Source organism: Calliopsis andreniformis, chromosome 12, assembly GCF_051401765.1.
Source record: "Calliopsis andreniformis isolate RMS-2024a chromosome 12, iyCalAndr_principal, whole genome shotgun sequence".
NCBI lineage: Eukaryota > Metazoa > Arthropoda > Insecta > Hymenoptera > Andrenidae > Calliopsis > Calliopsis andreniformis.
In genome coordinates this window covers 10,738,388-10,810,476 of record NC_135073.1, presented here as the reverse complement: position 1 = coordinate 10,810,476, position 72,089 = coordinate 10,738,388, and the positions used below count along the sequence as shown (strand labels likewise).

The 72,089-nt window shown below is 38.4% G+C and overlaps 1 protein-coding gene across 1 annotated transcript; it reads left to right on the top strand.

The window, feature by feature from the left end:
• Positions 1 to 23,497: 23,497 nt before the first annotated feature.
• Positions 23,498 to 62,081, top strand: C15 (homeobox protein C15). The gene is made up of 3 exons (XM_076389153.1): positions 23,498 to 24,236; positions 51,454 to 51,682; positions 61,844 to 62,081. Exons 1-3 carry the CDS (start codon positions 23,498 to 23,500, stop codon positions 62,079 to 62,081), a joined length of 1,206 nt encoding a protein of 401 aa, XP_076245268.1.
• Positions 62,082 to 72,089: the final 10,008 nt, after the last annotated feature.

Genomic DNA, 72,089 nt, shown 5'->3' with positions numbered 1-72,089 from the left:
TTCGCTTGTAATCGGAGGGAGAAAAAAATAAAACGTGCTACCGGTTTCATTAAGTTTATACGACTACATCGCTACTCTTATCATGTGTATTTGTAAAGCACAGTGCTCTTTATTTATAAGTTATTGAGTCATCATCTATTTATATTAAATAATTTTACTTACATCGTTGTTCAAACTAAAAATTTTATGAATTCAATAAATACATACCTATTAATAGGAATGTGGAAAATTAATATGATAGAATAAAGAAGAAGAAAGATAAAAACATATGTATTTTAACACCTTGAAAATAGGTAGACATTCCCAACTTTCACAAATTGTAACTTAAACAACATATATAGTTTTTAACACTATAATATCCACTATTTTCTTTGCAAACTCGTCTGTGTTCTTAATAACAAAAAAATGTATTATCAGCTCATAATTCATAGACTGACTTGCCTAGAGTAACAATATTATTCCTAATTTTCCCTATAAATACTATTCTCGTTAATCACATCTAATCACGAGTCTTCAGTGACTCATTGTACCCTCAAAAAGTTCAATCAAAATCTCTTTTTCATAAAAAATATTTTTCTATCCCACCCCAGGGCGTCTTCTTTTCCAAGCAAATTCACAGCACGAAACGAAACCTTCATAGTACACTAAAAAGCAAACAAAAGTCTGTCGACACTTCCGCGTACCACTTTATTACCAGAGCCGAGTCATCGAGTTACGCTTTCCTATCGCTATTGCATAAGAATCGTGAAAAGGCTGCTCGAGTGGGCTCGTGAGTCACCCGCTATCGACGAGCTAAGATTACGTCCGGCGCGTAATTCGCGGCGAGCTGTCGCGAAGCGAAACGGCTGGCAGAAATTAAATCCTTTCCCTGTCGAACGATTGATCTGCCTCAGTAGGATTGATTCATCGCAATCTCGAACGGGACAGCACGAAATCGGCATTCTTGCTCTTTCGTCCTTTCCTCGTTTCTCCTCTCTTCTCTCAATCCCATATTCCAAGATGGCCGTCGGCTTGAGCGCGCGCGCGAGTGGAGGCTGCGGTGCAAAAAAGGACGAGCGTAATAACGTAGTATCGTTAATGGCTGGGCAATTTCAACGTATACCACTGCCTCCTCTTTCCTCCCTACCCTCTTCCTGCCTCCTTGCATTTCGTTCCTTTTGCCTTCTCTTTTTTCCCTCTCTTTTTTCCCTCCTGGCCGGATCCAAACGCCACGGTTGGGAAGAAAATTCGTTTCCTTTTCTGGCTATTCTTGTGGGGACTTTTGGACCTTTTGGGGATTTTTGGATATTGTTGTAGAGGAAGTTTCTTGTATTTGTAATTTGTTATTGGGATGTGTATTTGATGTAGGTACTATTCGTGTTCTATGAGAAGTCCCCTAGAACACGTTAAGGGCAATGTATTTTAAGGGACTTCTTATAGGACACCAATAGAATGCATGTGTATCTTTGGTGTATGGTTTGGAGTTATTTTTTTATTTCTTGTGATTCACTGTTTTGGGAGGATAAAATTAGGGACTGGTTGAAAGACTGACTTATATGTACTATGTTATATTTGCATAGGTGATGCATGCTTAAGAGGTGAGATTCGCGACACTTTGTCGCGCTACCCTCTTTATGAAAGCATGGTAATTCCTTTCACGTGTGTCCCTATATTCTTCTTGCGTGTTTCGACTTCCTTTCGTCTTCAAGGGTAGTGATTGCCAAAAATGACACCGACTAATTTTAAGAACCCTTTCTGTACTTAGCTATTCTAGGCTGTTTAAAATTTCATAAGGTAAAATTTGTATTTTTAATAGAAGAACAATGACGTAAAAGAATTGTTTCTTTCTTAACTTAGAATACTTACTTTACCTCTGAATCCACAGATATTGAATTCAATATCAATTGTATTTTGCATAAATTTTTCAAGATTTTCATGACCGATTCGAAACGATACCAAATCGTCCCCTTTTTATTCCAAGGTTACTGCATGGTAAAGAAACAGTAGGTACAAGCCGCCAGGTACAGTAAAAAAAAAGTTGAATAGCTGAATTTCCTTTATGGTTTACGACGGAATATTTAAGTGCATTATTAACTAGAGCTTGAATGTCGCCCAAGTTTTTTCTTCCTAGAAGTCAAGTGCCTCCCGAAAACTTTTACAGGGTGCTTTATCGTTGCGCAAATGGGGAAAGTTGGGGGAATTTCTGAGCAACTTTCTTACTGCTCGCTGTCCTGTGAAAGGTGCAAGCTTGTACTCGTTATCACCGATCGAAGTTTTAATCAGTAATTTGTTCGTTATTTTAGGGACGTTCACGAGGGTAGTTTTGGTTATCAAATAATTGCACACTTGATCAACTTATTTTCAGGGCTGTTTCGGCAGTTTATACTAATAGCGAATAAAAAGCACTTGAACTGTAGATTAGAAGAACTTTTGGGGTGGGAATGATTTTTAACTTCGACTTCTACAGCAATAAAAATAATTTAATTTTTAATTCTTTTTTTATTTTTATAAATAATGATATCTACGGTGGAAACGAATATTAACTAATGAAAATATAGCAAACAATACTACATGTAACTGAGAATAACTTGTTATTGATTGTATAGTTCCTGTAGAAATATCATATCCAAGCAAGTAGAAAAGGTATGTTATACACAGACATCAATTCTCAACAGATTGTATACCTATACCAGTTTCCATCAATTCATCTTCCAAAGATTGCTTAATCTATACCAGTTTCTTACTTATCTTCGCTCTGACTAGTGTGGCTCAAGAAAAGTCCTCAATAACAAATTATGCGATACTTTTGCTTGTAAAGATCAGTCGACGAGATAATTCCGAATTACGAGGCTCCGAGCGCAATACTGGCAGAACGATACCAATGATACAATAAAGCCGCAACAGGTCATTAGGTTCGATCGACGTGTAATCCCGTTGCGCAGAGCACAGTGGAGAACCCTCCGAAATTGCACAGTGTTTGGGGTCTTTGCCAGCCGAGCAGGGAACTAATCGAAAACATATTTGCCGATTAAGCCGCCAGTACTTGAGCCTCTTCATGATCAGATTGAATCGTGGAGAGACGTATGATCGTTCGCACAATGCAGCCCCTCCTTCGTGACAGTCCTCATGGTAAAACAATTCTTTGTCGTTTAAAGAAATTAAATTATCGGGTTATCAGATATTATGTTTCTAATGGAGTGAATACTATATGAAATAGAATTAAACGTAATATCTAGTAGTAAATTTATTTTTATAAATTAGAAATTAGAAATTGACGTAAGTAGAACTATTTTGAATATTCGAAAGATTTAAATATTTGAATAGGTATTTAAAAATCTATAACTATTAGTATCTATATGAATATTTAAAACCTGAAAATTGGAAGATTTGGAAAATTGAATATTTAAAAATTCAAAGTCACTTACGTTGAGGAGACAAAAACAGTGAGGAGGATATCATACCTAACTACAACTGTAGATGGGATCAGGAATGTAACTGTTACTGTGCACCTCTGTATCTCCCGTTTCGAGACTAATATACTTACCTACCTTGTCTGTATCTATACTATCCTATTTCCCTGTTTGCACCTGTAGTATCCTATTTCCCTTCAAAGCCCCATCTACTTACAATTCCACACTTCCCTTTCCCGAACCATATCTGATTTCAATTCCTACCACTATTAGTCTCACAATCTCTACCCTAATTTAAATCGTCCCACATTCTCCTTAAACATTACCTTCCAGCCCATCTACGGAGTAATACCCAACTCTAGCTAAATACTTCGCTAACGAACCCTCAGCACCAGCACAGTTCTAAGCGGTGCTCATAATGTTCGCGCTTCGAACGAGTCTTTTTATACTGCCTCTCGAAAATATAGTAACTTAGGTATAGTTCACTTGTATTAGTGACTTAGGTAAAACACACTCAAATGGCCTGCTGTACGATACCATTGCGGGTGCAAGTCGCCAAATGCATTCTCTGCTACTTAGTCCACGACTATACCTTATTTGAACACATTTACCTTCTTAGCTCTCTTGAAGTCCTAAAAATGGATCTACACCACATATTATATAACAAAGCCATATAGTCTTAAAAACAGTAGGAGTTCAAGTTCCTCACGCCCCTGGCACTCAGTCTTTCAGTATCACATCAGACGCCCAAGAACAGCTCAAGGATGATACCAGTTCTTTGAAGCCCTGAAGTAACTCTATTCAAACAAGGACTTCAAAACTTTGAGAGGGCTAAGCCTACTCCTACGTCGCTATATTTCCAAGAGACACTGTATCAGTAACTCGAAAATTATTGGCTCAAAAGTGCAAGCGACTGGGGACGCAAACGTGGCGCAGAGGAGCTCAAATCGGGGCGGGGACAAAGGGAGCGAAGGGGATCCCCAAGCGGAGGAACTCGCCGCGCGTGCAATCGTGTGCATTTACCTGCCTGTTGTCGGCGAACAGGTACTACGTGTGCATGCGTTCGCGCGCGCATAAAGACGCCGCTGCGTGGGCAGGGGAGCGAGACACGGGGGGAAGATCGAGGGAGAAAGAGGGAGTGCGAGAGTGGTCGGGCGGAAACGAGAGGGAAAAACGGGAGGAACGAGGCTGGAGAACGCTAAGCTAGAAACTCATTACGGTCGCTCCGCCTCTGCTGTTCGACGAACCGCCGACCAATCGGATACTGGCGTATCGTAATCGCGCCTGCACGGTTTAATCTCGGCATCGCGTCCAAGTATACCTGTAGTCCTACTGCTACACCGGCGGTTCGAAGTGTTATTAGGAGCTGCGTGTGTACGTGTGGGGGTGCACACTGCGGGTACATGGGGTTTGGAAGAGACTAGGATACTTGTTTGAGGCTGAGCGAACACATGGTCACTGGTTTGGATGGTTAAGAGCGTAGAGCGTAGAGCGTGATTTGGTGTTTATTATTAAATACATGAATTTGTTCGTAGGGAATTATTATTATAAATTTCTGTGTTGAGATCTTGAGGATATTTTGTTTTTTGAGAGCTGAAAATAAGTCACGTAAAGGAGAAAATAGATTGGAGTATAGTATTTATTCTTTATAAGATCATCGATAGCTCCACTGTCTCTATCTTTTTTTTTTTAGAATTACTGTCTTCTTACTGTTTTCTTAAAGTTTTTTTTGAGTTTTTAGTGGAGCAGTTTTTAATCTACTACATTAGAAATATGTAGAATTTCTAAAAATTGAAAATTATTTTTTTTCCAAAATATCCAAGAACAGTAGATAGGTATAGAATATATTTTTGGTATTTTCTTTATACCTTTCAAACCACTCGTGAATACGTGTATGTACATTATTCATAATAATAAGTAAATAGTATTGTAAGATATTTCTACGTCTGACCTTTCTTTCAATTCTTCCTTTCGAATAGAATGACAACTCCAAAGTGAAAGAGAATTCTCAATATTGGTTTATCGATCTTTCGCTGTTTATTCGCTCTAATGGTATTCCATGGAAAACGCTAGGGTTTATAGGCCCTATATTCTCTCGTAAATATCATCGACTCGATTGGTTTTCACGTTTAAAGTTGTTGCGCTACGTTTTCTTTTATTTCGCGGCGTAAAGTGTGAGAACGTAACAGGGAAAATAATGCGATTATTACTGCGAGATGTATGTCAAGTATCTCGGTGTTTCAGATCGTTGTAAAATGGATTGCTAAAGACGCGGTTATGCGAGAAGTATTTTCGCTGGACCTTCATCAGAGTTGCTACGATCATTTTCGCAATGACGCATCATCGTGCATCTTCATCGCTTGCGACCATGGGTCGTATTCAATTTGCCTCGGTGTTTTGCGTTCGTAAGTAGTTATTACTGAACAAACGTTGGGATATCAACTTTGAACCGAGTATTGTATGTATATTTGTTAAATTTTCCAAACTGTATTGTTGAGGACGATGTTTAGCCTATGAAATTAAGTTAAAAATAAGATTAACAAATAAATTCAGGTTTGAGTAACTAATACTCTTAGTATTAGAGAGAAGAAAATGGAAAGTATTTTAAAGTTTGATACAATTTCTTTATAGTAATTGACAAAGTATTGCAATTTGTTTTGAAATAGTAAGAGGATAACAAGTATAATAATCAAGATGGACTAACAATATGATTTAATAGTTTTTCCTTGCTATCTAGTAACATCAATCTTGTTACCTCTCAGTTTTAATAAATGCCAGCACAAATATTTCGCTGCTCTACTAACTCCCAGGGTGTTCAATGTCCGACTTATTCCACTAGTTCGACGAATGAAGCGTGGATTTATTTTCCGTGTAAAATCGTTTTCTGTATAAAAGAAATATCATTTAGAATATGCTGAAAAAGAAGAAAATGTCCTAAAAATTCTTTCTTCAATTCTACTATAGATCACAGGTACACTCTGAACAAATTGTAAAAAGATCCTCCTATAATCTTCCAAAGATCCCACAATTCACTGCAACTTTCGACTGCAACATTTGATTTCTCCCCGCATGACTGTTCCACCACACAACCGATCAATTTAAAATCGCTGCTAAGTAATGCATATCGAGCGAAAAAAGAAGCAAAAGAGAACGGGCGAAATCCCGCGAGCAATTGGTTTTTGTCGACCGAACCTCGTTTCGTTAACTTTACGTCGACAGCGCTTATTGCATCCTGAATGTTTCATTGGCTGCCCCTACAATTACCGTTTCTCATCACGGTTGCACAGTCCTTCGACCCTCTGGCGAATTATTCCGAATAATACGAAGTTAATTATTCCGAGTTATGATCGGATGGAATCGCTCCTCGTGGGCAGGAGGTTCGGATTGGTCGAGGGGTTAGAGGCGGAGAAAGAGAGAGAACGAAAAAGCTATCCCCGTGTTCGCGGGCAATTTGTAAGTCGACGAGAGGACCTTAGGTATACCTACGTTAGTTGCTTGATACGCATAGCCGCGCATAATCGGACACAACTAGTCGTCTGACGGCCATTAAGTCCCTCTGTTTCGTTGCTTTTTCATCCGACTGGCTATTTTAGCGGGCAGATAGCCGACTTCGAGGCGTGCCCAGCATCCAGACCGCCAGAGAAATTGAATGGCGAAGAGGACGCCGGGATTTGCACTGTAGCCTGGTTTAGGAGCGTTCAGTGGGACTTTGGAGTACTACAGTGGTTTAGTAATAGTTTGGATTGATATTGATGCTGAATTTTAAGTAAAATAAGGTCAAGTGGTTCGGTGGAACAAGTTGAATAGTATAGGTTTCTTTTTCTGGATTAGAGATCCAAGATTTTCGTGGTCTAAATTTGTATGGAACTATCTAAGCATTTCGATGGTATTGCAGATTAAAGTCTAAGGGAAACACTAGCGTAATAGTATAGTCTATGCAGATAAGTCTTGTATATTGTATGCTGTAGTCTGTGTGTGTTATAAAGCTCCGAGTTTTCATGTGTAAACAGGAATCAACTTATGACACGTTACTAGACATTCAATAGATTGTATTAGTTCCGTCGGCTATAAGTGAACTCCTGTTCTTTGTAGCACAGTGGAATTCCAAAACTTTGGAATAATTTTCCAAATTACTCAACAAAAATCCTTGCTATTCCTATCCTTTGTCAATATATTTTTTATTGCAGTATATTCTTTAGATTTTCCAAATTAAAACGTTTCATTAAATCTCTATACCTAGCACACCAAATAATTCAGGGAGTAGATTAAAACTCAGCAGGCAAAATTTTAAAACAGAATCTACTAAATCTCTGCCTGAACAAACCACTTGACCAAGTTCATCCATGCGAGCCAGGCTACAGTTCACCAGCAGATCTAGCTCGAGAGTAGTGTATTAACATCCTCGAACTCGTCGGTCCTTTTTACGTATGTTCGCGCATAAACCGTGCACTATCTTCCTTCTTAATTCCCGTCCCGAGTATTTTACACGCGTTGCCGCGCGTTTTACGCTCGTTCCTCTCTTTTACGACTTCTGAAAATCGATGTCGACACGAGGAATTCGTGAATTATTTAGAAGTTCTCGTTGGTGCGCGGCTCCGTTGTTGGCCTAATACGAATGAGCCGGTATCCTTGTCGACTCTGCATTCTTCATGAGAATCGCATTGCGCGCTCCGCCTAAAACGGACGTGAGAAAGACTCGACGTTTTCGTTTCCTTCCCGTTCCTGCCGCGTCCTCCTTCAGCTCGCCTTTTCTTCTGCCTCTGCCTCGTCCCTCGTCGACCTCCGGTAACCATGGCGCGTTGCGGCCGTCGAGTAAACGAGACGAACGTTCGTCGATCTTTCTTGCGGCGAGAGGTCTCACGCTAATGGAAAAATGCTGCTGTTTGTTTGAAAATCGTTTCAGGCGGGGATGGATTTTTCTGATTTCTGAACTCTTCGCCAGTGTTTCGGTTTAATCAAATGGAGCAATTCAGGGGAATGATCTATAAAAGTATGTATCTTCTTTTGGATTTCGGGTGACATAAGGAAGTAGCTTAAGAAGTATGAAACAGCCACGTTGAAGCAGGTACATTTGAATCAGTAAAAAATGGTAAAAATGTAAAATTAGCCATTTTCAAATAATCTCAGAACTCTGTGCTTGGGAGGCAAAACGACTTAAGGCACATGCTTTTATTTTCAAGATATTAGCGTTTAAAGTTTTCAGCTTCAGTACTATTTTATGGACTTGTGTCTTCTTGAACCCTTATTTTTAGGTGAAAAATTTCTTTAATGCCTTTTATTCATTTGGAAATATGAATTCTACATTCTAGATGTCAATTAAGGCCTTAACTCGAATCTTCTGAAAATTTAACGTAGATCCTTTTGCCTTAAAATCACAAAACTATATCTGAACCCCAGAACCAAAGTGTATTAAGTCTCACAGAAAACTTAATGCACTCTGGGTTTGGAATACAGATATGTAAAATGCATAGAACTACACATTGAGATAAAATATCTTAAAATGTGTTTTATCTTAAAATGTATTTTTATCCACAATTCTGTATCCACCAACCGAATACAATAAACAACAATAATAATTAAAATACCTATATTCTCCGATATATCTTCACGAATCACAGCGAAGTGTTCCACACTGATTTTTCTATTACGATACGTATCTTCTAAAAACACCACCACCCCCGATGGCATCGTATCCAATCTTACACAACTGTGGCCTCCTAAAGCTCGCCCTCTAGCCGCCAGAACGAAGCAATGTTGGGGGCCTAATCGCGTTAGATGCTCGGTTCGCCATCTTGCTTTCTGGTCACGTATCGCCGTAAAACAAAGGAACATTGAGCGAGAGCGCGTCTAGAATACGCGCCTTAATATTTAATCCCTCATTATCGGGGCCAGGTCCGAGCTTTTGAGACAATTGGCAGTTTTACTGCCCAATGAGGGCATGGGCTGCGGTGGGAGCGTTACGATTACGCGTGACGATCATCGCCGATTCTACATTCCGTCTCTGACGGGAAGGGACCATCGTTGATGTCCTGCAATTAGAACTCGTGCTGGTTTCACTTGATTTGGTGACTAAATAGTGAGATGGAGTTAGCGAGAAAATGGTGGAACTTTAAGGGGTTTTAACCCTCATCTATGGACACCTAATTTTATGATACACAGACATTGATTAAGATTTATTGATACTAAATATTTTTTAAATTAATATGATGTTAGTTGGAATGTTAAAACGAGGTGTGACATATATTCCGAATTTTCATTACAAGGGCTTTGATATTTAAATGAGAGCGATAATAACAATATATTATGCAGAGTCTACCCAATTCCGTGTCACTAATTAAGAGTTAATTGTGAGAATTATAGAAACATCTAGGTATTTAGGCACAAAGTGTAGAGAATTTTAATTAAGTCTACTATTTGCTTATGTATAATCTTAAAGAAGATGTAAGTCTAGAATCCTGTACTAACTTATGGTAATCGTGATAGTGTGTTTTTAGAGGGCAAGATTAGAGTCTAAATTTTAGGAATGATAGATAGTTCTAATGCTTATGTAGAATTTTAGAATAATCGTCCATTAAAAGGATAAGGTTGCGATTTAGAAATGCAATTTTTAGAAAGATCAAACTTAAAATAAAAGCTTCAGTAGTCTGCCTTCTACATTATTGGATTTATTTTTATTCTTGTAAGTTAGGTTTTAAGGAATTTCTAACAATAACCTAGTTCTTTTTAGAATAACAGTACAAAATAGTATTACTATTTCCGCGTATCATACCACCTGTGGTATATTCGAATCATGATAAACATTATATAAAATTTCACAAATAAATTACAATCATCTCACAGATGACTCTACACTATTCCCCTACTATAAACTCAACGAGAAACCAATGAAGCATAACAAGTATATTCCTAGAACCAATTCTTGCTCTGATAACTAATAGTAACGACAAAATAAAGTAGTGGATTCCAAGAAATAGAGAAAGGATAATTCTGATTTTACATTAAGAGAACACGATCTATGTTCTAAATCATACTAATTTCACATAGAAACTACCTTTCTGACCATATTCAAATAAAAAGAAATAAGTGAAGTAACTGACACAATAAAAGAGGCTCGTTCAACAATTACTATGCTCGGTGGATCACGTTTTGAGGAAGAAAGTGAATGTCGTTGTTATCGTCCGCACTACCCATAATGCTACGCTACTGTCCCTGACCCAAGAGACCCGCAATAATGAAATTAGAGTTCTCGCTGACTGGGGCGAGGTTGAACGTCGAGCACATACCCGTTGAAATATCACTGCTTTTGCAAAAGGTAGAACAACTGCCCTGCCCCGCTCGGTAGGAACGAGGGAACAGAACGTACAGAGAGAAAGAGAGAAGATAGAGCGAGAGAGAAACGGAAGGCAGAGGTGATCGAGTACCGGACATTGTGCGGTATAATGAAAACATGGCCGCCACCTAGAAATCCCCCGATGGCACTGCTTTGAAGAGAGGTCGAATGGAATGCTCGTAAAATATCCACCGAAGGAAAGCGATTTCTCGATAAGTCTAGACCTTTTTAAATAAGTTTCATAGAATAGGTACAGTGTACTTGTTAGTCTGAGAGTAGCTTCTATAAAAGCCTTCTATTTTATTATGTAGTTGATTAATTGATAAGAAGGACATTTTTCATTTGGAGTAGTGCATAAAAAAGCATGTTATAAGAAAAGAAACGTGTGAGCTAGTAGTTATGAGAAATGGAGGAGGACGTGTCATTTTTATGATAATATAATATTTAATGTTTCCTTGAGTTCCTTATTAATGAAAAGACTGAAATCATTTGCTATTGAATTTTTATTAAATTGTGCAATGAAGTTTCTTTATACTACTCGTGTAATTATGTATATCTACCTAGTTCAAGTTATCTTTGAGATTTCTTCTGTGTTTAAAATTTGGCTGAATGTAGTATCAATATTATCTGTATACTGAAAATTGAAATAAGTAAATGCAACAAGAATTTTGCACCGAGTCACCTGTCAAAGGATGGAACTATTATTTTTTTACTCCCTGTATATTTCAAGTTTAGAGACGTTTATTTTTAAGACGTGAACTACAGATAAAGTGAATTTTTCCCCAATCATTAAAAATGTAACGTCCCCGTCCTGAACAATAAAGAGAGCGATTTTTTAAAGACGAAATCTCATCGCCACACTTTCGTTCATCGATTATTTAATCGACCGTAGCCATTTTTACGTCCACTAAAAACCACTCGTCCCTTCCGCAGTCGCGAATCCCTGGACGATCGCTGTCCCACAAACGTGGATTGAAATAAAGAAGCAATAATTTTATTTTTCAATCTCTGCTGCATTAGAGAAGAAGAAAGAAATTATTTCTCTAAAGGCTGATACATTTTAAAGACGTCACAATTTTTTATATTTCGTAAAAGAATTTCCAAGTAAATTTAAAAAAATGTTAAAAGGCACAAACTGTTTGTAGAAAATTGTTCCAATTCGATATGTGGAAGGAAATGTCACTTTTATTAATAGTATTTCAGTAACATTGTTATAGTAACTGACACTATGATAAAATAGTCGATCTACCATATGAGGGTTTAATTAATTAATTGTTTGTTTCTTTACCACAGGGAACTATATACCTACAACTTCTTAGTGTTTCCAAAGATGTCTGAACTGTTTCTATTTGTTACCAAATTCCAGCTTCTATATTCTCACAAAGAGTTTCCTATGCAGAGCTGCGGAAAGCAATTATAAATGAACACCCTTATAAATGATAAAAGCGACACTCGAACTGTTGCCATCAATTCTGTGTAACCTTTCAAGCAGAACCGATGTCCAAAGGAAAATGGGCATCGTGAAGAAAGTGTCGCGTATATAACAGTAATTTCCATCAAGTGCAGTCGAACCGCGGCGGTTAATCTGATTTCGTATAAAAGTGCACTGCGCTGCCATGTCCTCGGGCGAATTTCATGGACCTCGAAATTAAATAGAATTTAATCTCGGGTCGTAGCTGTATCCTAGTCTCAGCAGAAGTCTGGTTTACGTCACCCGTAACCACTTAGCGTATTGGAGTTTGATTTATTTGCCGAAGCAAACTGCCGTCTGGGGAGGGTAGTCACCCTCTGAGCGGGGGGTGTACCATTGTATTTCTATTAAGTCTTGGGCTCGTTCTTCCACCCTACGCACGTTTGTTCTGTATCGCCACCATATTTCCTAATATTCCACTCACCGATGCAACAATTGCTGATTGTACCCGCGCAAATTTCTTCTTGATTGCTTCCCAATCGAACTTTCCCTTATCGATGTCTATTTAAACGCGTATATTTTGAAGAGTTCGCTGAGGAACGTTTGATGCTTATGATGGGTCTATACTGCATGTTATATAACAAAGTTATGTATATCTTTTTGTTATATAACTTTATATAACACTTTCGAAAACAGAATAGAGGCATACGTATAACATTTCTCTTTTCTGTTTTCTACCCATCTTTAGAATTGTGGGTTTGGAGATGATGAATGTGGATGGAGAGTTGAGTGAAATAAGACTAGAGAAAGATCCGATAATTAAGTAGATATGAATGAAATATTGCAGACTGAATGCTATTGGAACTCTAAATTTTGGAATTGTTAAGGATATTTTTAATATTTTAAGGCTATACTATACATATGTAAGTTCCATTTTTCTACACTATTTAAAGTGAATTATGAAAGTTAAGTTTCACTGTCTCCTTGAATAACGTTAATATTTTCTCGCAAATGAGATCACTATTGCGCGAATGAAAACTGTAATTAACTAGCATGGAATTTGAAGAACGGTTAAGCCAATGAGACTTTTTGTCGGTGATTTAGGGGAAGGAATTGCTAAGATGAAAGGGGTGCTGTGTTATAAATTCACCATAACGGATTAATTTCATCGTATCTACGGAACGCCAGGGTATTTATACGTATCGTGTTTCAAAGCTTGGTGGAATATTAATTCAATAGTTTGTAAACTCCAAATCAAAGTTTCTGTATTCTAAAATATACCTCAATTAATTTCTCGAATATTGAACAAGGTTAGAAATTTAATTTCAATTTTTTTAATTTCATAGAAAATTTTTAAACGAAAGGCTGCAGCTCGAAGAACGATAATGCACCGTTTCTTGTTCTTCACTTTTTTATTCGTCATTCTGAAGACGAATCTATTTAAATATTCATCGAGAAGCAATTTTGAAAACACGATGCAAACAACGTCGAAGAAAAAAGGAAGCGATGGCGGTAGTTAAAAAGGAATTTCCAGATTAAAAATGGTTGAGAGGAAAATTAAATTCGACCGGAAGCGGCGCAATCATCTTGCTCAGATAAACGACCGTCGTATAATGGTTAAGAAGCAGGGGAATAAGTCGTTGCTACACGGACAGCCTGCCGGCGGGAATTAAGCATTCTTTTACCTTCTTACGGCGCTTTCCGCGTCTCAGCTTGAACTTGCTTTTAATCAATCACATAAAACATGAAGGTATAAATTACAAAACACGCGATGCAAATTATAAAAATAATTCCTTTATTCTGTTCTACCTGCAAATTATCCGTGATCCTAATTGTGTTCGCACAGAAAAAGAAATATTCTCTTTTCATTGGGATTTTTCTTTTCTTGTTGGACTTAATCTTTGACTTTATAGAAGATTTTTTTTCAGAAATTTGGCATGATGAAAAGTGATTGAAGATGTACTTTGAAACACGTTTGTTTTGTTAGTAATTACAATTGATTTAATTATGGCATCAAATTTTATAATACATTATTAAAGTCTATTGGAAATTAAAATTTAATTTTGATTAAATTAAGCGTATTAAAAGCAGAAACGAAATTGCAATTATTATGTACATTTCTTGAGAAAGGAGTTATTCACACGTACTTCTATTGAGATGATTCAGATAGCTCTTCTTTTAATTATCTTGAGGCTAACTCTCATGAATCACACGCACTCTAGCGCTGTACTTTAATTAAGACGCTAATGCGCTAATTATTGTAGCGACCTGTGAACGCACTTTCACACCGACTTCTCGTACCCCACAATTTTTTCCCTTATAATTTATACATAAATGTCTTCCATTCATAATTAGTTTTCATATCTACATGATATGATTCCTCTGTCAATTCTTTTGTATTTTCCTCTAAGAACAGCTTATCAACGTGAACGCAATCATTAAGAGACAATAATTAACCTAGATTATTCTCAAGAGAAACTTTCAACAATTCTTAATTTCCTTCTTGCGTGCTACAGTCTAATTATGATTTATCTTAAACATATTATTTCGTATCATCTCCACTCATTTCATATTTCGTATCAGGTGATAATACACCCATCACCTTAACCATCTTGACTTCAACAACTGAACGAGTACCTTCTACTTTTTACCAAACCAATCCCTTGCACAGAATGAATTTATCAGTAAAAAGAATTCACGACCAACCGACTCGTTAATTTTTCTCGCAGAAGTTCTTGGATTAAAACATCCTTTTTTATTCTCATAGCAATATGGGGGCAGAGAGCTCAACAGGGGGCCTGTCGTGGAACAGTATATGTATAAGCAAAGTGCAACGTTGGTTCCGCAACACCGCATACAAATATATACGGAGGCCAAGCCAGTCAGGGTGAAACATTTATTTAGCGCCAGGGGATTTTCCAAATGGAGGAGTGGTGGTGGAAAGAAGACGGTGAGGGCCACGATAACTTGGTTAGCCAGCAGACTTTCGATCTGTATTCTGTCTACCGAGGAGTTTATCACCGACCGCATTCCCTTCCGCCCCCAAACTGCCGTTGTTATCGTCCACGTGATACTGCTCCGGGACCGCCGCTACTCGCATGCCCCGTGTCGATCTCCTTTCGCGATTTATTCCGCCAATCAGGCGCTCACCTCCCGCGGAGCCATCTTCTATTCTCCAACTGTTTTATTCGTGGAGCAACAGGCTTCTTTCCCGAAAGAAATGAATGATTTTTCGAAGATTTAGGAATAGATTAATCGGTAACAATTAGATACGATATTGTTTGTCAATCTTAAACCAATTCTCTGCTCAATCGAAAGTTTGTTTACCTGTGACAATTTTCAAAGGGGGATCTTATATCTCTAGGAAGAAGAACAAAGATATAGTAAATCTAAGTCTAATTTAATCTATAAACTGAGTATGAAATATTTCATATCGAGTCCTCATTTAAGTTAACTGATTCTACTTGAGAAGCACCTGTACTACAGTTATCTCTACTATCTTCTCTAAACTCTCATCACCTCATTCCCTCCCTCCAGCTTCAGGTAGATCCAAGAACCCTACTTTTCATTTTCCCACTAACCATCCGCTTCAAAGCCCTGCCAATGAGAGTTCGCTCCCCTTATCAACCAATCGCGAGTAGCTCGATAGTCATCGCTGCAGGTGACCCATGCCAGTTGGTAACCGCGGTAGCAATGGCTCCTCTCCTTACACGAGTTCAACGTCTGGTCGACGTAAAACTTTTTCTTTGAATGTTTCATGAACATATTCGCCGACCGTCGCAAACTCGTAGGATCTTATAGGAGCCCCTTCAGGGTGATCCACCCCGACTAGCCACGAACTTTAAAGTTCCAGCGGCGCTCTGGAAATCTGGATCGGAAATCCGCGGGGAGAAGGAAAACTTCCTTCCATTTGTCGTATAGCCTGCGCAGGATAATTCAGAGATACGTCGATTTTCCATTCCTTCGCGGCATCCGCAGCCCCGTTGCTGTCTGAATTTTTTAGAGGATATAAAACCAGTGGCAAAATAGCCTCTCCATCGTTTACTGTTTCCCTGACAATGCTATGCGAAGCGACTGCCTTTACTAGGTCGATTAAAATAGAAGAAGTTTGAGACAGTTTGACAAGTTAATTTTATTCCACTCTGTACTGTGGCTTTTGTACAGAATGTTCGATTTAAGTGAATATGCTCAACTATTTCTCTGACCCTACGAAAATTCAGTGGTTTTAGGAGAGATTGAGGAAGATGTAAAGATTTTGTGAAATTACTTTTCGACGACATTTTGAAAGATCAATTTTATTCATTTTGCTTTGAGGTTTTTTCTAAATTGTTAATTTTCTGAATTATCTTGGCGTTATGTAAAATGAATTTTTATGTCCCTAATACTATCTACCTATGTAATAGGAAATATAACAATTTTCGGAAAAGGTACCTTCTTCTAGGTTATCGCACTTTTTATTTGAAAGTACAGTGTGTTTAAGCGGTATAAAATTTGATGGCATAGCAATTTGTTACTAGAGTTATTGCAAATTCGTGAGCTCTTTTCGTGCACAGACTTTCTATAAAGCACGAATACTGGCATTAAAAAGATGGTCGATTGCGAAAATTGTCTGGACTGAATTACTTCGTACTTTGGTAAATTGCTTATTGCCTAAGAGAACGATTTCTCGAAGGGTTCCTATCGCGATTATCCAACGTAGCGTTACTGCTGACTGGTAAACGACTCGTAAAGTACATTTCAGAAAATGATCAGTTGTAAATCAAAATTGTCTATTAGGCTGGGAAATCTTGGAGCAGATTATGTTAATTTTATTGAATACATAGGTGTTTAATAATACTAAATATATATTTAGATAAAATTTCTCCAAACCTTTAACTAACAGTATATGCTAATTTATATAATCTAGGGTATATTTTAACAAATTTTATTAGTAAGCAAATAGTATAGTAAGTAAATAGATTAAATAGGTTTGTAACGAGTTACGTTAACTTTTAACTGGTGCAGTGTCAGTATTATAATATGGCAATATCACTGCGATGTCATTACACAAGATGTTTCACATAAAACACCAAAAACTGGGTTACTACAAATATCGTAACCTAATTATATTCATTGAAGCTTACATCCAAAATCTCTGGAACATTTGACTCCACAAATGCTTAAACAGCCATGTACCAATCTGCAATTTCCCAAAATATTATTCAGTTGACCCAGTTCCCCATTATTTCACAATAATCAAGCAATATCAAGCAACAACATAGTCAATCTATTCAAGAAACCCACGTTGCACCACATCCATTATTATCCACTCCAGTCATTGACCTCTACTTCAAACAATCTTCTCAGGCTTTGCCCTCCCTCCAAGCGTCCTGCAACCCACACCCTCAACTCGTCCTCTATCGTACCTCCATTGCACCCAGCACACCCAGGATTAATCACCCATTCGTCGATATTCTCATGGTGAAATTCTCGTAACGACAGTTGCCACCAGCACAGCCTCTCTCCAGCGCCCGTCCCCGATTGCAACCTGTAACCGAGACCCGTGGCAACCGGATTTACATGGAGAGTGTCCCAGTAACGAGCGTGTATAACACTTGCGCCCCCGATAGATTCGTCCTGACCCCCCTCGGCAATATACAATTTCACAACAAGCCAATCGTTCAAGGGGCGGCCGCACGCCCCTCGTCAAGTGGTTGTTCGCCCGATGAACCCTGCTCAGGGGGCACGGGAGTCCCTCCACTGTGGACCCCTCGCCTGTGGCTTGGTCCCCAGGGACTGACGCCAGGGAATCATAACATTTTCGCGTAGGACGTGGTAGGTGTCGTGCAGAGTCACAGTTCTCACATGGCCGAGCTGTAACGAAATTGATGTCTCTGTTTCGTATCACGTTCCGGGTGTGAGCGTCCCCCCTCTTCTGCAGAGGGGGCTCGTTCCCGAATTATGCCCTCGCCGCTGCCAAACACCGACTGCTAGCGTGGGGGGACGACTGCTTTTGATTAGCATTGTCTCTTGTCGGCCGATTACTCGTGGACATCTTTGTTCGAGTGAATTATTTGCAAACCTTTCTCAGGATGGTGAAGAACTATTGGGTGGAGAGGCTTTTTGAGAGGCGTCCTGGGGCATGTGGGTTGTTGCACTGTGATGCTAGGAACGTGTTAATATGATGTTTGATATGAAGATGAAGAAGAGGTGTGGGGAAAGGGAAAGTGCAATTGTGAGGAACCACAATTCTTAGTTTTGTGTTATTGAATGTTGCGTGTTCATACTTTGATTAGTAAACTGTAAACAATTACAGAATGCATACAGTATTCAAAAATATGGAAAATATGAACAATAGATATCACAATTTGTATTAATTGTCAGTACAAAATCTAGTCTATCTAGATATCTGCTCAATGGTTACCCCTGGACACCCCAAAGTAATAAGTACCTAATTATACTGACGTAATTGTAACGATATTTGCAATTTTCATAAGTTTCGCCATAAAACTTGCTGTTTGATCTTTCATTAAAATAACTGTCAGGTGTCATTGATATAAAGTATCTATTGCATTTTCATTGATTCGCCAGTTCGATGGTGGCTTTCGACCCTTCTGCTGCTTGAACAAGTTCCCATTGATGCAGCGGATACGCACGCTAACGCGCCACCCTCCTCCGATCTAATCAATTATTTACTATTGCCAGTGTTCCGTTACGAGATAAATATTCTACATTATGCGAGCTGGAATCAGACGACGACGGGGTGCAACGCAGCGCTGCGAACGATTACAGATACGTGTAACGCGCGTTGGAGACTCTGGGGACCAATAGGCGAACAGTCCAAGAGATTTTGTCTCAATTAACTTTTTTTCCAGCGAAGAACAGGGATATCGTTTGATGAAACGAGATATTTTTTGTTGAAATTGATTTGCCGAAGTTGGAGAAATTGTTTAACAGAGAAACATCGATTGTAGTACAACTTGAAATATATATATTATTTGTTGATCTCGCAGATTTGAAATTAGTTTCCAATTCATTTTGTTGAAAATTAAAAATTAGAGATATATAACGAGAGTTACTGGTAATATTATTTTTTTGTTTATTTCTTTGATGCTAAGCTTTCTAATTGGTAACTTAGTGATCTACATTTTTTTATTTCATTTATTATAGAATTATAGTAACACAAGCAGGTTTGGCTTTAAACAGAAAGAAATCATGTCTCAAAATTTTACACACTCCAGTGTAGATAAATATAAGATGAATGTATCTCAACATACTAAAAGAACAAACTATTTATTCCTACGGTACACCATAATAAAACGAACACCTCGATTATTCTACGAATCGCTGTGCGACGTTATGGTAGGGGGTGAAACTTGAGAGTGTTTTGAATAAAAAATAACCCCTTTCGGGAGGGCCAGGCATACATAGTCAGTTTTCCACGTCGTCGCGTCTTTCATCCCAACAGAACCGAGCGGTCAAAACCCCTTGATTTCTCTTGCTCTCTCTGTTCCTTCGCCGTCCCCCATTTCCTCGCTCGCTCGCCTCGTGATCCTATCGCGCGAGGGTTTGTAAGCGTTTCCAAAAGGGTAGAATGAATTATTCGGGCGACGGTGAAAACGCCTAAGTGACACGCGGATGCCTGACGTCCAAATTGATCCTCGATCGGAACACATCGGGCCCGTCGAGTCTCGCTGGCTTCGAAAGGGAAGTTGGATTTCACGGAGCAGAGATACAGGGGTAGAGGAGAGAAAGAGAGGAAAAAGAAGGCCAGTTTTCTTGCATAATTCCCAGTAACATACAGGATGGCATTAATCTTCGCTCTGAGTGGGCAGATCGATGCAAATCAACGAGCTCGTTTCTACATTGTTTGTGTCTATTCGTGAGTGTCCTTTAAGGAACCCTAGAGGGTTAGCTGTTGTTATAGTTTTTTTTTTCTTATAGTAGTTGAGATTCATGTGAAGTGATAATAGAGTAAACGTGTTTTGTATAAAAAAGTATTAATATTTTTATGTATGATATAAATTGTGCACTGACAAACACGCTTAGTGGATTTCTGCATAGGATGCACCATGAGCATCATTTTCCTTCGATAGAAAAGATACGATTTATTGACATACAAATTGATCTTTCATTCTCAAACTAAATTTAAATTGTGAAATTGTAGTAAATAAATAAGTATGGATTTTCTCTTTCTATTATACCTATAAGATTTCACGACTAAAAATCAAACGAAGTAGAAGTCGAATTTTAAACGTCGATCTTCTCGAAAACGGAGTATTCTGCACCTCGTGCATCGATCGCGTAAATTATGCAATTAAGGTGCTTGTTTCCTGGAGGACAGCAAGTCGATCACGCGGACCGTAACAGCATTTCCGTTTTTCTACGAAAGTATTACTTTGAAACATTTATACCGCGGTCGGAGTACCACTTCTGGACGACATTTTTAACGTTTACATGGCAATATCCATTTTCCTAGTTATAAAGTATCTGGTCGGTTCTTGGAATTGGTGTCGAAATGTGTTTATTTTTCTCTCGTTTACTTCTTATTTGCTACTCGAAATTAACTCTGGAACAAAATTAATTTAAAATTATTTAGTATGTTATTTATTTGTATATTCCCTAAAAGTATAAAATGCACATAATATGAAAAAATATACAGAATGACGAAAGTAAATTATATTATAATATTTAATATTCAATTTAAATTTCGTTTCTGTGGTTGTGCTTATGAAAATACGAATTTGCATAAATATCCTGAAACTATTAATAACGTTCCATAAAATATTCAAGGATAGTGCAACGATACTGAGCAATAAGAAAACACGTGGAGCCATTCGTACGTTGGGGCAGCGCAATAATAACGCGACCTCGGCCATTAGAAAAGTGGCCCAGCGGAGAGGCGGTAATGCAAAAGGCGAGAACGTAGCCTTAAGTCGATGTTTCGCCACTACGTGCGCAGCAAATTATTTTGTTGCCATTACCTGCCGGTACCGCAACGTTTATTGCACAACGACGCATTGACAGGACGTGGATTATTTTCAAATGAATTGTCGATCGAAGTGCGTTCTTGTGCAATGCATTCGATTGATGGATCAATTCGATGCAATTCAACGCGGTACAGAGTACTCTATGGGATCCTTTTTCATGCATTTTTCATTTAATCCAGCCAGCAAACTGAAAACCTTTTATTTCTCTTTATTCTAATTGCCTATGACAATTTCAGCCTTTGGAATGAGAAACTCACAGAGTGGGGTTGGTTCGAAATTGGTATCTAGTAAGTATGTTACATTGATGGGTGGATTAGAAAGAAATATTGAGTACTTTTATTGCTAAAAATCGATGTGTACCTAAATTGGGTTTTGGATTAGATCCTTACGAATGGTTCTATTCTTTCTGCTTTCTCAGTGTCATTTTTAAAAAACTTAAACGATTTTAGATAAAAAAGTCCCACTACCCCTTCTAGATAATACATACAATATAATACAATTCGAGTTTTAATGTAATTTTACAAAGATGTACCACTCGTAGGTTTTACCATTTAGGGGTAAGAGCATAGGATGATCTCTGATTAATCAATCCTGAAGATTAAGCATATTTTTATAGCAAGTGTTTAACAGCCATTCTAATATTTACAAAAACGCTTGAGAGTTCCTTTCCCTCAATATTTACCCCTTGTAACTAAAAAACCATATTATCAACCATAATTCTTTTAAACAGTCTTTTTCAATGGTCTTTTTACCTCTACATAACATAAACAAGCTCCGACAACCTCAAACTCTCTTCCTCTCCCAAAATCTTGTTCCATAAGAATCAGTACTAATTTCTGCTCCATTTTACACCACTCCCCATCCATGTTTCGTGCATCACCGTAAAATTCAAATATCAGAAGATCCTTCCGTGCAACAGCTCGAGGAAGACGAGTTGGCAGTGTAAGAAGATGAGAAGAGACAGTTCGGAAGAAGACGGCGGGGAAGACGGAAAGAGGAACACAGACAGTCCAAGGGGTGCAGGAGTGAGGGGGGGATAGGAGCATGGAGGGGACCAAAAAGATATTCCTCGTAATTAAGTCCCTCCGCTTCTTCAACTCGATGCGGCACGTCTCTGCAGCGAGACGAGGCCATCCAGGTGCCCGAGGGAACGAGAGGGAGGTGGACACGAGGTGGGGGTGAGTGGGGTGGGGAGAAAGAAGGACGAAGGAGACGGAGTATACAAAGCCTTCGTGGTGGGAGGAAGAAACGGGGAGGAACGGGAGTAGGAGAGAAAAAAGGAGGCACGACGATCGGGCAATAAATAATATAGGAGAAAAAGGCGATCGCCTGCAACATTCTGCTCAAATGTTAAATAGGTATCAATTTAACGCGGTCCAATCAGCGAGCGAGTAGGCGGGGCACAGGTGAAGGGGATTGGTCGGCGGCGTCGTGGTAGGCGATGCCGAAACGTCGGGACGCCGGGTCGCTGGCTCGAGTCGTCGCAGAACCATGGTAGGGATGAACCATCTGGTCTCTCTGGTTCCCTCACAACGTCCCGTCTCTCTCGTCGCGACCGACCTGGATTCTCGTCCCAACTCACCACGGATCCAGTTCCTCACGGAAAACTCGCAGCCCTTTTAAGAACCACGTGAGAGAGCTCGAAGCTTTTCCACGCAGTGCCAACCCTCGTCCTTCAGCTTTCCTCCCAGCCACGCGACCTGTCGGAGCAGCTTCCAGTGGACTGGGACTCCACGAGGATACCGAAGGGACAGCTGTCGAGGAAACTCTTCCGAAGACTACTTTTGTGATCATTCTGTCCTGTTCTACGAGAGAGTACACTGTATTTATTGTACTTTTGGATTGGTTTTGGCTAACAAAGTGGATGGTGATAGAAGAACGCTAGATGTGTGCATTTACAGGACCGTGAGATTGTGTTTGGTATCGTGACCGGTTGACGTTCCACGGATGACAGTAGTCGTTACCAGTGTCCTTTGAGTGAGTTCCCCGAGAAGATCAGTGGTGAATCGTACGCTAAGTTCTCCACTGAAGACTCGGTGGCACGTTCACGGACAATATGGCCGTTAGGCGAACCAGAATACGTAGTGGCTCGAACGTCAGATGAAGACGTATTGCAGCGATGAATTCGAGTATCGTTCATCTCTCCAAAATCCTCTGAACACGTGGAAGTGACTCTGTTTTTCGTAACCTACCCTTTGACACTAGAACTCAGTCCTACTTTCTTAAAATCCTCCCAGTGCCCTTAATAGCAACTCCAGTGATTAATAAAATCAGCTCCAGTGACAGCAAAGTGTTGGAGGCGCAGGATGAGCTTCCAAAGCAGCCTACGGTGAAGGATCGCGTCGGACACTGCCAAAGCAATCACAGAGGATCTAGATCGTAGGCAACTGGAAGGACCATGTCGGTTCACGGTGACAGCGATGTGGACGCGACGGAGGAGATCAATGTCGACTCGGACTCCAGGAGCTGCAGTCCCCGCAACTACGCCAGCGACAATCGTCGCCTGGCTCAGGAGCACTCTGAGTGCTCGAACTCGCCGCCGCCGAACCAGACGAGCTCCAGGACGCTGCAGAACGAGTCCCCCAGGAGTCACCCTTTTAGTATAAGTCGTTTGCTGGGCGAGAGTCGGTCACAGAATCCCAAGAGCCCCTCGGAGGAGGACCTGGACAGCGACAAGGAACGAAAGTGGTCTTGGGACGAGGGTAACAATAATGGGGGCTCGTCGATGACCTTGGACGACGGCAGACGATCCTGGGGCCACGAGATGGAGGAGAAACTGTCCGAGAAGGATGATGACGACACTGGTAGCACACCTGAGACGCACACCAATTCCTCGTCGGTGCGTTGCTCGACCGCGGCGGACCTCCTTGCGCCGTTCAGGCTTTTCCCAAGTGGATCGGGTCTGATATACACTGGCGGAGGTGTGATAAGGGTCCCCGCGCACAGGCCACCCGGTGCTAATGGTACGACGGCGGGTGCACTGCCTGCACAAGCTTTGCTGCCACCCTGGAGCTTGCAAGCCCTTCAACACAGCCAGCAGCAGGCGGCGGCGGCTGGACTCCATAGGGCGAGCTTGCTTGCGAACCTCGCCGCACATCCGCTCCAGGGACACCCACACCTCAAGGATAGGCTGGCAGGTAAGCGAATCACGGTGACAGTAATGTGTCCTCTGTCGGGAATCGGAGGGAAGAGGTTGTAAATATAAGGGTGATTTTTGACCCTCGGGACCGCGGGCCATGGGTCTGTGAGGTGGTCGAGAGTTCATGCTGGGGAAATGTTAAGTTCTTAGTTTTATTGCAACTCAGTTTTGCAAGTGAAATGGGGAAAGATTGATCTACGTTTGGAATTGTTTGTTGGACTTAGACAATATTGGTATACTGTCGGAGTTTTTTAGAAGTTCGAGAAGTTTATATTTTGAGAAGACGGTATTATGAATTTTCAATAATTGTCGTACTGTTTATAGAATCCTTTTGAAGTTAAGGATTGAGAATATTATTTTGTCGAGATTTCTGAATGTTTTGTTAGACTGTCACACAGGTGACATGGATTGAAGATTTTTAGGTATCATTGCAAGTGAAAAGAGAACGTAACAGTCTAATATTAAGGGATACAGGTACCTACATACACTGTCGGATAAAAGTTTGGAATCGCTTATTAGTTTTCAGTGAACATATTACATGTTTGTACTATTCTAATATTGAAGACCTTTACGTATAAAAGACATACTATTCTAACCTTGCAGAGTTCTATTGTTGCTAATCAAAATATCTTTTACCATTGTCATTATCGAAGGTTTTGAGCTATTCGAAGTTGATACTTAAAGTATTCAATAACTTATTTAATGAGATTACTACCAATAAGTTTGATAAACAGAAACGTGTGAATTTATCATTTTGTACTTGGTACAAGCAAATTTCTTACTAAAGTTAAACAATTACGCACATATAATTAGGAATACATACATATCTCTACTGTTTATCATCAGCGAAATCATTTAAATCATCGTTCTTAAGTTTACCATCTCCAGATGGTGAATTGACTCATTATACGAAATTTTTTCCACATTAGACAGAAAAAATTCATTAATTAGCATAAAACTAAAAGACGTAACGTTATTGCCTATTTATGTACCCTGAACATTCTAAATTAATTCGCCTTTAACCATGTTGAAGTATACTTTTAAAAAAAATGAGCACTAGAGATGCTTCCAGTCGAAGAGCGACTCTGTTAACAAGTTAAATATATTAAAAGGCTTCCTCAATCAAGGAACGACATCGTTAATATATTAATAAGGAGATAGGAGTTTATACGTCACGGTTATTTATTTCAGTATCTGTATACCTATTAAATATTTTTATGCGAAATGACGATAATTATGTGTCACGAGGGGACCAACATTTGTTATCGACCATTTGGCATTTGTTTCAATGCTTAATTAGTGGTCAGTCGTCTTTGAAGCGAGCTAATTTCATTTTCTTCCACGAGATCACGGTGCATTATGTGTATTATCAGTTCGCGTCAATTAATCTGCTAGGGGGAAAGTTGAAGTTCTGCGAAAGATGGAAACCAGGGTCGGTATTTTTAATACGTTTAAGTGGCAAATACGAAGAGTAAATCTTTAATGTCGATCATAATATTTAAATGGGAAAATTGTTGAATTCTTAATGAATTTAATTTAGTTTGAAAAGAATGATCATTTCCATTAAAATTTAAAAAATTCAGTAAAGTCGAAAATTTATTACAGAATTCTGTTATTAAAAACATTATTTCTCGTTTAACTTTTATCTTGCTCGTTATTTTTAATATGCAGTTCACAGTGTTGCTTTTGCCGCTTATGGATTCAATTTGCAACGTATCTCCGTTAATTATTTCCAAGGTAGAGAATGATAGTTATTGAGAAATTTGGACGCTACTCAAATTATGGATATTGTCGTAAACCAAGTAAACAGGAGGAATACCTATCATTTTCTGTCCCGCAGGTTCGCTTGTAGGCCTTGATTTCTCTTCATCAACCGCATTTTCTGATTCTAACAATCGCATTATCGTTCCCTATTTAGTTACGTGAGTCATGCCTAGATGCAGACAAGAGATGACTATCTGAAAAACAAATTGCAGTTTCAAGTGTAGAAAAAGTAAGGACAAAGTTTTTAATTGCGACAATGATTTTTATATTGACGTATGTATGTACAACTAGTGTAATAACTGCGCAATCAAGTATAAATTCATGTTCATATGCATAATGAGTCATAGAACTGCTCATACTACCTCAGTTGTTGACTTCAAGGGGTTGGTACCTATCTTTTGCCACGATACACATTCTAAACTGTAATTTGAAATATTTCTCAAATAATCTCTTCCCTGTTACTATTTTAATATTTCATATTCTATAAAACAGTAGTTATTGAATACTATTATAGTGGACTATTACTAGTCTAGTACTTTAGCTTTTTCTAAAAGATATTCCATGCATTCAGCCATGATTATAGTGTCCATTAACTCTAAACATCTCAACCGCAGTTACACTATCATAATTAGGAAATTTACCAATCCATACTACTCACATTCTTCCAAATTCATCCCTCAATACAAATATCTCTTTCAAATACAATACTATAAGTTCTACTTCTTTAATTTTAATTTCACGACTATAATATACCGACTCAAAAAAAAATCAACCTGAAGAATATTACTACTCTTCCAAGCAGAGTAATACAATTTTTATACTACTTATATTTCCCAATCCTTATACAATAGTAGACACAAAAATTGTATCGCTCAATAGAATCTAGCTATAAAATTAGAAAACTTCTCTTTCTGAAAGAGATATCTGTCTTCCAAACATTATTTAAACCACCTTCACTCGAAACAAACCTAACCCCACTCCCAGGCACCAGAACTCAAGTGTTCCTCCAGTTGACACCGTCTATCCAGCTGTGTCCTCGCGATTAAGCATAGGTGTTTCGATGGCAGGGGAGCTGCTCGCGGCAACGATGGCTAAGCCGCGCGTAGACGAGGCCGTCAATTATGAATGATCGGGGAAATTATTCAACTGTGTCTGTCGTCACGATCGGCTAGAGCCGAATCCGTCGTCGAGGACATGTGCACACGTGTATACGTGCGCGCGGTCGCCGGCTGTGACATTTTAATGGCGTGCAGACAAGTTGAAGTCTTCACGTTCCTCCGGTCGCTCGATAAACCCCCGCCGTGTTTCTCCCTTTTTCGCGCAGATAGCCCGACCAGTGGTGGCTTTGCTGAAAATGCCGCACGGCTCAAGAACCAGTCTCGCGACCAACGAACCGTCGCCGTTTACGAGCATATTTTTTTTTCTCCTCTCCTCGCGAATTAATTATTTTTAGGGGACCGTTTCAGCTAATGAGACGTGTCAGTTAATTCGCGAGCTTCGACGGTGCATCAGCGCAGGAGCTATGTTGCGCAACTGTTGGATTTCTTTTCGAGAACTGTTGCCGATATGACAGTTATTTGGCTTTTTATTGTTGGGATGTTGGGATGGGTTTGAAGTTGGAATGGGGTTTGGAATGTTTCGAGGGTGGATGCTGATAATTTGTTATTCTTTTCTTTTTTTGTATTGGGATGTTGGGTCGAGTTTGAAGGTGGAATAGGGTTTGTAATATTTTAGGGGTGGATGTTAACAATTTGTTATTTTTTTTGTATTATTGGGATGAGGGGTTGAGTTTGAAGTTGGAATAGGGGTTGAAATATTTTAAGGGTGGATGTTGATCATATTTGAGACAACTCCTATTTGAAATAATTAATTATGAACCAAATTTATTTACATTCATAATTTCTCGCATATAAAGTCATTAAGAATCGCTAATTTCTAAAAATTAGAACAGAATGAATCATCAAAGAAGAAAGCTATAATTCGTTTACACAATTTTTACCGAATCATTCAGCCTACCATGCGAGTATGTAAATTCGACCAATTTTAAAGCGACAATTTTGGGACAAAATAACGGTACATGTATTGCGAAGAATCGTTTACCTGCGCCTATCATTCGACAGATCTTTCTGCGTTAAGTCGCGCCGCTTTGACAGCGTGTTCGGTTAATCGCGTGAAAAGAGAGAATAATAAGAACGTCGCCAGAACTGCAAGGGGTTATTGTATCGGCAATAACTGCACGCGAGGGAACGTGCAAAATAAATGTGGAAACATAGGTGCATAAAATACGTAATTAGTGTCTACTCCATTCGACTCGGGATGTCCAGTTTTTCGTGCAACCGAACCTGGCATTACTTTGGCACATGCGTGCACGTCGTAGCGAATCATTACGTTTCTTCGATTGGCTCGTTTCGAATCACATTTCGAGTGCCATGAAACATGGGGACAATGTAGTCGTTGCGATCATGAATATTGAGCCTCGATCTTCGGTTTTCTCAGTTAAAAGAACGTGGGAATGGAACTTTGCTTATGTAATTATTCTGCTCAGGACTCAGTAGAGCATCCTAGCGTTGGGATCTAACGGGACCACAAGATTGTGTAATTAATAATTAACTGTTTAAAATAGGGGATGTTTAATGTCTTGGTTCAGATTTGTTTGACGCACCTCTTAATAAATTACAAATAACTTTGTAACTGTCCTAACAGTCTAAAGTGAACAGAATTTAAATTTCTTCAGAGTCTGGGGTGAAGTAACAATTTCGTCTTCATCATTTTAAATTTGGAAATTAAATTGTCTCAAAAAGTGAACTTTAGTAGATAAGTGCAGTAAAGGGGTTTGAATATGGAATATTATAGTAGCAACGATTCAATTAATATCTAACATTTAACAACTCTCTTTTTGTGATTGACTCTAGACTCAAAGCTCACTTATTGTTAGTTTTTGTTCTCGTAACAGTCACAAAGAAGCCATCCTGATCGTGATTGAGAGTAGGTTCCACAAACACTCTGTTCTCCACGCTTCAACCCCTAATTTCGTACTAGGCTCACGGCCGAGGGAAATTTCAGGCGCCTAGAACGCTCACAACCAATTATCGTAAAAGTCGTTCTATAAAATTTCGTCAGGATTACATAGAACTGGCGAACTGTCGGTTAGCGGTCGTGCGTGCCAATTTACGTTCAGGGAAACAATCTTGCCTATTTGACAGGACGGTTTCTCTAATTGCAAGCCGAAACTGCTCGATCCTTCGGGCTATATGTATGTTGTTAAGGCTACTCTTTTGAAGCGTGTAGAGTCGGTGTTGTGCAACTGGTGCATCTAGTTGACATTTCCTATATCGTTGTGTTCAACTATAATTTTCTAAATGAACGAGAATTTCAACACAATGTTACTGGGTAATGATTGGGTAACTGAGATAAGGGGACTGTTGAGAAGAGAGGACATTTATAAATATAATCAGCTAGGAAATTTTATGGTGGACATAGATTTGAGTAACTTATAAATTTCGTTCAAATTTTAACTATATTGTAAAATATCTTATAATATTTTAGATATCTAATATCTTAGAAACTAGGTAAAAACTAAATGTGAAATGATGAAACTGATGGAGACAAAAGAAAAGGATTCAACATGAAAGAATTCATAATGTAAAAAGTATAATAGATACTTATTTCTAAGCTACATCTCAAAAATATTTGGCTTCTCTAGGCAGTGTTAAAATCTTGACAATTTTCTTAGATGAAAAATCGTTTATGCTTTGAATTGATTTGTATCCAAAAGAATTTTAAGTAGTCAAAGTCATCGTAATCTTCTCTTGTTAGGGAAACACACTGTATTAATATAGATCAATGTATTTCATTAGGAAATTACTGTATTATGAATTTTGTTCATTTAGGTATTTTCATTCTTTACAATTCTATCTATTTACAAACAATTTTAACAATGCAAAAGTTCGTTAGATTTTTCCACATACATCAAATTATAAAGTGTAAGTGGAGAAGGATGAAATTGCTTGTTCAGTCATTAACCTGAAATTAATCTCAGATTTCATTACCTTCAGTCCAATATGATTACTGCTACGATATTTTCCTATGAACTCTAGTATCTTGTATCTTGTTTCTGCAAGTTATTAACTCCATGTTTCTGTAATTTACGGATATGGTAATCTGAGTGATTGGAACTGTAAAGTTATGAGTAGATGTAATTGTAGAATCATAAAGTGATAACATTTCTTAATAACGAATAGTCGATGATACATGTACCTATATATATAACACGTAACTATGTACACAGTTAGTACATTACTATTTATACAAATCGATAACAGGATGTAAAGGAGTTTTCAAAATTTGTATTTCTTCAATAGTAGACATCTTTCAAAATTCTATTTTCACTAAACTCATTTGCCCCAAATATTTTACTGATTCATATCAAACTAAACTTAAATATTTGAATACACGACGAGTACAAGAAACATTTTTGAGTGCTCTGCTGAGAATTTATTTTCAGTTTCTCCATCATGTATTCAGTCCAACGTTCATCAAATTTTTTCCAACTTTTCCTTTCTTGTTTTTTGCTATATTTCTTAAAAAAGAATATCAACATAACAGTAATATCACGAACACCGAAGAGTCGGTCTTTTTAATGAGCAAAAATTGTATACCTCCGATATTATCGTATCAATTACTTTCCATTATACGTATATGTACATGTCTCTGAAATCAGACAGCATGAGAACATAATCATCATTTACGAGTTTCCGTAGAGGTTTTGAGACACGTCAGGTGTGACTGCACTTTCTGTCCTGGCCAGCCCACCGCCATAAAAGCTGCAACAATTTACCTCTCACGAATGAAACGCCGAACCGAGTTCGATGTCAGAATGAAATCGTTGCCACCTGCATGGGCATAAAAATTTGTCTTGAACAGTTATGGCTAATGTTCGGAGATTATTCGGAAATTTAGCGCCAATCATCGCTTTTCTTCGTCCAATTTCTGTCAATCATCCGCCTCTTCGAACGACACTTACGTAAACCCAAGAATTTTTATATATTTCGTGTTTACATTTTGTTCCAATGAAATCGCCAGCAGTAAAGATAAGATCTTGAATAATCGGACAAGGTGGCATTAAGATAATCTTGGCTCGTTATTTTGATACATACTTCTATTGGTCGTATTTCAATAGCTCAATATTTTTGATATCTACAGTTGTTAAAAAGATATTTAATTTTCTTGACCGCATTAAGTAACACCATAAAACCTTACTGGAAAAAAATTTCATTCCTTTTGTAAGTTGTTTTTCTAAGTCGCAACCACGATTCCAGTCCTTTCAAATTGTGTACAAATGAACTGGAATTGTTAACACTTCGTTACTTTTAATAGAACAAATATTACTGGAGGGTCAGACAGTTCGACAACCGTACGAGTTGGTAAATTTCATTCCATCAGCTGACAAGCAAAGAAACTTCTTTTAATTTGAAATTGAAATTAACATTCCTGGTTCAGAGGAGGCCAACGAATGAGCACTTACTGAAACACAGTTTTGCAAAGATACGTTGGCTGCAAAAAGAATTCGTGTAATTGCTGCAAATTTGATAGTGGCGTAATTTACTCGTGATCGCGATAAGGGAGCGAAAAAAATCGTTTAAGTACATTGAAATACAAGTTTACGAATGTTGCGCGACCAGTTTATCCTGTATAATTCCTTGGGCTTGCTACATTTAGCGTATCTTCCTTGATGTTGCATGTACAAACGTCGTGCATTTCAGATTCTCTTCGTTACACGCGATCATAATTTTAGATCACGATCGGACACGGGAGATAACAGTAGTATTTAAATAATTAGGCGACAATTCGATCGTAATGAAGTTCTAAAGTAACTTACCTTCGATCTGCTTGAAATATTTAAGTACCGTATATTAAGTATCTATTTTTAGAGTAAGTAATAGTATAAAGATAATATATAGTATAAAAAAATTAATATCAGATGAAATAAAAATGATAAGTTAACTTATAACGTTACGCTGGCATTTCAAAATAAAAGCAGAAATTTATTTCTTTTTAATAAAATATACACAAAACCCCAAAAAATGATGTGTTTTTCCAAGAAAATGAAAACATTACTTTTCTTCTAAAATTAGAAATCTTTAACAATTCTGTATTTTAATATTTTTCGGTAGTAGATATATGATTTACGTGTTCCTTGTAGATTATATCTCATTGTCAGACATAGTTAAAACCTTTTTTTTTTAAACAATCCCTGGTCACTAGTTTTCTTGGAATACTCACTTTCAAAGCTTGCCCAAGTAATCGAATTATTTGAACATGCAATGAAAACGTTGACCACACTCGAATTTCATCCGATTTAAATTTACTTCTCTCTCACAATCGAACCCCGATTCAGTAAAGCTCAATCATCGTCTCTATAATCGTAATCAACCGCAACACCATAGCCACGTTGGAATTCTCCTATTTCACACACTATTCACAGCATCGACTAGTAGTAACCGTGATGTCGTAGCTTTCCATCCGGTCGTAACTCGATTTCGATTTCCCTCTTCTTGGAACCTATCAGCCGCTTCGCAAAAGCTATCGTGATATTGGTGATTCATCAGCTAGCTAATTAAGGATAACGAGTTAACTCGTTGCGTGAAAATTTCTCTGTATGAAAATTTAGTCCGATGTTCATAGGAAGTTCGATTTACAATTTGCTTAGAATTGGATTCCACATTCATTCTAGTTCCTTAAAACTAGGCTAGGCTAAAACATTCACTCATCTGTAACATTAGAAGTGCTAGGAGTCAAAATAACTCATATCGTTATTCTGTAAGAATAATTTATGCTTCATAAACATTACACTATTTTAAAGATTGATACAAACCGAGATACAATCACTGAAAACACAATACCAACAACAATCCTCCTTTTCCTATCTAATGGATAAGAACACAGTCAACATTTTCTAACCATTGTATCCCAGTCTGTACAAGTCTTTACGCAATTAAAGAAACTTATAACTATTCTGTCTGTCAGTCAGTTACCTTATCAGAAACCTATAGTTTTAGCTCTCTAATAGAACTACTTAGACATGTATCCTCAGGTAATTCAATCACTCTTGGGACTCTAAAAATATTACGCACTTTCCCCTTTGAAGGTAGAGCTCGCTTGTTAGATCCTGGCTATTTAATCAAATCAGCCATGCAGTTGAGTAACAAGCACTGAACGAAACGTTACACTGGATCTGCATCGATTCACGAAACAGCCAAGCGTCGCAAAAACGGAGTCCATTTCTTCTTTCCCTCTTGCGTAACCCCTCAAGACCATTTGCGCGCTTTCATAACCGATGTCCCATCGTATCTCACCGCTCCTCGAGCGTGAAAGCGCGTCTAACGACAGGTGACATTTAAAAGTCTAATTTCCCTGATTCTTTATGACACGACGCTCCAAGTTGCGCCAGGAGACAGCAGAGTCGCCGTATACGCAAGGGGGAGCGTCAGAAAGCCGCGCGAGAATGATTCGGCCTTCGAAAGCTCTCCTCGTGATCCTCACTGTGGGAGTTCCAATTCGGTAGCCGAGTATCTCTGTCCGTGCGGGCTACTGGGCAGAGTTCGGTCGAAAATTAAAAACGACCACGTCCAATGTGCTGGCACACGTACAGGACGCGATTCGAACGCACACGGTTTCGACAATTCCATCGAAGAAGTATGGGGGTCTGTTGGCTGCAGTGAGATTCTGGTTTTCAGGTTTCGATCACGCGATGCCTTTTTTCTCTGTTCCCGGTACCCGGTTATCTGCTGCCCCAGGCGGTCCACCTTCCAACCTCTCCTCGCCACGTCCATTTTACTCTCTTTTAGCACCGTGTCCTTTCTTAGCTTGCTTCATGCGTTCTTCCTTCTCGCTGCTTCCGATTCGAGCTACAGCCTTTACTTGTTACGATTTTGCGACTTGTTAGAGTTTGAAAATTGGTTGGACAGCTTGGAAATTCGCTAGACAATTTGAAAACTCGCTGGACAGCTTAAAAATTCGCTGGACGATTTAAAAATTTCCTGGACAGTTTAAAATTTCGCTGGTGAGTGACAATTCGCTGAAGATTTTGAAAATTTGCTCAAGAGTTTAAAAATTCCCTGGACAGTTTAAAAATTCGGCGGGCAATTTGAAGCTTCGTCCAGTAATTTGAAAATTCACTGAGCAATTTAAAAAGTCGCCGAGTAATTTGAAAATTCGACGGACACTTTGAAATTCGCCGAACAATTTGATAATTCGCTGAGCAATTTAAAGATTCGTCGAACAATTTAAAGATTCGCCGAGCAATATAAAGACTCACCAAGCAATTTAAAAATTTTCCAGGTAATTTCTTTTTTTTTATTTAACAATTTCAATCTCTGTACAGAGAATATTCTGCAGATCGAGATATATAAATATACAAGGTTTGTTGCTATTACCGAGCAATGAGAAAACTTCTTGGAAAATTTGAAAATTTGATATACATGTAAAATCTACAAAGCGTCAACAATGTATGCTCACTATTATTTACATACATTATTATTTACATTACTACTCAACGTTACCTTTTCTGAAAAGAGTTAATTGTCGTAACCATATCTTTAAAAAAATGGAGACGCAATCAGCTGCAACTTCTTCTTAACGCAATTCGCTTCGGGTTCTAACAACTCGTTACCATATAAAAGGGTGTAAACATGCAGAGCTCTCACATATCTTGCTCTCTCGGGTGCGAAATCCGATGCTGCAATTACGAGTGGAATTCGTTCTCGGTACAACGCCCACATACAAACCGGACCATTTACCGAAATCTAAATGCCTCCCTCTCGACTTCTGCTCGGTCAGCGGTAAATAACTGCGGTTTAACGTTGGTCAATCATTCATTGCGTGCAGAGGTGGCTTTCAGAGTGGCCGTTCGATTTTCTCTGCATTACTCGTTGCAGCTGTACACCACGATAGAAAATAAATAAAATTCATAGTGTAACTGGCGATTTTAGAAGAAGGAAGAACGATAAAATAGGTAGTGATTTAAATAGTTTAGTGCAAAGACGATATTTGAGATATTGAAAAATTGAAGAATTTATACTATTAGGTTGACTAAATAATAATGCCAGATTTTCAGTAAAAAACAGTAGGTATTCATTATATCTTAAAAAAGATTTTTTAATTTTTAATTTAAATTCGAAATTTAAAATAGCTGATTATTACTTTTCGAATTGTAATATTTCTCCAAATTGAGTGGCAATTATTCTAGTGAAGATTATAAATTTCATTGGCACAGAAAAAGTGCAATCATTTCACTCATATAGTAGCACTTTATCTACTCATTATCTACTCGTTAACATGTCGTACATGCGTAACCATATTTGATCACCCCATTAACTTAATACATTCTAGAATAAAAACATACTATTCAACATACTAAGAACACGTACTAAGAAATTTAAAAATAATCCCCATAGAAGGAGTATCAACTTCCTTCCATTCGGATACAAACGTAAAACGTGCATTCCATAAAGCTATTCAGTTTCCTCAACAGCTCAAATAACTTCAGCGTTCACAGCACTCACAAGAGTCTCAATTCCTCCATGTACCTCTCTAATCGTGCACAACAGTACCATAGAGCGATAGTACCGATGGCAATGTTTCCAAGGAATTACCCAAGGCCCCTCTCGCGTTCTCGATGAAGCATGGGAAACAATCCAGACCCGTGAAACCGCTAAACCGGCAATAGAATAAGGATGTCAGGTGTGCCCATAGAGCCGGGTCAGGTTGGGTTGCCCTAGAAACGATAATTATTCAAACCGGTATTACGTAGTAATTAATCTGGAGGCAGATTAGTGCCGAGCAACGCCACGGTGGGCGTTGACTGATCGAGTTAGCGTTGAGTTAGGGATTTCGCTGCTCGAGCCTGGCAGCCCCCGTAAGGTCGGCCCTGCTCGTCCATCATCGCCCCCATTTCCACCGGCAGAGAGTCGTACGTTGCCAGGCTCGCGGACCTGGGTGTTACATAATTAACGTGACTTCAGTTTAATTTTGCTGTAGACAATTAGCGCGGCGAGCCATTCACCTTGGCTAAAGTTCCTGGACGATTCGGGTCGGTGCCACGTTTAGCCACCTCCTTGGCCGCAGACGACATTCGCAGGCTTCTTAGTCTGTGAGGTCTTTTAATGTGTCTGCTGGTGGGCTGGATACAGTTGGGAGGAGTTGAGGAAGTGAGATAAGAGGATGAGGTAATATGGATGCTGTTGCTGAAATGTTGCTTACAGTATTTTCTGACGATGGATTTGTGACTTATTGATGAGTTTGTTGGGTGGAACTTGTATGGAGTTAACTTGTGCATTGATGGTGTGTTTGAGTTTGTATTGCTTTGAATGAGTTTAAGATATGATGAGCATCTTATGTAGCAATATGACTCTACTGAGCAAGATTTGTATATGCACAGAGTGGTCTAAATTTTATGAAGTGGTTTTACATGTCAAAGTGGGACCAAAATTAAGAATGATGAAACTGTGTTTGAAGCTACGTTCGAGAGTTATTAATTGTGGGGAAAACGCCTAAAATTCGCGTGAAATGTGTCTGACTTAGACTTATTCTACTGCCAAGTGTACCTACTAGCTCCTAGCCAGCGTAAACAAAACCAAGTCAGTAGAATAAATCCCACAATAGATACCATTTTTGAAGCTCATTTACTCGTTATTCAATCGTTACTTATTTGTTTGATGCTTTTCATCCCGTGAATTTTCAAGAAATGGTATCGTGAAGATTAATTTTTTGAACCTCTCTCATCGTCAACAGCACTACAGTAGAAATAATAGAACGATTTCGTGTTTTATCCATATTAGACCAAAATTCTCCATCTGGTTCATTCGACAGTCCTATGAGTAGATTGAAGCAATGTAGAAGGGATTGAAACAGATAGAATTGATTTAAGACAAGTTGAAGTAGATAAACAGAAAAGAGTCGAAGCAAATTTAAGCTGTTATAGCAAATTGGAACGAGTTGGAAGCTATTGTAGTAAATTGGGACGAGTTGGAATGAGCCAGTAGAGGTTAAATCAAATTGGTTCTAACTAAAGCGAATTCGAGCAGCTGAGAATAACTTATATCCCACTAAACCAGGTTGTAATAGTTCCAAAAAACGCTCTTCCAAGGAATTAAGAATTGCTCCCTCAAAATCAGATAAAACAAACGAAAACGCGGAAATCACGAATAACCCAGACACCACTGTCCCACAGTTAATCAGTTAAGGGTCGATACGTCTGGTGAACTCACGAAGGGGGAAAACATCGAGTATTCTTTCACCCTGAAATATGCGAGAAATCGGGCGATCCTCGTCCCTTCGCTCCTCTGACAAAATATCCCAGGGGTGACCGAAAAAACCATCGAGTCGCGTATTTTTTGACCCACGCAGTGGTCGAAACTCGTCGAAAAAAAACGGCATCCCCGATGATGACGATACTTTGGCGTCCATCGCAGTTTTCTGGCATATCATTCGCGATTTTTTGAAGTCCCCAGAGAAATCGCGGGATTTGTAGGCAGGTCTTCACGAACGTCAGAGTGAATTTCGGTAGATCCTGGCACCCTGCAACCCCGTCATAACGTATAGATAATTCGTTCGTACGCAGGATACAGACAGTGATGTACGCAGATCCGATACCCAGCTTCGCTTCTTGCGCCTTTAACAATCCCCATAGGAGCGGTTCACCTCTCCAACTCTTATTTTATTTTCACGCAAGGTAACTCTGTTTTGGGAGAAATTTCTTCAGTATGGAGGGGCTATAAAATGTTGTAAGGAAAGTATTGTGGGGAGCTTAGAATTGAATTTTTTCTTGAAACCTTTCTTCTTCTATTTTTTGTGTCAAAGTGTAACTCTGTTATGTTTGACTTAATTTTCGAAAATTGTTGTATAACAGAAGGTTAAATTGACTTAAATGAGTCATTTTATAATTGAAGTGTTGCTTTTTCCTACAAAGGTGTCATATTATGCGAAACATAATTTTGGAAACATTTGTATAATGCTTGTGTCAGTTTGGAAATTACTTATCTCGAGGAGGATGGAATTTTAGTACTAAAAAATTCTTTTTCCACAAGCAAATTTCTATAAGAAAATGTTTCACGAATTTTCAAAATTGATTTCTTCAGTGAGCTTTCAAAGTAAGCTTCAGATAAGAAGATTTTATCTCACATTTTCGGTTTATTTTGGTACAAAGAAATCGCTCTTTTCCAATTGAACTCCAAGTGAGTTTCCACATATAAATAAATAATTATGGCAGATGCCTCAATATACGAGGCAACGTAAATTATTGCCGCAAGTAGTCAAGCAATATTCAACTCAGAAATATATCAAAAACTCGTTCTCGTTTAGATAAACGCAAAGTAACATACAAGCAACGCCGTTACGATACGTTTAGAATATATACGACGGAGCATGTTCGGGTAACTTTGAATAATATAACAGATTCACTCATATTTAAAGTGAAATGAGCGCTAGCAGGGCACGAACGCTAAAGTCGCTGCAATAAAATTCTCTTCACTTAGTGCAGAATTATTTTTCATCGAGAAATAATTTCATTAAAAGTTCACTAAACACCACGAAATAGGTATTATAATACTTCTAAATTACTAAGTGATTTTCCTAATCGATCCTTCACTATGTACAATTTCTTTCAATACCTATTTCTCTATCAAAATTGTTTTCTACAATATCATATTTTCCCTAGAAGGCTATATTTTAATTATAAATGAGTCTCAGTCCTCTTTCATTTTATTGAAGACTATAGAATGAGTGAGGATTCTATAGTCCTTAAAATCATTTTTCTCATGAACTCTGGAATATGTATCTTCAAAGATCTTTTCGTTAACTCTTAAACGAAGTGGTATCGTAATAGAGATCATGACGACGTGGTTAAAAGCGTTCGAGCCGCGTCGAGTACGCTTTTTGTTAGTGCCGATGGAGGAACGGGAAAAGGAAGATAGCAGACTTCGAGGCTGGCAATCATTTCTCAAACTCCATATAACTTGATATAAACCACCCCTCGACCTACGTACGAACGACGGCGGGACGTGAAACGCGGCAGAAGGTGAAGCAGCAGCGCCTTACATTATCGATATTACGAGGCGTCGATAAAAAATCGCATAAAATTAAGCAAACCCCCACGTGCTCGCGATAAAACCCCGCCACGGTTGGTCCACCAGTTTTCCGCAACACGACGCCCGCCCCGCTGGCAATTTTCATTCACTGAAGGAGCTTTTAATCCAGAAATGCGTCTCGTGTTGCATTATCCACTAAAGACTCGCTAAAAAGTATCGCGCAAGATATCGTGCAGATAATTGTAACAGTTTTTGAACAAATTATTCAGATATCTATACGATAAGGTGACTCGCTTATAGTAATGCTTACTAGATATAATTTAATATATGTAGAAGATTTTTAGCTAGAAAAATAGAAATTTTTGTTATTTTTATTTGTAAAGTGGGAACGTATTTGCTTCCAGTAGTTTCTAACGTTTTTCATATAAAGTATATCTATAATGTACGAGATGGTAAAATAGTTAAAATTGTTTTTACAATTTTCCTAACAGCAGTTTAATCGAACTTACAGCAAGGTAATATCGTATCTGATATCAGTGACGATATTCTTGATCGAGAGGCAATATATAGTCTTCGTTTGGGTTTCTAAAGTTTCTCGCTTGCGTAATTTCAGTAACTTATACCGTCAACGAAAAATGTTTATTTTTACTTGGAACAAGTTGCCGTTTCTAAGTAAACATTTTTTGAAAGGTACCAAGTGGCGAATTCTCCCGATGTGTTTGCATAATACTGCAAACGAGTTGCGTTTATAAGGAAGCAGAAACACATCCTAGCGATATTTTTTCTTGGGAAACGCGTTTCTTTAATATTCCCCCGAAGAGTGGAAGCAAATCCTAAAGACCACTAACACGTCTCATTCTCACAACTGGCCCTCGAGTAATTTTCTCGATTGGAACTTGCATCGGCCTCACATTCCTGGTAACGTTTAGTTTTCATTTCCCTAGCTAAGTACTGACAAAGCACCACCACTCCCATTACTGTAACAGCGGAGCAGTTATCCCTATACTTTCGCTACCTCGAACCAGAGGCGTGAGTTTGCTAGTATTTTCAACCGCCATTTCCTCGAAAACCCTTTAATTGCAGTCATGCTGTTCGATATCGCCCCGAACTCGAAGCAACAGACCTCGTTTAACCTCGCTAAGTGTTAATATTCCTTTTCAATGGTGCGTGAAAAAATACCCCTAATTACGCTTTCTAAAGCTATTTTATTTCTAAAATAAAATAACACAAACTCATAACAGGAGACTATTGTGTCCAAAGAAAAATGGTTGAAACCTGCGCTCACTTAGCGATAAACGTTTAAATCGCAACGTGTTCGAACAACACTTTGACACTGACAATAAACGAGAACCACTCAGAAGCCACATAGACAATCAAAAGTTAGTTGACTGTACAAAAACAGACATATGAGGATTCTAGTACAAGAAAGGGATCAGGATAAGACCTAGGATAAAAACGACAAAGTAGTAACTAACCAAAGAGAAAAGAATTCCCGCAAGTAGAATAAGTAGAAGACAAACGAAAAGAGGAGAAAAAGACAGTTTGGTCAGACGAACGCCGCGCTGCGGAGGGGTGGCTAAAAGGTAATTTTATAGAGCAGAATATGTCTTCCACGAATCCGTTTAGAGCTGTTTAGCTGTCTGTTATGTCGGTTCAATTACATAGCCTGCAGGTACGTCTCTATCTGCGCCGCCTGTTTTCTAAATACCTTGCCGAGTGTATGATAACGTTCATAATAGACGGCTGCCTCGTAAAGACTCACTGCTATGGACGTCACTTGAAATCGTATCCGTGAAGCGTGAAGCATATTCTCGTGGTAAACGTGCAATAGAACATGGGAAATTATTGTTTTCATAGATGCACTCGTGTATTTTGTGGTTGAAAGGCAAAACAACCTGTCACATTTTTTAAAAATTCGAATTAAGGCCTTAATTGACAATTATAATATAGAGTTTATATCTTTAGGGAGAAGAAAAAATTGTTATCGAAAAATAAGGGTCCAAGAGGTAACAAGTCCATGAGACAGTATTGAAGCTGAAAGCTTTAAATGCCAATATCTGAAACACAAAAACGTGTGACTTAGGTCGTTTTGCCTTACAACCACAGTATTTTCGTTTGTTCAAGCGAACGATCGGACATGACGAATCCGTTTCAATTTTCTTCCCTGTCGATTCGCCAGATCGTAGGTGTTGGATGTGACGGGAGCACAGGTCGGCAGAACGGTGCAATTTATTTCTGTTTTGCGACTCTTTTGACGTTGGATTGACCCTTCGAACGATATTTCTGGTAAAAATAGAAGTTTAGGAAATAGAGGGTTTACACATACACGAAAATTGATTTTGAAAAGCGGAGAATTTTTAAAAATTGTGCGATAGTAAATGTTTATTAACTATGAAGTATATAAGTAAACTATTCTTTCACAATTGAATTATGATTAAGTTGTGAATTTTTTATTCTCTTTTTATGTTTTAAGAGTTCCCTCTGTGCTTAGAAACTTCTGCCAACAAAGGGTAGTTTATGCATCACTGAAGGCACAGTCCTTCGATATTATTTCATACGATAAGACGACCAAGTGAGAAATTCGAAAGGATTCGATTTTCCCTTTAGCGACGGCGGGAATCGCTATCTCTAAGAAGTATTCGCGGTGCACAGAAAACAATTTATTTTGAAGGCCGCAAACTCTATTACCGAGCAGAACGTGCTCAGCGAAATAATGACTTTCCCTAGCCTGGTGTCACAGCGTGGCCATTGCATCATCAAATGATTCTAACTTGAGTCATCTCGAGCTGTGCACCAGCAAAGGTTATGTCTCAAGCTCAGTAGGTCACCGAAGACGAAACTACGATCTCCTTTTACGTCGCGACGCTTTGCGAAACCCTAACAACCCCCTTTCACTCTGATCTTTGCTGTGACATTGCTGTATCCTAATCTTGCTAAAACTAAACTATCAAAGAGTCAATATACGAGTAGATATCTCAAGTTTGACTCTTTTTAACATTCCCAACGTTCGTGTAAAAAATGTACGCAAAGATTCATCAGTTTCCCAATTTCCTGAATGAAAGAATCAGCCAAAGCTTTAATCCCCGAAAACTCTTGTTTCTTTTGCCTCCAATTTTATAATTCATTGCGCACAGTAAAAGCGAAGTATATAACCAACACCTGCAAACGCTCGAACGAAACAGCGATTTCGATGAATCTTGGTAACGACCCTCAAGTGTCCACCACCGAGCGTAAAACTGTATTAAAAACGGTCGTCGTGTAATACGAGTTAACTTAATACGAACCATCCAACTAACGAAGAAGATAAAGCAGCTGCTCGTGGCAGAGAGGAAGATACACGCGGGTAAAACTTCAGCGCCGACGTTAAGGCATTCACCGTTCCTCCGAGAGGGATAGTGTGTTCGCGCGCGCGCGCTTGCGGTGCTGCTTTTTATTTATGCCAGCCATTTTGCGGCACGATGGGACGCCATCTTGTTTTTATGGCCACCCCTCAGACAGCTCCGTCCAACCCTCGTTCTGTCCACATGCAAATACGAATCCCCCGACGTTTCGTCTTTGAGGCTCGTTGCTCTTCGTCGTTCATCGAGTCTGCTTTTCAAGAGCCTGCGAACTCAGCCTCCCATTACTCTCCCAGGAAGAATCCTCAACGAGGACCCTCGCCTCCTTTGTTTTATTCAAGGCGGATCCGTCGATCTGTCCTGATTACATTTTAAAGACATTCTTGGCTGCTTCCCTGTGTAGCTGGTTCCACTTGCCTCCACTCGTTTCGACCCTCAGTCGACTGCTGTACTTCGAGAGCCACTGGCTTCGAGGACTTTCGCGGGTGTAGCTTTTAAAGGTGTTCGGAGTAAAATGTTGGGGGACGTTGAAGACTAATTGTGGATGTTGGGAAGGAGCTGTGTTTGGGATATCTATTTCGCTTTCGAAGAGATTCCACTGCGATCTCTGTTGTATATGTATTAAATAGTTGGAAGGGAGCAAACTGAAATTCTTTTATTTGCGTTTTTTATTTGGTTTTTAGAAATTTTCATCCGATTTTAAAAATTTGTAGTATTTTAGGGTGTGTTGAAGTTTCATTAGGTATTCTCTTCGAGAGCAATACTATTGCCCCATTTTTAACTAGCAAAGAAAAGTGGTAATGGTGTTAACAAAGATAGTAAATTTGGAATACAGCTTAAAATATTTAAAGAAATAACTTACCATTGACATTTTTATTACAAATAGAAGTATTAGGTGTAATTTACCCATTCCTTGTAACTATTTTAATTTCAAATATTTTACCGCCTGAATAGATGGTCTATAACTCATTTAACTTCAAATATTTTCTCACTTTATTCGATATATTTGTTAAACTAAATATTATTTGTTTTCTGAATAGAATTTGAATTTTATTTGAATAGACACTGAATTAATTTACACGACTATCGCTAACTCCCACACCTATACAATTCACAGTATTTTTTTGTAGCAAATGCGTCTAAAATAATTTCTAGTATATTTTCGTTGTGTTTGCTATTTTGGGTAATAGTAGGACTTGTATACTTGCTTGCACACTTTCAACTATTCTGGGTTTCCTGCATTATTCATTCGTGCACGGACAAATTTCTTGCCATCATAATTCTCACGAAGTAATATTTCCGATCGTAAAAGGCTCGTATAGAAAATTCATTGTTCTGTGACCTACCTCGCGCATGCAACTTCCGAGACCTAGGTCTTATTTCACACTGTACGTAGAAACTGTTTGCAACGAGAAGCGGCAGGATTTATTACTTTATGCTATTTCGTGAATCATATTTCATAATTCACAAACTTCGGTGCATGAACTTCCATTAATCACTTAAACTTTAAAGATCCAATTTCGAAGGTTTTGATAACACAAATTAGAAACGATACTCATTTAAACTCCTCGTACAAAATTATGTAAGAACTTTAAACTACTTTGCAGCGTCTGACTGCTTTCAGAGAAACCATTACAAAAGTCATCACTTTATCGGGCATTCAAGTTCCCGACGCCTTGAATCGCATCGAAGCAATTCTGCGCACTCAATGATTGATTTTACCACTGGAAATTTCTCATCATTACTTAATCCTCCGAGACTGACTGTTTAATTCAATTTCTCATACTTTCCCAGTGAATAATCACAAAAAACTAATTTACCAGCCCATGAACCATCGCTTCAAATTTTTATCTACTTCATGATATTTTCTTTTTATTAAAGGCAAAAGTGAAAGAAAGTAAGATAATTATACTAAAAAATGAGTGGACCAGCAACGAGTTCATAACACGAAAGTAAAATTCTTATCCTAAACAGACTCCAATCACAGAAATGTTTCACTCGTCGCGTGAAACGATAAGCGACAGGCCATCGCTGAAAAAGAAAGCAAGGAAGGGGCAACTAACTAGCGATGTAAGCGTAAAGAGTTCAGTCGCAGGAGTATATCAATTAATTATAATTCGCCCGCGCCTCGGAGTCGCCTTTTACGGACATTTTATGCACGCCCGTAAACCGTCAACTTTACGATTAAAGTTACGATATCCTCCCTCTCCCCCTGACCGCCACCCCTCAGCATATGCGCCCTCGTATTTTTTATTCGCGAGTGGTCGCGCGCGCGAATTCTTTTTTCATCGCTATGCTCATATTATTCAGGTAATGGGCCCTCTCGTCCTCGCTTAAGACTGTTTCCCTTTTAGGGCTTTCGGAACGTTTATCCATGTTACGCGACGTTGCTGCTGTAAGGTTATATCGTCGTCAGGGTAAATACTTCGACCGCAAAAGACTCGTCGCCGTGGCATTTTAACCGAAATTGCGCGGTAACAGGCTTCCCAAGGCAATGTCGTCGCTGCCAGCCGATGGACAAGTTTTAGCGGCCAGACTGTCGTTAGACACGCTAACGACGAGCACCGACCGACGTCGGAAACGTGATATTCCTTGTCCGCGAAAAGAACACTTGAAGACGGATATCGCTGGTACGCACGAACAATCGTTCTGCTTTTTCCTGCTTCTGATTTTTTGCGCTTTGTATTCTTTTCTTTCGGTGGGGACGTGTGACCTGTCCTGAGGTCTATTAGGCGTGGAGGAATCCTCGCGGGGTTGAATTAAAATTCGAGGTTTGCTTGAAAGGATCGGTGTAAAAATTAGGGGAACAGTGTGGATGTCATGCACTACTACTGAAAGTTCAGTATCGCAAAATTTTAAAAAAGTTGTTGGTTAATTGAAATGCATGAAAATTAGCCAAATCATGAAAAATGAGAACGTACATTTTAGAAAATATTTCTGACTTACATCACTTTTATAATCACCAGTACAACTCCACACCAATCAAACCTGTAAACAATTCTCAAAGAACAACTCAATATGTACCTGTGCCTTAAAAACAATTTACACATAATCTCCCTTAAAAAATGTCATGCTCAAAACCAAAAATTCTAAGTTCAGTTATAGAAACTAACATAAAGAGATTTTATACATCCCAGTTTGAAACTAAACTACACCACGGAATCTAGAAGCACTCAAAGAACGAAGGAGTCTAATCGCAACAAGGTTAATAGTTCTAGGATAATCGCGAGCAAGGGGAACGAATCTCAATTCTATTACAACCCAGCGTTAGAGACACACCAGACGAGGGATAATGACAAACTTCTCAAGTTCATTTCGCGGGGCCTGATTCGAGGCGTTTGTGGGAAAGCGAGAGACATCGGCAGGCGTGGAAGCACGGGGGCCCACGTCTTTCCAGACTTTGCTCAATCCTTTAAGGTCCCGAGTTTTGCTCGCCTCTCGAGCGTTCTTATTCACCGAGCGGACAGACTTTCTTGCGTCACTCGCTTATTAGGACGATAATCGCGTACCGGTCATTAGACTCCGTTACATTATCCGTGCCTTCTCTCTCTGTGTTCGTAATTCGTTCGTAATTACTTTCGTAGAAGCGCCGGCCGCACGCACACGGCAACGAGGATCTCGCGGGGATCTCGAATTCACGAATCGGTGAAGCTGGGGCGACGGAAGCACTCGTCACGATAAATCCCGCGGACTAATGAGGCGCTGGAAATTATCGGGTCGGGTAAAGGTCTCCCCTTTTTTCGGTGGCCGATTAATGGAACGGTTCCCACCGGTTCCTCGGCTAGAAACGGGATCGCCTCGTTCGTTCCTTGGACCGTGCTTCATTGACACACGCGAGCATTATTTACACGTTCAAGCAGAAGTCGAATGAAATTGAAGATACCAAGGGAAGAACTTGATAAGTCAGATTTTCGTAATATTAAAGGACACCAATTTGAAAGTTCGGAACGTTGTAAATCAATCTCATGTTTATAAAACTGTTTTAATTATTATTTTTAATTTTAATTATCGAATTAAATACGATTGTGTGATGTCAATCGTAAAATAAATTCAGCCACTGGCACCGAATTAATTCGTGCGAATGAGTGTTTCGCTTATAAATTAAAATAAATTTAATAGCCGATAGCTGATTTTAGTAATTCCATTTATTTTTATTTATACACACCTTTAATGTACGTATGTTATATTCATGATTACACGTGGTTTGCTTAAGTTTGAAGTTTTTTGAAATTCGAAGTGAAGGTTTATATAGATATTAACATATTTCATTTTGTTCCACTCTTATACAAGGAATGGGTTTGATATAATTCTAGAGTAGATATTCATATTTCCTTTCGATCTCTTCTATCAAATTGCTCCTTACTATTAGTTTATATTCAGGTATTGTTTATTGCTTAAATTACAGTATATTTTGCAATATTTTATTAATAAGATACAAACATTTTCCAGTAACTTAAATCAATCATATCTACTAAAATTAGTAGACATACATATTGAATTCATCATGAATTAATATAATAAATATTATCCATACAAAAATCTCGGTTTCAAAAATACTCAACCAAAATTCACATGTATATCCTATCATTGTCTGTACAGGTAATTATCCAGGTAATACGCTAAAATTTCCAGTAATCAATCTGGTCAAACTAATTCTGCCAGTCGAAACAACTGTGCTTAATACAATTGCTTCCCTTAATCAATTTTCCATCCCCAAGAAAGACAGTTTATCACATTCGTCCATGATAAGTTTACACAAGGTCCATTGATGTCACGATTACCATTCCCCGACATACTCATAAACTAATTGCAGCGATCGTTTATCGACAAGATTATTTCTCGTCTCGGTCTCGATTCCTGCACGATGGGGCGCACTTTTGGACGAGGGCGGGGCGTCGGGAAAGGACAGGGTTGCGGATGGCAGGAAGAGGGATGGATAATGGAATAATATCCACCTGATGGCCGTTTACCCTTTAACGATGATTCCTCGGTTTCGAGCAAACTGCGAGAGAGAGCAGTTACGTGTCAAATTTAATTTCGCGGGAAATTTTCCGCGTGCCGCCATTTTCTCCTGCTATCCAGTAGAAACGACGCTGGGGTCATTATCGTGCTAATCATTAATTTCGAAGGCTGACTTCCGGCTGCTGACGCTGAACCCTCGATCGCTGTGCGGGTTATCGTTAAATTTTAAGCGTGCCGTAACTTTGACCATATTAACTGAGACTTTTCTAAATTTCTGTTCAACTAAATTTTTCAATTCAATTTCCATTAAAATGGGTACTAAAAGAACTTTTTTAAATTATATCGGCTTTTTTATCATAAGTGTAATAGGGAAAGGAAAAACTTGGGGATTATTGTTACTTGTGTCTCTATTTATATTTTAAGTGAATACCTAATTACCTTGAGTATAAACTGGAAATAATAATCAAGAAAAGCAAAGCACATAGGTGTTGATTTTTCCAATAACAAAAATTGTGAATATAAAAAAATATGCATGAAGGTAGGATAGCTATTTTCTAGTTACAAATTTTGGTTATCTACTTACCCTTACAAATGTCTTTATAAAAAAAATAAAATATCGAAGCCAGGCTTGTCGTCTTACAAAAAGATAGGGACAAACTTGTGGCACCCCGTCCCGAATTATTAATTCGTTTCACTGTCAAGGAAAGTGCAATTTAATTGTGGCTTGTCGTCCCCTTTAATCGACCACTATCTTTATCACGCGTCGGTGAAGGAAACGTCGCCAAGAGTGTCGTTCGTGGCATTACACAAGAATGTGGGTAATCTTTTTCATATTTAAAGGGTGGAGCATCTGGGCCACACTGTCCCTTAAACATGCTCCTATACAATTCTGTGTACCTATCATTCCATACCTAAATGGAATCGTTTAGCGTTTGCAGTGTTTCTATACCTATCTAGAACTTTATCGCGTCTGTGAACAATCAGACATGTACAGTGTTTTGTATTATGCATTTTACGATGCACGCGATCGCTAATGTTGTTTCTAGATGAGTGGAAAGTAGTCAGAGCACTGTTTTGTGATTTTGTGGGGATAACATGACTTGTCTCGGTGAATGTTATTTAAATGCACGCGATCTTTCCATTGAATCGATGGCAAGCATGATAAGAGAGAAAAGCCTCATGGAAAAATTGCTGGTATTAATTATACCGACAGAAATTCGAGTTCATTGAGTTTCTTTGAGCATTTAAAGAAACTCAATTGCATCTGTTGACGCTTCAGCTGTAAGATAAGAGAATTTTATTTTTTTTTTAAATTTGAGAATCTTTTATTATCAAGTATCAATTCACTAATTACATCAGTTGTTAATGACTTTTTTTCGTTGAAGTGGGTCCCACATATTATGAAACATATTATATATATGTATAACCCACTTTTTGCAAAGTTTACCAAAAAATATACTTTCCAAACATCATTGTATCATCAGCATTGTACCCATGACATTTTCTAATAGCAAAATCTCCATTTCATAGGAAACAGTATCATTCAGAAACAGCAAAAATCCTCACCCACGCAACGAGGAGTCAGTGTATCGCCATTCTCTCAATCTTGTAACTCATTTATCACGTTCTTGATTCTCATTACGGGATATCATGTATCGAGGCATTAAATCCACGCGCATACATATCGGGCGTAAATGCACTTTCTGTTATTCATGCGCTATTACTACGACAGATAAATACCTAATGATGTCGATAGTCACGCTTCAGAGGAGGATAAAGTACGGTAAAACGATAGAACGTTTACCGTGTGAGTTGAGGTTTCCCTAACGAGAGCGGATCACCAGAGGTAGGAAAGGAGGAACAGAAAAACCTTTTTGTCCGCGTTTGTGCGCGCGATCCTGTCGTTACGCTTCGCGAGGGAAAAGAATCAGCGATACGAAAATCGTGCAAATGCGTTCTTGTCGGCTGGGAATGATTCACTTGCGCAGTGAACCGACTCTAATGTTCATTCAGTTTAAATTATTGTCGAATTCAAAGCCGATCGAGGCACTTTACGAGTGACAACGACAGATGATTATCGACCAGCTGTGATAATTTGATTAATATCGTGAACACTGTAATGAGTTTATTCACTTACTTTCTAATTTAGACTTTTTGCTTATTCTTAGGTACGAAGGGAATCTAGGACTCTTAGCGTTTGGGAAAATTCGTAGGTTAAAAATAAATGAACTATGGTATTGAAGCAATGAAATCAATTATGAATATTCAAGGATTTTTAAATTTTACGTTAATATCTCATAAATCTGCAGAAGCTCTGACAATTATTCATTTCATTTGGCAAGCTTTTCTCTCAAGTAGTAGAAACTACCAAAATCCCTCCTTTAGTATTTTTCCAGTCATCAACTGAATGAATTGAACTGTCTATTAGACATGTAAATTCAGTGATGCTCCAAAAATTCAATACACTCTAAATAAAAAAGGCATTCCTCTAAAATTGCCATAACATATGAAAATATTTGATTTTAAAATACAATAGTTACAAGAATAGTCTAAATAGTCTCATAAGTCTAAAAGCATCGAATCACTTACATCTCCTACAATTTAACAAATCTAGTTTCGCAGGTCATACTTTCGATTGGTATCAATTTATTAATACTGTACATGAATTGTTTTACTTCTACACTCTCTCAAACGTTCTACTGTGCAGCAGATACTTCATCTGTGAGAGTGCAAATCAAAATAATACATAAGTTGCTGTGTATGTAATCCACCATACACATGGCTAACCACAGAAACATAATCCACATTATGAAATTATTATTAAGCCCTGAGCCTACATCAAGCGTACTTAGAACTCTATTCCCTAAAAACGTCTACCTCCCCATAATCCAAACATAATTCCTCCAAATCGTTCTCCACAATCCCTCCCCTTAATTTCATACAAAAAAGACCACCTGAAATCATTTCTCCGTTTCCACGAACCACCTTTTCAGTTCGAGCAGTCGGTTCCGAAGAAGCCGCGGCCCTCGAGTTCGCTGACCACCTGCGTTCACCATTTAATCGAATAACTTACACTAACTCCCTCCATTAAGCCGAAGAGCGCTCCCGAGGAGAGCACGAACTGTAACATTCACGCTCGATAAACGACATCACGGTGGCAGAATCGTATTGCAAAGCGTCCTGCCGATACCAACACTATCCACACAATAATAACCGAGGATGAACGGCGGTTCCGATAAGGGGATCGCGAGCGAGTTTTAACCGCGATTTACGCGTCTAGTTGCGCATAAGTGGACGATAAAGCTTCATTTCGTCGATTTCTCGGTTCTCGCTACCGTCCAGCAAATGGAACTGGTGCGATGCTATCGCCCTAACGGTAATTTTATTAATACTCTACCACTGGGACCGCGATGCACCTGCCGTTGCCAGCTACAAAGATCGCGCTGCAATTTCCACGGGGCGGCAAATCGCGTTTCCTGCGACTTCAGCTCAGTTTTTACGGTTTTATGATCGTTCCCTAAAGCTTGGATGTGTTGGGGCCAACGAAGAGAATCGTAAGCAGTCCCCTCTGTGAGACGGTAGCACTTTATCTCGGAATTTCAGCGATCGTTTAGCGTAGATTCATTGGGCTGTCGGTCGTCTTGGGCATTTGATTTTACTGCTTTTTCAAGTCTATATGAAAGCGTTGTATTAAGTTTCTGCTATATGTTCGGCTGTTTGTAAGATGAAGTCGGTTAGTGAAACGAAGTAACATGAGAGATGTAGTTTAATTCGGATAGATTCAGGCCCAAACCATTTTTTATTTTAGTTGCTGTGATTTTTGCTTGTAATCCACTGCAGATTGTATATTCTATATTTTTGCAAAATCAGACTCGATGCTCGATGACTAAATCAGACTAAATAACTAAAGTGATCAATTTCTTAAATTAGCAAGAATATAAAATATCAATAGAGACTCTAGAATAGTTTGTAATCACATGCTCTAAAAGATTGTGATATTACAGCTTCTAGAGCAGAAAAATTTGGCTTACTATATGTATAATTGATTATCATCTTCTGTCAACAGTAGCTGGAGCGTTTCCAAGGAGGATCGGTCATCCTTACCAAAACAGGACACCGCCGAAGAGAAAGAAACCGAGGACAAGCTTCACCAGGCTGCAGATCGCTGAGCTCGAAAAACGTTTCCACAAACAGAAGTACTTGGCGTCGGCTGAGCGAGCAGCCCTAGCAAAGTCCCTGAAGATGACAGATGCCCAAGTGAAGACCTGGTTTCAGAACAGGCGGACGAAATGGAGGTGAGTTTACCTGGCTTGTTTTATAATGCACTTTATTTTGACCATTAAGAAGGGTTGTTTTATGCATCCATTCAATCGAATTAATGAACTGAACTGGCGATGATAGAGCGCCGTGAGGAAATGAGAAAAATGTCTCTCCAAAAATTGATCTCAAGTTTGACCCACTTCTAGTTTAACGTTCAATACTGTTACTTAAAATTATTCTTCTGATTTAAGTTAATTTAGTAGTAAAGAAATTCATTGTCACTTTGTAATTGACAATTGTTTTAATAAGAAGGAACTTTTTAAAATATCCTGCACTTAGGTACCTAATTAGCGTGCTTCATTTCTGCTGCTCCAATTTCGATCCATTTTTAAACCCTGCCACGCAAAACTTAAGAATCCAATATAACCGAATCTAGCATAGAGATCACAAAACCACTCACTTCTGATAAAATACAAAAAAAATCGATAAAAAATATTGCACGTGTAATCACAGTTTCAGAAAATACTGAAATAACGAAATTCATTCACCGAAATCGACAAAATCTTTACCCCGCCTTCCATGCAAATAGAACACCCTAGGCAAGCCCTTGAGCAAGTCCGCGGCACGGGCAGAGTCAAAGTCAAGAAACAAAGAGGAGGCAAGAAATTCAGGGACAATCTTCCAGGGCTCACGGAAACGCGCTAATCGGTGCAATTTGACCGAATCTCCGTGGCTGGAGAAACTGAAAGGGAAAACGCGAGCCAGAGGCCGCGGGCGGAATGTTAATAGCGGGTCACCAGCGTCCTGCCGCGTGAATCCCCGCGGACGCATCGAGAGTCGAATGTAGCGGGGTCTCTTCAAGATAAGGAAGGACGAAAACACGTCATTTAGATAAAACGGGCCCGTTCGTGGCGCGGGTACCTGATACCAGGGGCGTCTGCGCGTCGGGCCCAAGCCAGGGGACATTCTTCAGGGTGTGCACGCCGTCTTGCGTGCCCCTCGGCTCCCCTTTTCCACTGATAGAGCTCCCCTAGCCCGAGGTGCCTAAAAGCGTCCCCCTGCTGCGCGGCCTTGGACCGTTCGAGGAAGTATTAGGATAAAGAGACTGCTTTGACTACATACTTTGACCCAGGGGCAATAGTGTGGACAAGATGCCAAGGATTGAGGGTGTGTACGTAGAGATACCACTCTGAATGCTTGCTCTTTATCTGTCTGGTCTTGAAGGAAGCAGTTAGAAACTTGTAGAGCCAGTGGTGCTTTTTAGTACTGCGTCGATCGTTGGTAGGGGTGCTGGATACCACTTTGCTGACGTGTCAGACGTTTTCTTTGAAGGATGAAGGAGGGTGGAGGTCTCTTTGGGGAGGAATGTTGGTGATTAGTTTTAGAAGTGACTGGAAAAGTGGGTTTTAGAGTTTTTAGCGTAATGTGTGTGTTCATTTTAGGTTTAGCTATCGAGCATTGGTGGATTTCCTTTTTGGGTAATTTAAAGGCAAAGTAGCTAGAGGAAGTAGCTTTAATGTTTCTTGTTGGAGTTGGTCTTTCTCGAAACTGTTCTTAATATATTACTGGTAATAAGTAGTGTGTAGAACTGATAAGGTTTCACTCGAGACACATTCTGATATAACGATAATTTTTCTAATACTATAGGGGATACGTGGATCCAGTTAGTAGTTATGATTAGTTTGGTCAATAATACGCTATGTCTGAAAGTGTATATGAAATCAGGCGATTCTGTCTACTGTAACCATGTGGATCGACATTTTTTCCAGATGCAACCTTACCAGCTCTGTACAGTAGATATGTTGTACTAGTGAGTTTAGTATTCGTATAGTGGTAATAAAGAAAGTTGAAGCTGGATACGGTTTCATATTTGTAAAACTGGAATTGAGTCAATTTAAGTTTCACTACGATTTAATTTTCTGATAACGATGACATTCAATATCGATAATATTCGAGATTTTTTAAATAAATCTTAAGACTAAAAATCCTTAATATATTGGATATACAGGGTAAGTTTCATAACTGTATCACCTAAATTTTCTTGTGAACTATTTGTAGCATGAGAAAATGTTTCAAACAAAAGTTATTTAGCATCAAAAGAAGCATACCCTCGACACCAAACATCTTTCATTTGAAACATTTTTTTATGCCACGAGTAGTTTAAAAAAAATTCAAGTGATACAGTTACGAGACTCGTCCTGTCTAAATTAATTTTAGTACCTTTAAATTTATTCATTTGCAGTAATCATTTTAAATTTAAATGTGTTTTCACTTTGTTACTTTTAAGAAACTATTATCTGTATTTACATCTATTATTTCACATTACTAGTACTTACACGAAATTTATACACCTAATAATTGAAAACAGATCAGTCTTACATTTCTCACAAAACAAGCAAATGATCCACTCGACCTATCGAGAGACACATTAAATTCAACAAGCAATTCACCAGCTTCTCCTCAGAAGCAACAATTTACTAGCCACTTTATGGATAACACTCCAGGAGTTTGTGGAAACATCGTTCCGTTACTTCTCGCATTGTTCCCGGAGGCTGAGCAATAAACGGGCGACAAGATGAAAAACGAAGAATGTAAAACACGAGGTATAAAAACGAGGAGAACGCTTGCAGAATATTCGCAACGATCTAATAACAAATCAATAACAGAACTCCAAGCAAAAAGTGCGATGCCGTTGCATCGGGACCTCAATTTCTTGTCGAATTTCATCAGAATATTACATTTGTCGCGAAATGTTAAAAAGTGGAGATGGCCTTTCTTATTCTAGAATCTAGAAACACTGGATAGAATCAGCGTTTCTTCGTTGCAAAGCAACCTAGAGTCCTTTGCCTACCATTAGAGCACAAGTTATGTAAGGAGCAAGCAAACGTTCAAATCTTGACGATTTTTAATCATTCTTCGTTCTATTGTGGTTCCCTGGAAGAGTTGCTAAGAGCACACGAAGACAAGCTGACATTTTCTAAGCCTTTTTATTAAGTAGTCGTCGCTGGAGGTACGAGCGTGAAATTCGATTTAGAACGCTGACGACGCGCCTTATCTGTCTCAGTGTGTTCAGAAACGGTAACGCAGTGACAGATACATTCGTCCAGATGTCCCGTTGAATTAAATATACATACGTAGCGACAAGTGGATCATAATTAATCTCAAATACAGGATCGTACGGAAGCACGTGGAATAAGTTAAGAGAATTTTAAAAAGCAGAATATTTAAAATATTCATTAGGCAGAATATTCTCTGTGGCGAGAACTTTAGACTTCAGAAGACATTGATGATGAGATGATTTAAGTAAAAGTATTGATTATGAATTCTAATAAAGCTATTATTAGAAGACGCGAAAATTAAAATTAAAAATTCGGCTACAAAGCAGATCTTTATGAAATAAGAAAAGTAAGAAAAATGAAATGATTTGAAATAGAAAGGAAAGTAGCTAAAATATTGGAAGATATAGCCATTTTACAATTTACAGAACACAATTATGTTACTAAAACTACTCTAAATCGATTTGATATAGCGAACTAAATGATTACTTTGTATGTCATATCATCGTTTAAAAAAGTGAAAGATTAAGAAAAAGAAAAAAAATACATGAAGAGAAGAAAAGAATTCTTTTGCATTCTCCTAAGGCTTGCTTATCATTGCACAAATACTTTCACAAACAGTTTCGTTTCTACAGCAAGATACTATTTCCAACAGCATATTTAGTTACTTAATATGCACAACCTCTTCCGATGCCATTTTTATTATTTTTGCACAACAGCTTGAATTCAAGTTACATTTGAATTCAAACTACTTGAAACCAAGTAACTTGACTAATCTGAACGAGGCTTAAAACACAGCATCCGAGCAAGGATAGAAGCAGGTCTCAGAACAGGAAAAAATCGCACGATCTCCCCCGAATCGACGCTTCCGCCACGCGGTTCGACGAGCAGCTGCGTTTAAAGTAACGAGATGACTGTAGGCAGAGATGAGATAACTTGGCCTCAATAATTCAGACACCTAACAGCTTAGCCCTGTCCCGTACATAATGCAGTCTATCCACCCCCTCGTGCTCCCTCATCCGCCCCTGCTTTGACTGCCAAACTCTCCCCTCCTTTTCACCCTCTGGCAGCGTTTCTCGCGCCGCACCCCTTCGACTCGCGGCAGCTACCAGTCCAGCAGTCGGCTCTTCCTCCCGTGGCTTCTTGCTCGGCTTTTAAAGTGTCAAACCCTCGAATCCGCGATCCGAATCGTTTCGATCCGCCACTCGACCCCACCGATTCGCCTCGTTAAACATTCATCGCTCCCTGTGTTGGATCACGCCCAGTAATCGGTCGAACACGAACACGAACGCTCCTGTAAGAGGACATGTCGCCTTCTTTCGTCGAATGCAAAACGTTGAGTAACGAGAGAAAGCTACCCTTGCTTCGAAGCAGTTCTTAAGTGGGCAATTACGAAATGATCCTCCCCTGGAAAAGTGACTTATCGACGTTGACGTGGGGATGGAAGTTTACTAGGGATTGGGGGAAGGGTCTGGAAACGATCGCAAAGAATTTGGTGGTAGTTTTAAAGGGGTGGGATTTTGTGAGTTCAGTGGGTGATAGAATTGCAGCTGCGTATTGCTGATGAGTATTTAATGTAGAGGAGCTGTTTGGATATGGGTAGTTTGAAAGCATGGTTGATGACTAGACTGCGGATTTTTATGTAATTTTATATTTGCATGAATGTTTTTCAGATACTATAATTTTTCACTCTATTTTTCATATTTTTGAATTTTATATGGATTCTGTAAGTTTTTACACATTCCAAATTTCCATAAATGCGTAAAGATTCGTGATTTATTACTGACATATTCAAGTATCTAAATATAGAGAGAATATTCTACTTCGAGGAGTTGAAAGAAAACAAAATAATTGGTAGAGAAAAATGACTTTCAAAATTTGGATGCATTCTATTTTGAGGAACTGGAGAACGTGAATACTTTGAGAAGCAAATTTTAAATATTTGGAAGATTTGAATATTTGAAAATCAACTCTAAAAGATTGTAAAAATCTTCTCCATCCTGAGAACATAATTACGAATCGCGCAAAAAGTTTACACATCGTCTCGACTAATTTATAAACCCCACAGTCAAGTTTATGACACGCACTCGCAAATGTACAAAATGTTGGTCCAAAAGTAATGGTCGGCTGTGGAGGGATAACGATAAGAGTAATGTGTCCCAGGTTACGAGAGAATACGGTTACGTTGGCCACAGCGAATGGAGCAGGGCTGCGTCGAGGGCTGCAAAATGTAATCGGCACGGCGCCCTCAATTATTAATTGCTAACCGCGTTAATTACTTGCACAGGTGTAGGCGCGGCTGTCACTGAAACAGAGGCGTAGCCACGTGGTGGAATTTCACGGGCAAAATGAGCCAAACGCAATCGAATCGACGTCGTTAATAAAAGAGGCAAATCTTATCGATTTACTGTTCAGCATTTTATCTCTGTAACTTTACTAAGTCTGTAAACTGATATTCAAAATGTGCAGCTTGAAATTTTAAGAATAGAATATAACATTTCTAACTTGTGAAATTAATTGTTTTCAACTGAAAACGATTCTAGATTAATTACAGAACTCGTGAATGAAAAATACTAATTCTGAAAGTCAACTCTTAAGAAATGTAAATTGTTCAAAAGATATGCTTGGAAATTTTTATTCTAGAATTTCTCTAAACCTAGTTTGTTCATTTACTGTCATTTGGCAATTATTTGAGACTGTATGGGTGAGTTTGAATAATTTGGGATGAGTTGGAACATATTGGATCATGTTGAAACACCCTGAAGTAGATTAGGGTTAGCTGAGACACGCTGAAACGAGCTGAATTGAATTAAAATGAGTTGAAACGGGTCCGACAGATTGGAGTAAGATTCTGTTTGATACGAGAGGATTGTTAAAACAAGATATAAAAATATTTATGCTGCGTAAGAAAGAAGTTTCAAATAAAATTAGCAGTCTAACTTTTATAAGTACAGTCATCTTACACTTATGTATACGTCGACTACTAATTAATTGAAATCACCTGGCGATCTTCCCTAAAAAAAAGTGAAATCTCGAATGAATAAGAGTTTCCCAAAATTGCTTCTTTTTTATTATTTTTCTCCTTTTATGGTTCCGTCGCGTGAGATTAGACGAACAGCAGCGTCGGTAAAACAAGAAATTAATATCGGTCGGAGGAAATTACAGGAAGTTCAGGTAGACTTGCCTAACCAGAGAGTAGAAACAAAAAAGGTCGGATTAACGAGGCACTTTCCGATCTTGGATAGGTCGGATCGCGGTATAATTCGTAAGGGGACATGCTGGCCGAGTGCCACCGGTCTTTAGAGCTCCATGGGTGTTACGTAAAGGAACCAGTTTCAAGAAGTTACAACGATCCGTCTTGGAGAACGTTGTAAGACATAAATCGTTCTGAAATGTTGCCTTTGCCCTTCCCTTTTCTGACCACTGGCGATATTCGACAAATCTGGGTACCGCGATTAGTGAAATCATAAATCAGGGAACGCTATAAGCACCTAGAAATTGATGTCATGGGAGAGATACGACGTCGATCAATGTCTATTTTTATTATGGTAGGAAAGTCCTTCTTCGGTGCACTTATCTGTGGATAAATTATGAGTGTTCGATAAGAGGTCGTGAAAGTGCGCGTTTCGAGGAATTTAGAATATCTTATTCATTCGTAGTAATGGGCAGTACCTTCTATTTATAATATTACTTACATACCTATCATGTATGATGAAATGGGAGAAAAATAATTTAAATTTAATTAAATAAAAGAAAGGATTCGATAATATAGCAGAAGTAATATAGTATTACCAACAGTGAAAGCAAATGTAATACAAGTATTAAAAAAGGAATATTGGTAATATAAGCAGTGGAAATTATTTAACACTAACGCGAAGAAAATTTTGCAATTATTCATCACTCGAAAGTTTCAATATTTAGTTACTTACAGTACCTTCCTAATAAGTATTATTTCAATATCATAGGAAACTTTAATAGAGGTTTTTGAAAATAATATCTTCAACAATTTTGAACAAAACTTATTTTATTTATGTATCACATGATATTTACATATCATTCAATTAGCTCGTATAAGATAATGTAAACACAAATGGTATTTTTTTAAAACTGCTATTAGACGAAAAGATATTTGAATTTAAAATTGAGTTAATTTACACGTCTAATGTATCAGTGAATTTACATTCAAAGGCTGTAAATCCATTTTTGCTATGAATAGCAATGTACAAAACAACCTTTCTACTACCTTATGTCTTCCATAAATAGAGGTGTTCTAGCTAAAACTGAATTCCCTTAAACCTAAGAAAAGAAGACATACCTACAGAAATTTACCTAATTTCTATTGCAACAGAAGTGAAAAAATTCTCAAAGTGACGAATCCTAAAATCGAACACAAAATTTTGCATTGTTGGTAATAAACATACATTACACTCTATAATTTAGATTTTTGTCGCGTCGAGCAGTGTAAAGGTAGACACACACCAGCGAACAATGTCTATTCACAAACTTTTTATCAGCCTTACTCGATTTTTCTACGAACACTAAGAACAGTATATAAACAGATACGCAAACAGACGAATTTTAGAAAATTGACTCTCCTTACTGTTCGCGAACAGTTCGCAAACTCTAGTGTATTTGCACCTTAACGCTGTATCCCTGTGTCGTCTGCATTTCCAGCTGAAAAGCACCCAATACCTCCACAATGTCTCAGAAAACCCTTCCAAGTCGTCCACCGTCAGAAATCGAGTTCCCACTTGACCAATCGCAGCGCTCCAAAGCAGCGTTCCCCGATCTGCCGCGAAATCCCCTTCCACCTCATTAATTTCCCTCGATACGGTATCTAAGCCGTTTAATAACGCTCGGTATGAGAGGGTGAAATCATAAATCCGCTTAAAAGCGAGCGAGAGATAAGCGTGTCGCGTTTCCTACAATTACCAGCGCGCAACCGGTGGAAAATAAAACGAGTCGATGTGTTGATTGCGGGCCCGAGAGCCGATTCCGACCACTATCTGGAGTATCTCTGGTCGACATCGCGCGGCCGTTCTAGTCGTTAATCGTCCGACAACCGATCGAGTTGTGTCCCGATCGAACCGACTCGTTGGTGATACACGGGCTACCGAGGGGGCAACGAGTCCCCCGACTGGTCCCCCCTCTGCCCCAGCTTCTCCCCACGAGGGAAGAAGAAGCTCGGGATGGCTCTCGCGGAGATAAACAAAGGTACAACGAAACCGTTTAATTACCGAGGACCAGAGATTAACTCTAATGGAACGACGGTGTTTCGTGGGCCGTATAGAAGCGGCTCTACCGCTGATTGGCCGCGTTATCCTGGCCACGCTGGCGCCTACCAGACTGAGGAGCATCTCGCTGGTGAACGGTCCTGGGCGGATGCCCGCTGCCCTCGAGACGTCGTCGATCGTTTGATCCGCAATAAACGCGGGATATGGGAGAAGGTATTGAGATAATTAGTGGAGCGACGATTCGGAACTGGTGGAAACAGTGTCGTGACTGAATAGAATAGAGACAAATGGGCGGTTTCGATGGAGTGTTGAGTACAGTGTTTTCGGCGGACGTTCTGGTCGTTTTTGAGCTTGTGTAGGGTGAGGAGTTGAGGAGTGAGGTTTAGATAGAATGTGGAATTTGGAATTTTAGGAGTGACTGGTTGGAGGAGAGATATGATTCGGAGATAATTGAGTAGGGGGATTAAAGTGGGAGTAGTTGGGAGTTTTATCGATTTACATATAGATTACATGGTTCGTTGACATAGTCATTAAGTATGTCTATTAATTCCTTAGGAATTAGTGGAGAGTAGGTCTAAACTTATTAGTAGATCTATATTCAAACCAATTTTGTATTATCGTTTATATTCTCTAACTACATTTTTGCATTAAGATACATGATACGTGTGGGTAATATTCATAAATAACGTAGATATATAATCTACACGTTTGTTTGTCGCAGATTATATCTGGAAAATAAGACGAAGTCATTCTTTCTATGACATTAAAGCAAATCTTATTATTTCAAAAATATTTCTTAACGAGAACTTGGCGGTACAAATATTTATTATGGAATAGAGAAAGTTTTGGTAAAGACCCTTGCCTAAGTAGATAGACTATCAACGTTGCCAACAAGTCGGCCATTTTGTGGTTCCCTAATAGACTTAGTGCTAGAAAACAGACACCCTTGAGCCACCCCTTAGCGAGCTAGCACTGCGCCACAGAGGAATCGAATTAACTTTATTACGTTTGTCTTCTGTTTTCCGCCCCAACAACCGTCAGTCTCTTTTCAACCCTCCCTTGCTTCCCCCAGTCGATTTCTCTCGTCTCGTTTCGTGCACCATCCAGCTCTTGATCTCTGACTCTCTGTGCTTTTCAATCGAATCAGCCTCGTCAGCTGAGTATACTTGAGATAGTTGCTTTATCTCCTCCAGATTTTTTTATAAAATTTTTTTACACTCAGAAGTGTAATAAAATTCTGCGAAAGGTGATCAATTTTTTTCATTTTAAAATAATTGAAATAAGTAGTCACTGAAAGTGACTAACAGTGAAAGTGAATACTTACTTATATGTATAAATTAATATATTTAATTTCTTCTAAAGATTCATAAAATTTATATTTCGTCTTAATATTTATGTATTAATTGCAATCGCAATAATGCTCATGTATGTCATCAATATTTGAGTGAAACAGATGGACTCCACATTCAAATAATAAATATTTAAGAATATCATAACAGACCTAATTACTGTCGCTTTAAAAATTAACTCTGATAATATTGGATGATTGAACAAAAACATAAGATTTTCTTATTATTAATTATTATTTAATATGCTATAAATATCATTTAAACAGCTACATTTTATTACAACTTTAATCAACTTAAAATTTTTGATAGAAATTAATACAGAAATTAATAAAATAAAAAACTGAAGTAAATTACACTTTCAATTCTGTTCTACATTTTCTTCTATTTCACTTCGCAAGGTTAATACATTATTTTAAGTAAAACAGCTTAGAACGACAGTAACTGACTCTTTTCCCCATTCCTAAAATATTCCTGACATTCAAGTCGTATTTACATTCACCCACGATCACCCATCCCAAGGAACACTCGTTCATCTTCACTTTCCACGTCTGTTTCAGGAGACAAACAGCAGAAGAAAGGGAGGCAGAGAGGCAAGCAGCGAATCGGTTGATGCTGTCACTCCAAGCCGAGGCACTTGGAAAAGTGGCTTATCCAACGACAGTCCCCAGCCATCCAGCAGGGTCTGCAGTCCCCAGTTTGGATAGGCAGCAAGCACCCACTGCTCTCTCTCATCCCGTGGGTCAGTGGGCCTCGCCATACGGCCCACCACAACCCCTAGCCGAGCCAATTTGCTGAACCCCGACGATTCACGTGAATGCAAAGACTCTTGCCGAGTGAACTCCGAGCACACCAATTGTGTCACTTTTGAATGTGAACTGATCAGCCAGCAGACAACTCTTTGATCTACTGTGTGAGTTGGTAAGCTTCAGTCTGTGGTCCACAGAAAACACTGACAGAAACAACTTGTCAGATTCTGTTGATTCACGTGAATCCAAAGACACTTGCTGGATAAATTCAGCGTGCTCATTCTGACACTTTAGTATTCGAATAGGCTACTGGCAGCTGTAGGTCTGCGTCGTTTTGTGAGTCAGTGGACCTCGTCGTTGAGGATGATTCCTGATAGAGCCTGTTTGCTGAACTTTGACAGTGTGAATCCAAAGATTCTTATCAACTATACATGGTATACGTACTGACTATGTCCTTTTTGCGTCTGGTTGATGAGGATATTGTCGCAACTCAGGAAGTGGAAGATGTGTAAGTAGTTTATCGTTCCTGTATAAAAATTTAAAATTGCATAATAAGTATGGTAACAAAGGTTTGCGAATTAAACGATTTTGATTATACATATCATGCGGTTGTTTGTATAATTCTTTAGTAAGGGGAAGATCCATTTTTTAAGCTATTCGTTTTCTGTTTGAGTTGCGATAATACTGTTATCAATATTGGTTAACGATATTCAGGGAAGTTTATTTTTGCGCTATTCGAAGTATAGTACCTTTATTAGATATTTGCATATTTATCACTTGAAAACTACGAATATTGCGTGCGTTGCAGGTGCAAACGTAAATCGTGTTCATCGTCAAACAAAAGGTGTAAAATTCTTCTTTTAAAGTTTTCCCGTGCACATTTGAATAAATTATTCACATTATCTTGTTTTCTTCTAAAATAATCTATAATTTAACTCTTTCGGAATAGAAAAAAGTACACTTTTAAAAGCTAAAAGAACAAGTTAAGATGAAGCAACGCATTTATTTCTTCTTCAATTAAAAAAAAACAATCTTCAAAGACACCAGAGGTGTTCATTAGTAAACTATATTCGTGAAAACAAACTTTCAATAAACACGAGCAGCAAACTAATGAATACACACAAAACATTTGTTCAGTTTTTTAAAAATGTATTTTACTATCTTCATCAACTGTCATACTAAAAAATAATAGCCATTTTAATTGACATTCGTAATAAATAATAATACATATCATAAGAATGAAAATTTTGCAAAAAAATCTGTTCCATTTTTACACTTCCATTTCGTTACCCATGCAAAAGTAAAAAAGTTCGTGTAATGAGCTGATCGATCTGAAAAATTGATCGCTCAACGACGTTTGTACCTGGCACGTTCTGATTGTCAATTAAGCCGCGTCCCTGTCATTTTTTACCACCCCGATCTCTCTGTAATCTCATTAACCGTCTCGATGGATCCCACGGATGATCGACAATGAAATACGGAACACAGTGAATCACAAGATTGATCTCATGTTTATCGCGTAACAAGCAATCACCATTCCGCGGAAAGGTGTAAACATTTATACGAGATAATTACGCATGAGGAATCTTGCTCGTTGAACGCGCTATGCCATTAAAGCTCCCGATGGATCGTGAGCTTATCGGGTCATGATATTCGGAGTCACGCAAAACGGTTCCAATTGGACGCATTCATTATTCGTGTGATTATTGCGAATGTCCCTGAAGAACAGAAATTGTGGGACGATTCAATTCGATATTACCCCGAAGCATTGTTAATCACAAAATGCAAAGTCAGTTGAAAGTAGAGCATACAAGATCCTATTTGTTAGATACATTTTCCTTTATTTGAATATTTGATAATCAAGAAATGTAAATTAATATTGAAATTTCATGTGATGACAGAGAATTCTTTGACTTCAGCTATGATTTATAATTTATATTTTATAGTATTTGTTTCCTTGCTACAATCATATGTATTTTAATGTTATACATCTACTTCACCGCGTAAATTATTGATCATAAATAAGAATAATTCGGGAAACTTTTTAGCGTAGCTTTACCAAAGTTCACAATTAAAAAGTCTCATCAAAGAAGACTCTCGATACATACATGAATATGTTATTCACGTGCAGAGAGATTCTCTTAAAAAGAGGAATGCCAATTGCTGCGGCTTTATTTAATGTGACATTATTGACAGTGGAAAGAAATCGCTGAGATCGAACGGAAAGGCATCAAAGCCTGAGCAGTCTTAATTGCGCTATTTCTGGGTAATATCAACGTCTTACGTCAGGACAGCCAATTTTATCGACGTATTTAATTAACGAAACGAGAGGTCTGATAGGAACTAAAAAGAAACTTAAATACCTAATTACCGAGCGTTTTCGTTTCACCGTTACCCAGTAACTTTACCTTACGAAAGAAATTGGTCTATGAGGTATGACACTTAGAGGCACCGAGAAGTATTAACGAAAGCAGGGAGATCCATCAATGCAAGTCAAATCACAGGATATTAAAAGAAACATCGTTTTTTAAAGCAGAATGCATCGAAAACCCTTTTGTTTGTTTTGTGTTACACCTGTCGCGTGTGGCAAAGTTACACACATTGCACATGTAGGAATATAGGTGAATGGATTCGTGCAGTGATACTTGCAGTAAGCGTACCTATGTACATAAGAGCTCCATAAGCATATATATCGAGGAAATTAGAAATACATATGTTACCAATGAACTCTTAATCTTTTTGGAGTTTTTATGATTGGATACGAAAGGTCTAAAAAGAAAGGGGAATGTCAACTCACCCAAATTATTTAATGACTACAAAATATTTATGTGTTGAGCATTTTACATGTCAGATATGTGCTTCGTCAGAATATTCCAACATTTTCAGAACACTCGAGTACTCATTCCATATGTTGCTATTTTGCAACAGTGACAAATAAAGAAGTTTAATAAAATTTTGAGTTGAGCGAGAAAAAAGAAACAAAAGTGCTCAAACATAACATATCCTCTTCTTTTCGTGGACCCTTCATATATCTATCACTGTTCATATTTTTTACTTTCTACATTAAAAAACTGTTAGGAAAGATACAAATTACAAAGATTACGGTGAATAAACGAACATCTCGAGGCAAGAAAATCTCATAAATTTTCCTCAACTTTAATATATTCCTCCTCGAAAAGATTAACATTTATTTGGTAACATCAGCGAGTTGAAACGACTCAAAGCGCAATTCTACTTGTCATTACTTGAAGAGCGTCCCTTCGGTGCGTCCCTCGCGTGGTGCAACGCGATTAAAAGATCGATACGACATATCTATGTACATATTAGCGCGATAGTTGTAATTAAAGGTATTAAAGCGTATGTATATTAACCCCGCGAGAAGCAGCGTTTGATTTCAAACAATTACAAGTGATCACCTTTACACAGGTAAACGTACACATAGACAGGTACACAGACAATTTGTAAATACTACTTTACATAGAATTATATAAATCGTAATTAAGAGAATATTATCGCGAAACGTATTACATGTATCGCTACTAAAGTAGTAACATTCGCCGTCGTCGTCGAATAGAGCGTGTAAGTCGTATCAGTTAGGCACGCGTTAAGTTAAGAGCGAAGCAACAGTAATTATCGGTCATAGCGAACGATGTGATGTTATGTAAGTACGTGTAACGTTGTATATACGAAGACAAAAATGGAAATGCATATAAAACGATTTAACTGGTACACCTATGTATTATACGTTGATTGATGATGCTGGAGACGAACCTAGACCCTCCCTGTCAGGTATTATTTATTTGTTAATGAAGACTTTATACGTGTAATTGTTAACTAATATTACATATCTCGCGATTTTTGTTAAATTTTTTAATATCTACTGATTTTCTTTCTTTTTTAATTGACATATTTAGATCTAAATACGTATACACTATTTTGTGGATATATTTGAACGAGAATTGTACGAAGGATAATTTAATAAGAAATAAATCATCCTTCTGTATTAAAAATATCATTCTTTTCTATCAAATTTGATTCAATTAAAAAAGTTTATCATTAGATTAAACAACAAAGTATTTCTATCATTTTTTATATCAGTTATTGCAACAGAATTCTACAATATCTTCTATAACGTTTTCAGTCCTCTTCCAACATCTGAAAAGGTACTAGAATTGCATCCAACTGCAATCGTTGTAACAGGTATTGAGCTCCATTTCGTTTGCATCAGCACAATCCAAGGACCATCAAATACTAAGCTGTCGCGAATTACGTCGTCATTACGTCAACGTATCACTCTTTCTAGAAAGAAAGCAGATGACTTCCGGTCCATCGATCTCCAGACGCCACAGAGACACACATCCTAGTGGTTCACGCGTGAAAGGCACATTTTAGGTCCGATCTTTTCATTTTTGGTCCCTGTTCCCACTTTTATCTCACTCTCCCTTAACTACGTCCGGTAAAGGCAAGCTTCTCTCTTTCTTCCACCTAATCCTCCTAATCGTTGTCTTTCCGCAGCGAATTATCCCACTTCACCTAGAAGCTCCCAGCCGGATGTGGCCACGTTTACTGCCTGTAATTGCAGAGAAGACGGCGCGCCGTTCCGCCCAATTATTTGGGGACAAACGCCCGCTAAAAAAGGAACCAGCTTTGGACCCTTCGACTGGTTTAAGACGTCGAAAAGAAAAATTGTGTTTATGGGATGTGGAAAACGAGGATAGGTATGTCTCAGTTTTCCTTAAGTCCAGGCAAATTAGTGCTATTAGGCAAAGTTAATAAGGGATGTTAACTAATCGTGTGTTTAATTGAGGAAACGAGAGTTTTTACCCTTTTTAATGATCTTAGATTTCTTCCTTCTTGAATATCATGTTTAATATTAATTAATTATAAGAGGCTTGGTGTCTGTAGGATTATTCCTGTAAAAATGTCTTATGGGCTTTTAAAGTTTATGAAGGGATAGCTTTTTGCTTGTAAATGATAAGGTTTAGTGCTTCAGTTGAACATAAACAAGTGAAATAGAATTTTATGCTTAGTTGCTTAAGAGTATATCTCAAGATGAGAGAAGTCAATAGAAAAAGTAGGATAGCATTCCTTACATGGGACTTCGACATTTTTATGAGCCAAATTCGCAGAGTTTTTAGTAACTGATGATATCTATATAGTAGTAGATTATTGATGCTGGTAGACTATTAAAAATTAGGAAATATGACTGTTCAAGTAAGTATATATGTTTATTTCGAAAGAAAACGCTGTAGATTTTGTAGAGCAGTTACTCGTCCTTAAATTGAACTTTCTCCTAATCAGTTTTTCGCTTTTTATGTAACGTAAGGTGTTATTAAAGTTGCCATTTACTCAACACTGTATGAATAGGGTACAGCATATTTTATAAAAAAAAAAGAAATTGCATGTCCAATTAAGGTGACCGTGAAAGAAGTTAATTTGAAGTAATATTAGACGAGTCATTTCAAACTGGAACGTAGGAAATCGAAAGTGAATCGTTTCCGGTCAGTCGGCGTTGACTCTGTCGTCCAAAACTCATGATTGCATCCAAGGAGCGCCCTGTAATCTCCTCTACGAAGATATTTTTGTGGTTTTTCTAGTTTCCAACGCTGACGCCGACATCCAATTACGCGGTGCTACAAAGTCCTGACTGAGAACCTTTAGAATTCATTGTGATATAAAAAGTATGTTGTTTGTATTTATCTAAAGATAATTCACAGAAATCGTCACTTTATTATTTACAATTTTTATGAAATATTTTCTCGCTATTTTTGATTCTAAATAATACAATTTTTCAATGAATTAATTTCTAGAACGATTCTTAAATTAATTAAGTCTCTGTGAACACGTATGTTTTTCGTAATTCACTTTCTTTCGTTTCACTGCTTCATGCGCACAGCTTTTCTGGGAACGATTCTTCGACTTTCTACTTCCTGGTTGCCTTTAATGGTAACAGTGATTAACAGCGTCTTAACACCATATGGTTGCATAATTTCATGTCTCGAACGCATTATCCTCTTACAGCTTGGAATTATGCAAATTATTATCGTTGTTTACTGCTCATTGTTTCCCCCTCTACACCTTGCGTAAATACCTAGAATTAATCTACGATCATGCACATTTGGCACGCGAACAACCCTTTCTATTTTCGCATACGAGGATAGCTTGTATGCATGGGTGAATATATCGTGTTCTCCTCTGTAAACGTACTTCATTATGTCTAATGTTTCACCCGACTGCAGACACTAATCTTATTATAGGAATTCATTGTCAGAAGCTGTGGGAATGTGAAAATGTTTGATATTTGTTGAAATTTATAGGCAGTAGTAGACATTTGCTAAGGTGACAACAATTAATCACTTTGAGTTCAAATATGGATGACTTGAATGCATGTGAGAGCGAAAAATTTTTAAGAATGAATCGTGAAACAAATATTAAATTAAAAAAATTAGAATACTTATAGAGAGTGGATCATATAATATTTTACAATTTTTTTTAAATTCTTTGAAGCACAACAAATTATTTTCTTCAAAGCTACTTCTATTATAAGTCCCAGAAAAATGATAAATAGGACATTTTATTTCAATTCTTTATAGGATAATATATATACATACAATCTATACTATTACAACCTTAAATAGTTCCTTTTTTAAATAAACAAGTTTCTCCTTTTCCTGTCTAGAAACATATCTACCTGCTTATTAAAAACTGGTTGCAGATTCTGTTAGCAGAAAATTCATTTTCAAATCACAAGGATTGCTATATGCGATACAGAAAGAATAAGAAATTGGGTTTTAGTAGAGGAGTCAAGCAAGAAACAGGCTACCATTTATTGCACATACAATATAAACACACACTCGTACTATTTCGTGTGTATTTTACATGGAGGAACTCAGAGACGGCTCGAATTAAAAACTAATCCAATATTAGCTTCGGTCTGGTCGAGCGATACGATGCTCAACAATTATTTCCCCCACCGTGTTTCCACCCCCAATGGAAAACCACCCCTCGTAGCTCCGCCTGTGTACGGTCCGCCGCAACAAAGGGAGCAATCGCAGAAGTTATATACCCTCGAAATACAATCAATTACTCTTACAACGAGTGTGTTCCAAAATTTCGCTCGTCTACATAAATTCTGTCGTATTTAAATTAATTTAGAAATACAGTACAGTGTCGATTATCTGAACTGGATTTTCCTCCAACTTTGTTATTTCGAATTTTGGGTATTTGAAATACTAACGATGAAATTGTATGAAACAAGGACCTCAAGTAAACCTCAAATTATCATTCAGTAATAGTTTATCAAAAATAAAACAAAATTGACTGTGAATTTTGAAGTTAGTGTTAATACTATGAGGCGAGACGAAGAAAAGGACGTTGTCGGTTTTTAACGCGCGCCTTCGCTCGTTTGGCGTCCACGGAGACCGCAAACGATCGGAAATAAAGGAACAGACGGATAAATAGTTACGGAATATAGACCTATTTTACGGGGCAGGAAACGAATGGTGGTTAGGAAACGCTGTTTTAGGAAACGCTTGGGACCGTTAAATATGGCCACAAAAATTGATCGTCTGAAGCTACAGCCTTGTTCAGATTAGTCAAGTTACTGAAATTCAAGCAGCTTGAATATAAGTGATTTGGAGCAACTTGATTAATGTGAACCTGTTAATTTACTTGACTCGAAACATCCCTTCAAGTTTCTATTTCGTCTAGGCACGCCCAGATCAATCAAGTTAGTTGAATCAAGTGGCTTGAATACAAGTGATTGAGGGAAATTTGACCGATGTGACCGTGCTTTATTACTTGACTTGAAATATCTTTTCAAGTGAAGTTGACGTCCTTTCAACTTTTGGTTGCCTTGAAATACACGTTAATTGATGTATATCTTGCTTAAGAAAAGACCAATATCTGCTCGAAGAAACGTGACAACACAAACGTGTCTCTTAATCTTTCCTTGTTTTCCACAATTGAAAATTGGGAATTGTCCTTATTGTTACAACTCGCTGTGGCAAAAAACCCTCGTCTGCAGTGCGCCTTGTAAAGAGAGAAGACAGATTTATTTTTTAACATTTCAGTTTCATTTGTCGAGGTTTGTTTTTGTTATTCTCCTGGGATAACGTTTATAACAAAATAGCTCAAAGAACATACCAACTTGAGGGAAAAAACGAGCGTTCGATTGGGTTGTAAAACTGTCAGGGGCCAATTTGAATTTATTTTTCATTCAGAACGATCAATTTCCATAAGCGTAGCTGGATTGTTTTCATCCTCGAATCAACCAGCTCTCTTTCTCTACGAACAAATCGGGGGAAAAAACGGCGACTCGGTTTTCGTGGTTCCGGGTTAAATCGCAATCACAATAAATTTGCTCTAGTTGCGTAAATATCCACGGCAGTGCACTCCTCATGATTTTATAAACACGTTTCGAGCTCCGTTACGCCTGTGCCTGTATGGCTGCCATGATCTATATGCGATATATGTACTAAGGGAGAGCAAAATAAATTTCTATCGTATATTTCAAAAAGATATATTTTCGAACGACTAAAGATAGATCAATAGTATTAAAAGAACACAGGTAACTGATTCTATATAAACAGTAGGGCTTTGAATGATAGAAGAGTCTACCATAAAGACAAGAACACGTAGTCGTTCAACAAAATCACTCTTATCTGAACAAAGTCGTTCGAAATCGCTTCTTCACAACTTCAACCAAGTTGAAACGCTTTCTAATTGTCTGACTAAATCTAAATTTTCCTGTTGGTACATCCCTACATTGTATCACAGTAATCACAAGTTACTGTTTCTTTCACATTTCGTATTCCTGTTATAACTTTTGAGTAAAGCTCTGAACGACTTCATTTACATAATATTTTTCTCTTATTCAGACTCATAGAATACACTAGCAAAGTTTGGCCGTTAAAATCTGGGACACCCTGTATAGACGAGCTAATAACGCACGTCGCGAGATCGCCTCCGAAGGCGAGCAATAGAAGCAGGGAACGACAGTGACGTCGGTTGCAAGCTGAAATTGTGCTTGTCAAACGGTTCCGCCCGTCGTCCGTTTCGCGCTTTTTCGTTTTCACCAGGCAGCCTCTCCTCCCTTGTCGCGCGACAAACGACAGCCGACAGACGACAGCTCGAAAAAGGCGACAGCCGTATTCTCGTTCCGCAGCGAAACGCCATTTAGGATGATTGCCTGATTTTACGTATTTATACAGGGAGCGTTCGTGCACGCCCGCTTTATTCGCATCCCGCCAACGCGTTTCTCCTTCTTCTAACGCTAATATTCGTTTCGCAGTTGCTGCTCAAGCTCTAAGTACCGTCTGTCTGAAAGACAACATTGAACCTCGTAACTCCTCGTAATGCCGACGCAATTTCAAAGCGGGACATTATCCCGGATTTCTGAGGGACTTTTCTGCAGTCATCTGAGACAAACTGATTCGAAGAACGTATTCGAAGGAATCTTAACGCGAGTGTCACCAGGGGGATACTCAGCGTTAAGACTGGTTCAGATTAGTGAAGTTACTTGAATTCAAGTGGTTTGAATGCAAGTGAGCTGGGTCAATGTGACCAATCTGAACGTGTTGTTTTAGGTGACTTGAAAGATCCCTTCAAGTTTCTATTTTGTCTAAGTGCATTCAGATTAGTCAAGTTACTTGAATTCAAGTGGTTTGAATGCAAGTGAGCTGGGTCAATGTGACCAATGTGAACGTGTTATTTTAGGTGACTTGAAAGATCCCTTGAAGTTTCCATTTTGTCTAAGTACATTCAGATTAGTCAAGTTACTTGAATTCAAGTGGTTTGAATGCAAGTGAGCTGGGTCAATGGGACCAATGTGACTGTGTTGTTTTAGGTGACTTGAAAGATCCCTTCAAGTTTCTATTTTGTCTAAGTGCATTCAGATTAGTCAAGTGTTACATTACTTGACTTCACGATCCTCACTATCACGACCTCATACCCCTCAAATATAAAACCTCATATTCGTAAACGTTTCGTTTACAAAAATCATGTAATAAAAACATCAGTTCATATTATAAACCTCGTAAAACTAAATTAACAAATA

What these genes read in the sequence shown, in the direction of transcription:
- C15 (XM_076389153.1), top strand. Translation starts at nt 23,498, where the DNA reads ATGTCGGTTCACGGTGACAGCGATGTGGACGCGACGGAGGAGATCAAT. An exon ending in CCTCAAGGATAGGCTGGCAG is followed by an intron (nt 24,237 to 51,453) that starts GTAAGCGAATCA and finishes TTCTGTCAACAG; the next exon opens with TAGCTGGAGCGTTTCCAAGG. An exon ending in AACAGGCGGACGAAATGGAG is followed by an intron (nt 51,683 to 61,843) that starts GTGAGTTTACCT and finishes CGTCTGTTTCAG; the next exon opens with GAGACAAACAGCAGAAGAAA.